General features: G+C 41.6%; 2 protein-coding genes and 2 long non-coding RNA genes across 7 annotated transcripts in view; 3 read left to right on the top strand and 1 right to left on the bottom strand.

Moving 5' to 3' along the window:
- The window catches only part of pdgfra (platelet-derived growth factor receptor, alpha polypeptide), an 18914-nt gene extending 16487 nt beyond the window's left edge, over window positions 1–2427 (top strand). For all 3 annotated transcript variants that reach the window (XM_034229771.1, XM_034229770.1, XM_034229773.1), the window contains one exon: window positions 520–2427. In XM_034229771.1, coding sequence (XP_034085662.1) covers window positions 520–667 — 148 coding nt within the window. In that variant the 3' untranslated portion in view covers window positions 668–2427. The remainder of the gene's footprint in view (window positions 1–519) is intronic.
- A 40723-nt stretch (window positions 2428–43150) lies between these two features.
- On the top strand, window positions 43151–61697 carry kita (KIT proto-oncogene, receptor tyrosine kinase a). 2 transcript variants are annotated; one of them, XM_034229775.1, is made up of 21 exons: window positions 43151–43473; window positions 45519–45773; window positions 46854–47138; window positions 47231–47370; window positions 48265–48436; window positions 48576–48762; window positions 49575–49690; window positions 49937–50051; window positions 51915–52099; window positions 53682–53788; window positions 53926–54052; window positions 54592–54696; window positions 54943–55053; window positions 55219–55360; window positions 55529–55623; window positions 55719–55849; window positions 56196–56318; window positions 57439–57550; window positions 57646–57745; window positions 57993–58098; window positions 59281–61697. In XM_034229775.1, exons 1-21 carry the CDS (start codon window positions 43419–43421, stop codon window positions 59464–59466), a joined length of 2955 nt encoding a protein of 984 aa, XP_034085666.1. In that variant the 5' UTR covers window positions 43151–43418; the 3' UTR covers window positions 59467–61697. The 2 variants fall into 2 exon arrangements, with proteins under 2 accessions (XP_034085666.1, XP_034085665.1); XM_034229774.1 differs by having other exon boundaries at window positions 48244–48436.
- Window positions 61698–65188: 3491 nt separating this feature from the next.
- Window positions 65189–66296, top strand: LOC117555045. The gene is made up of 3 exons (XR_004570352.1): window positions 65189–65232; window positions 65807–65966; window positions 66183–66296. It is a non-coding gene; the product is annotated as an uncharacterized LOC117555045 (long non-coding RNA).
- Window positions 66297–68635: 2339 nt separating this feature from the next.
- LOC117555193 lies at window positions 68636–69915 on the bottom strand. Its single transcript, XR_004570368.1, has 3 exons — window positions 69857–69915; window positions 69215–69320; window positions 68636–68880 (listed from the first exon to the last, which is right to left on the bottom strand). It is a non-coding gene; the product is annotated as an uncharacterized LOC117555193 (long non-coding RNA).
- Window positions 69916–72089: the final 2174 nt, after the last annotated feature.

Genomic DNA, 72089 nt, shown 5'->3' with positions numbered 1-72089 from the left:
ATAAGGCTCTCAATGAATGCTTGGTAAAAACGACAAAGAATGAAAGGCCTGACAGAGAAAGAGTTCAGTTTGCGAAGAAGGTGCATTCTCTGTTGACCCCGCTTCAAAATACACTCAGTATTCACATCAAATTTGAGGTGGTCATCGAAAATGGTGCCCAAATATTTGTATGATGTGACCATTTCTACCTTGTCATTGTGTATGATGCACTCCTTAGGAACATCCTTGTGACGTCTAAAATCAATGATCAATTCCTGGGTTTTAGAGACATTTAAATCGAGAAAACTGTCATCACACCAGGAAATAAAAAAAACTTGGCTAATTCTTTGTGTGTCTATTAGATCATAACACAGTCATGATCCTATAGGCATGCAGGAGTTGAGCGAACCTAAACAAGTAAACTAATAGGAGGGTTTGGCTTTTTTAAAGCTTTGTCTGAGGGGAGGTCCCCAGTCTTATATTTGACAACCCATATTCACCACAGAAGACGCTAATCTGAGTTTTTCGTGTCTCCTGCAGCTCTCAGACCTCCGACGAGAGCGCCATTGAGACGGGCTCCAGCATCTCTACTTATGCTAAGCGCGAGGGTGAGACTCTGGAGGACATCACGCTGCTGGACGAGATGTGTCTGGACTGTAGTGACCTGGGGGAGGACAGCTTCCTGTGACAACTACCCAGCCTGTGGAGTAGAAGCAACAAGAAAACGGGTGTTAGGACACAGGAAACTAGAGAAACACTTGTAAATCAACCAAAGACTGGCTGGTGACCCTCTATCCCCTCCATTCCTTCTCCCTGACCGCCCGTTCAGAGGACAGAAAAAACCACTTCAATGTTTGGATGAGTCTGTGGTGACAGCACGGTACACGCTTTACTTCTCCCTGGACACTGCCCCCTGTTGGGCTGGAGGAGTGAGCGAGCATTAATGAGAACATGACATCAAGGACTCAAAGAACCACCGAGCCTGTGTGTTGGACATATCTAGATAGAAAAGATGAAAAAGATTGTGTTTTTAGTTAGCAGAGCTTTATTCTCGGGCATTCTCTGAACAGCAATATAAGCAAGAAGGGACGATTTCAACAAATTGGACTAAATTAACACCACAGGATATCGTTCAATAGGATATATTTAACCACTACTGATGCACTAAAATAAACGAGTCCAATACTAGCAACAGCATTGGCAGGTAAACTGACTTCACACTCACTCACTACAAGATAAGCACCTGATGCTGGCACAATCAGTAGCAAAACTCAGATTTGAAAGCACAAAATCTAGACTTTGTTTTTTGTACATGACTATATTCTTTTTTCAATATGTGCGGTAATTCAAATTTATTTTTGTACCTCATCATTATGTAAACATGTATTATTTGTGAATAACGAGTAGATGTTGACCATAGCTGTTTGAATGGTTATGAGAGTAGAGCTTTTGAGTACATGCATCTTTGCGGTGTCTCAAATACAACATAATGTTCTCAAATAATGATCATCATCCCTGATAAGGACTTCAGTCATATGTGTCATATGGGCTTTGAAAAACAAAACGAAGTGTGATTGTATTGTAAATAGATCGAGAGTTGTTTTATAAGAGAGACTTATTGGGAAACAGTATTTTATATAAGCACATATTAAGCGTCTGCACCCAAATTCAGCCACGTGGAGCCAATGGTTTGGATGAATCCATTAAAACAAAAATAAATATCACTCTTAACAAAAGGAAAAACTATGGAAACATTTGCTAAAATAGCATCATATAGTCTGAAAATATTACAAATATTCATGTTCCAATGTGTTCAAGTATGATATGGAGAGTTATCAATTTAAATAATTTAAAAAATGGAAAATGAAAGCAATCAAAGAGAAACCCAGCTCATCATGTCAATGAACACGGCAAAAAAAAAAATATATATCTCCAATAGCTTCACTAGCAGCTGTGTCCTCCTGTCTCATATTTTATCTAATGTCCTGACGTCTATTAGCAGGTTCTAGTTATAATAAGACACTAGATGGACTAGAGATGTATGTCGATCTGATGTTATACATCAGTTATGTGTAGACTGTGTAATCCTCTGTATCCTCCAGCTACTGTACCAGCTGTGCCACTGCCTTTGCCTCTTCCTGTTGACTGTGATATAATCTGCAATCATTTGTTGCACTTTTTGCTTTTTCCATATTGTTTTGGATGTTGCAGTAAAAAAAAAACAAGAAAAAAGTACTTCAGAAAGGTCTTGCTTTGGCTTTAGATGTGTAAAGCTGTGTGGATGTGAATGTTTGTGCAGCAGGTGAGTGATTTGTTGTTGACGGTACAGTATCTGTAACTATAGATAATCACACCCAATATGTCGATTTAATACTGTGTTTCATTATGCTACACCATGTACATTCAGATGATTTATATTTCAATAAATGATTTATAATGTAAAAAGAATAAGACTTGTCCTTGCTCACTGTGTTTTTAAAGTATCACACAACCAAATGGAACAAAATGAGTTACAGAAAATTATTTATGAGGCGCGTGTCTATGGAATGAGAGGAAATTGCCAAATAAATAACTTTATTGTTCAATTTTGTCAACAATGATATTGCATGCAACAGAATATTTAGCATTCCTGGACAAGAATAATGAGACTCATATTGTATATTTGGCAACATAACATATTGGTAAATAACATCAATGTGAATAATACAAGACTGGAAAAGGAAATGTGTTCTATATGTTATTTTCCTACACCCAATCACTGGGTGTATGTGTGTGACCGTTGTGTGACACACACAACGGTCACACACATGACCGGTAGTGGCGGAAGAAATAAAATACAGATATCAAGTACAATTATCTGTACAACAATGTATTATCCAATACATATACATTATGCAGTAAAATACATGACATTATTATGTCTTTACTCATGCAACAATGTTTACACAGGTTTTTACTGTTCTTGCTCGTCAAGCTAGCGTTTGTTTTTCATATTTAATTTACAGTTGGTTGATTCAGTATGGTGGTTCTCCCTTCCAAAGGATTGTGAGATAAAGAATTGGGGCAAGTAAAAGACAATGCAAAGCTGTATTAATTTCTTAAAATGCTGTAGGCCTACAGTTGTGTTAAAAAATATTGGACAAACTCTCCTTTTTGGCCTCAGCAGATACATTTTTAATGAAACCGTCTAATGTCTCTTAGTGGAACTGCTTTCTTATTTGAGGTAAGTACAGTACAGTACTTTTGTCAAGTAGTTTACTTACTTTTTATGCATTCAATCTCACACATATTTCGTGCATATACAATAACAATCTTTCACAAGAGAGAGCTTTCCCATGATCACCTGCAATATGGAGGTCAGCCATTAGAGGGCCACAAGCTCACTACCAGGCTGCCGACTACTTTGGCAACACAGTGAAAACAATTATTAAGTCATAATGATGCCCTTTGATTGCAGTGCTTTGTATTGGTTTGTGTTGTTCAGGTTTAAGACTTTACTAAACCATCCTAACAAGTGTCAGCAGTATTTGCTCACAACAGAGTCATTTGACTCTGAGTGAGTCATCACCAGTCATTATCATCTCTTTCCACTAGGGGGAGGTAGTGTCTCGATAATGAGGGTGGGAGATGAAGTGAGAAAGAGGAAGGTCACCATGATGAAAATAATCTGAGCCTGCATACATGGGTGTACTTCAATACTAGCTTTAACCCCGACCATCACCGCAAGGTGTGTGTTTTGAGGAAAGTACAGTTTTATGATCCATCAGGCCAGAGCTGCATACACCTGCAATCCATTTGAAAGCGGTATCTCATCCGGCATCATCCATCTCATGACGCCAACTATCTAACATGCTGTTTAACTGCGACTTTTACTGGAATCAAGAGGCATTAGAATTCATCATTTTACACACATAGCCTAATTTTGAACATGCATTTTATTACTTTTTTAAAAACTCAACCCACATCTGCACAGTTATAGGCAGTGCTTGAATTGGAATAAAAAAGGTGCCAGTACTCTAAATCAGCAACTGTTTCAAGTCAATTTATTTATACAGCCCAAAAACAAGTATTTGGCTCAAAGTCATATAGTATATCCTATAATGCTGGTGAGTTTGCCTCTTTACTGTATATTTTAGAAAGGCTCACTGTTATCAAATCAAATCAAGTTTTATTTATATAGCACATTTCTAAACGATTTTTGGTCGAGCCAAAGTGCTGTACATATAATAAAAATAGCCTACAGTAGAGACACTTTACAGCAAATACAACAGCACAGATTGTTCAGAATATCAGTATGAGAAAAACGACACCCTCTATCCTTAGACCCTCACATCGTACAAGGAAAAACTTCCAGAGAAAACCCACAGTTTAAGGGGAACATGGGAGAAACCTCAGGGAGAGCAACAGAGGAGGGATCCCTCTCCCAGGACGGACATACGTGCAATAGATGCCGTGTGTAAATCGAAGAGATAATACATTTTACAGCATATAGACCGAATGTTAGGAAATGCATGTGTCTGTAATAAGAAGATGAATCCACGAGGATGTCAGCTACAATCCTGTGGAAGCCATCAGGGAAGCAGCAAGACGAGACCCAAGGCAGGACCGCAGAGACTGTGGTGGTTGTATTCTCCAGCCACCTCCCTTGTGTGTGTTTTCCCTTCCCCTGTCTGTGTGGGCGTGGTGGCTGTCACTCCTGGCTCCCGGCTCAACCTCCACCTGCTGCAATCAGTTGGGCACCCTCCTCTGCTACACACCTGATTTCCATCAGCCATTACTAATGGCATATCAGCGGAGGCTCCACAACCTGTCAGCGCCAGATCGTTGTTTAAACCCCAGTGGTAAAACTCTCAGCCTTCTTAGAATTAGTTAGCTATTTCCGCTACACTTGAATGTTCTTCTTACATGTTCTTCTTGTGCTCCAGGATTACTCTCCAGCCGGATTACTCTCCACGCTCCTCCACCTCAACAGCCGCTAGCAACCGGATTACTCTCCACGCTCCTCCACCTCAACAGCCGCCAGCAACCGGATTACTCTCCACGCTCCTTCTCCTCAAAATAAAACCTTTGTAACACTCTGCCGTGTCCTGCGTTTGGGTCCTCTCAGATAACCGTAACAGAACGATCTGGCCAGTATGGACCCAGCGGACACCGGCTACCAGCCCAAGACTGCGGACGAACTCTGCCAAGCCCTGGCCAATCAAGGCGCTCTCGTGGGGCATCACGATACAGTTCTCCGTGAGGCAGTGGAGACTCTCCGGAACCTCTCTGCTAATGTGCAAAGGATCGGCACGCAGGTAGAACTGCTCACCTCACAGGCTTTTCCCCCGCAGCCCGCTGCACAGCCGACAGCCCCTCCCCCCCCCTCCTGCCGCACCCCTCCATCAGCTACGAGAGGCTGTCATTCCCACACCGGAGCGATACGCTGGAGATTTGGGTATTTGTAGAGCCTTTTTGTTCCAGTGTACGTTTTTGAGCAGCAGCCTAGTACTTATCACACAGATGGGGCTAGGGTAGCATATGTAATGAGTCTGTTGAGGGGGAGGGCTTTAGATTGGGCTACAGCTGTTAGGGAGAGCCAGCCACAAATATGCTGGTCATATGATACTTTCATTTCCGAAATGAAAAAAGTTTTTGATCACCCGGTACGGGGGAGGGACGCTTCCAGACGCCTTCTTTCTCTCCGGCAGGGCTCCCGTAGTGTAGCCGAATTTTCAGTTGAGTTTAGAACAGTTGCTTCCGACTCATGCTGGAATAACGAGTCATTGCAGGATGCTTTTCTTCAGGGGCTGAACGAAGCAATTAAAGACGAGCTAGCGGCTAGGGATGATCCAGGTAGCTTGGATAATTTAATTGCCACAGCCATTAAGATTGATAATCGCCTCAGAGAGAGACGTAGGGATAGGACTAGCCGTCACTCCAATCCCAGCGACTCCTCACTTGATCCCCAAATTGGCACTGCCACTACCCCAATCCCCAGATCTTTCCCGACTCCTTACTCAGTCTCATCCCCTGGAGATGAGCCCATGCAAGTGGGAAGGGCCCGCCTCTCACCATCTGAGCGTGCTAGAAGGATCCAGGCTGGGGAATGTGTTTATTGCAGCCAAACCAGTCATCTCGTTTCCTCCTGTCCTAATCTGCCAAAAGGTCAGGCTCGTCAGTAGCTGTGGGGATTCTGGCGAGCCCTTCCTCCTCTCTCAACCCCCGACCCAGAACGCAGCTAGAAGCCATGCTTTGCTGCGACCAAGAGTCCTACCCCTGCTCTCCTTAGTGGACTCGGGGGCGGATGAGAACTTTTTGGACATTGACATTGCAGCTCAGGCAGGAATTTCCTGCGAAGTGTTAGATTCACCTCTTAGTGCTAATGCTCTAAATGGAAAATTCCTGGCCCAAATCACTCACCGCACCAAGCCAGTAAACCTCATTCTGTCTGGAAACCATCGTGAGTTTATTCAGTTTCACCTAATTTCCTCACCTCATGCCCCCATAGTGTTGGGCCATCCCTGGTTAAGAACACACAACCTCCAGATTGATTGGGTAACTGGCAAAATCATTAGTTGGAGTTCTTTTTGCTTATCCTCATGCCTGCAGTCTGCCCTACCGCCAGCAGAGGCCGCCTCTCCACCACCCAAGATCGAGCCGCCTGACCTGTCATCTGTTCCCACTGAATATCATAACCTAGGAGAGATGTTCAGTAAACAGCGAGCTCTTTCTCTTCCTCCTCATCGACCCTACGACTGTCCCATTGACCTCCTTCCCGGGGCCCCTCTGCCTTCCTCACGTCTGTTCAACCTGTCTCACCCTGAGAGAAAATCCATGGAGAATTACATCCATGACTCCCTGGCTGCCGGTGTCATTCGGCCATCCTCCTCCCCGGTCGGTGCTGGTTTTTTCTTCGTCTCCAAGAAGGACCGCTCACTGCGGCCCTGCATTGATTACAGGGGTCTCAATGACATTACTGTAATGAACAAATACCCACTACCCCTCATTAACTCCGCCTTTGAACCCCTCCAGGAAGCCACCATTTTTTCCAAACTGGACCTCCGCAATGCCTACCACTTAGTCAGAATCCGAGAAGGGGACGAGTGGAAGACGGCCTTTAACACACCACTCGGTCACTTCGAGTATCTGGTGATGCCTTTTGGACTGACGAATGCCCCAGCAGTCTTTCAGTCGATGATGAACGATGTGCTCCATGACCTCCTCAACCGGTCAGTCTTTGTCTACCTGGATGACATCCTCATATTCTCTCGTAACAAGGAGGAGCACATTATCCATGTCAGGCAGGTGCTGCAGAGACTCCTGGAAAACAGACTCTTTGTGAAGGCGGAGAAATGCGAATTCCATGTCAACACAATCTCATTCCATCATTGAGGAAGGAAAGCTTAGGACCGACCCTGAGAAGATCCAAGCGGTGGTGGGGTGGCCCAAACCAACCTCAGTTAAACAGCTTCAACGGTTTCTTCGTTTCGCCAATTTCTATCGGCGCTTCATCAGGGACTACAGCAGAGTGGCGGGTGCTTTAACCAGACTCACTTCCCCTACAACAGTTTTTTCCTGGACCCCAGAGTGCGATGCAGCCTTCTCAGAGCTAAAGAGACTCTTCACTACTGTCCCTGTGCTCATCCACACTGATTCCTCTTGCCAGTTCGTTGTGGAGGTCGATGCCTCCAACACCGGGGTAGGGGCAGTTCTTTCCCAGCGCTCGGAACGAGACCAAAAATTGCATCAGTGTGCATTTTTCTCTCGCCGCCTCACCCCAGCTGAGAAGAACTATGACGTGGGTAACAGAGAGCTGCTGGCTGTCAAACTTGCCCTAGAGGAGTGGAGGCACTGGCTGGAGGGAGCTGAACTCCCTTTTATTGTATGGACGGACCACAAGAACCTGGCGTACATCCAATCTGCCAAGCGCCTTAACTCCCGTCAGGCTCGATGGGCCCTGTATTTCGGCCGCTTCTCATTCACCCTCACCTACCGTCCAGGGTCACGGAACCTCAAGCCTGACGCTCTCTCTCGCCAGTTCGCTTCCGAAGGACCATCTGCCAGTCCACTAGACACTATCAGACACTATCCTGCCTGCCTCCTGCGTGGTGGGGGCTGTTACCTGGGAGATTGAGTCATTGGTCAGGGAGGCTCAGCGAACGCAGCCTAACCCAGGTAACTGCCCAGCTAATAGTCTTTTTGTGCCTACCCCTGTTTGCTCCAAGGTCCTGCAGTGGGCACACGCCTCTCGTCTCTCATGTCATCCTGGTGTCCATCGCACACTGTTTATTCTCAGACAACGGTTCTGGTGGCCTTCCATGGCTCAAGACACCAGGGCCTTTGTTGCTGCCTGTACAGTATGTGCCCGCGCCAAGTCCTCCCACCAGTCTCCCTCTGGCCTGCTTCGCCCGCTGCCGGTACCTAGTCGCCCTTGGTCGCATGTGGCATTGGATTTTGTTACTGGACTTCCACTTTCACAAGGAAATACCATCATCCTAACTATTGTGGACAGATTTTCAAAGATGGTACACTTTGTGGCTCTTTCCAAGCTTCCCAGTGCCCGAGAGACTGCAGATCTTCTGGTCAACCATGTAGTTCGACTTCATGAGATCCCCACCGACATCGTCTCTGACTGGGGTCCCCAGTTCATTTCCCACGTTTGGAAGGCCTTCTGTCAGGCTCTGGGAGCATCGGTGAGCCTGTCATCTGGCTATCATCCTCAGACGAACGGGCAAACGGAATGGGCCAACCAGGATCTGGGGGCGGCCCTTCGTTGTGTGGCTTTCAGGAACCCTTCGTCATGGTGCCCACATCTGCCATGGATCGAATATGCCCACAACTCCCTGTCAAGTGCAGCCACAGGTATTTCACCCTTTCATTGTGCCATGGGTTTCCAACCACCTCTGTTTCCAGCCCAGGAAGAGGAAGTTGCTGTTCCCTCCGTTCAGGCCCACCTTCGTCACTGTCGTAAGGTGTGGAGGGACACCCGAGCAGCCCTGCTCCGCTCCGCGGCCCGCAACCGCCTCATCGCAGACCGCCACAGGACCCCGGCCCCCAACTACTTACCAGGTCAGAGTGTTTGGCTTTCTTCCAAAGATCTCCCACTCAAGACAGAGTCGAAGAAACTTACTCCACGGTATGTCGGTCCCTTCATCATCGACTCTATTATCAATCCATCTGCAGTCAAGCTCAAGCTTCCCTCACACATGAAGGTTCATCCGACATTTCATGTCTCTCTGTTGAAACCTGTTGCCAGCAGTCCTTTGTCTCCTCCAGTGAGTGTTCCCCCACCCCCCTGCATCATCAATAATCACCCAACCTACACCGTCAGGCGAGTGTTGGACGTTCGTCGCCGTGGAAGGGGATTCCAATATCTTGTGGATTGGGAGGGCTATGGTCCAGAGGAGAGGTGTTGGGTTACCCGGCGAGACATCGTGGGCGCATCTCTGGTACGGGACTTCCACCGGGATAACCCTGGAAGACCTGGTAGACCGCCTGGAGGCGTCCCTTAAGGGGGGGGGTACTGTGGTGGTTGTATTCTCCAGCCACCTCCCTTGTGTGTGTTTTCCCTTCCCCTGTCTGTGTGGGCATGGTGGCTGTCACTCCTGGCTCCCGGCTCAACCTCCACCTGCTGCAATCAGTTGGGCACCCTCCTCTGCTACACACCTGATTTCCATCAGCCATTACTAATGGCATATCAGCGGAGGCTCCACAACCTGTCAGCGCCAGATCGTTGTTTAAACCCCAGTGGTAAAACTCTCAGCCTTCTTAGAATTAGTTAGCTATTTCCGCTACACTTGAATGTTCTTCTTACCTGTTCTTCTTGTGCTCCAGGATTACTCTCCAGCCGGATTACTCTCCACGCTCCTCCACCTCAACAGCCGCTAGCAACTGGATTACTCTCCACGCTCCTCCACCTCAACAGCCGCCAGCAACCGGATTACTCTCCACGCTCCTTCTCCTCAAAATAAAACCTTTGTAACACTCTGCCGTGTCCTGCGTTTGGGTCCTCTCAGATAACCGTAACAGAGACAGGTTCAGCCACGACTCGAAGTCCACGATTTAATCCAGAACTCAGGATAGAGGATCTAAGACACAGGACTACATCAAGAGGATCAGCCTCGACTCCGGATCCCGGCGTAGATATAGATACAAAACAAGAAAAAAGATTTGGCTGGGTTAATTGGAACAAGAGAATACACAGACACAGACAGAGAGGGAAAAGGTCATTGGATAAAAGTTATTCTTGATAACCCTCTAGAAAGATCTCATGAACTTCCCCACTCAATCTATCAAGACCCGAGCAGTTCTATTAGATATAGGATAAGAAACAGAGATAGGGAGCACAACAACCTATCTCTTCGTCAGATGCACTCCCCCGCTTATCTAAGCGACTCTGTACCCCGTTACCCTCTACAAGGCCATAGACCAGCAGAGGGAAAATGGGGGGTGGGTAAGGGTTTTTAAGAATAAACCGCAAGGGTCTAAAGGGAAAAAAGATTAAATATAAGGTACTATATTTTAAGTAATCCTACTTAAACAAAATGACTCAGGGTGCATCTGAAATTAGAGGGGGTGCAGTGGTAAAGTGCTATTTTTATAAGTGGGGAGTGGACCTGACACCCTCTAGGGGGGTCCGGTGGCGTGCTCCCCCTGGAAGATATTTTTTTTAAATATTGAAGTTAGATGCATCAATCTGGTGCACTTTGAGAGCAAAATGAAGAGATATATGGATACCTCTCAACATCCATATGAAACAACTGTAAACAGATTTACTTTTTCTTTATGGATATTAAAGAAAGTAAAGCCTGACTCCTATTGGCGGCTGGTTAAATGACTCCTCGTCCCTGAGTACACTCACCATCTTTCAGCAGGAAAGGAGAGAGGGAATCCTTGTCCGGCAACAACCGCTGTCTTTTCGCACTATTATTAAGCCACGCAAGGTACGCTGGGCATTCAGGGCCAGACTGGGACAATAAGTCAGGCCGGGAATTATACACCCAGCCAGGCCACTACCAGTTTTTTGTGCCATTTTGCTGGATTTATTTCTGAATATTTACAGCATTGCTGCCCATAGTGATAGCCCTCTAGTTTAAATCTACTACTGTAGAGCCGATGAATGGGAGTCGGAGGCGGTGTGTTCAGTATGGAACTCCACACTTTATTCACCCGAAACATTCAGACAGGTAAGACATTAGCTTGTTGCTGTATGTAAAGCTAGCATGAATGAACAACAAACCCGGTGCCCTCACTAACGGGTCCGGGTTGCAACACACACCAAACACACGGTGAATTATGTCCTATCACGTGGCACCACACAAGCCCCCCCAGAATTCACATATACACAAAATCAGCGTGGTGGGGAGGAACGACACGCCGACCCCTACGACTCCTGCGCACGGGAGTCGGAAAAGCGACGTCCGCCTGTGCGGCCCCCGGAAGAGTTGGGACCGGAACCGTAGGCCCCGATTCCGAGACAGGGGTCGAGGCCGGCCCCGTCGCGGAGGTCGAGTAAACAGCTGCGGGTAAAATGTACCCGTTGGCGGTTCTAGTGTTAAATTAACAGGCCTGGCCATCGGGAAACCTCCTGGCCCTCCCGATGGCCAGTCCGGGCCGTCATGACGTGCTGCCGGCGGCTGAGTACTGGCATTTTACTACTCAGTAAGAAGTGCCGGTACCACATGGGTAAAAATCAGAAGTGCCGGTACTGCGTACCGGTGAGTACCGGCCCAATTCAAGCACTGGTTATAGGACTTAAACAAATAACAACTTTTCCCTTGTTTGATTGACTAATTCAGTCGTGTTGAACTTGTTTTCCCTTTTTTTCTGTTTGCTCAAAGTGTTACCATTGGCCTGCTGCTGCTGCTGCTGCTGCTGCTGCTGCTGCTGCTGGGTCAACATGCTCCAAACTGTAGCTGCAGGGGTGGTTGGTAGAGATGTGCTTGAGGCATCTGGTAAACATATCACTGTGCTAAGACTCCACAGTTGAAGGGTAACGTGCAGGTATTCTTGCTGCAGATATTAAAAAGCTTGAGCTTGGAATTTTTCAAATGTGAACTGCAGTCTGTAAGCAGGGGCTTGCACATGGAACAAATTGTTTTATGAGAGAAAAACCTACATTACATCAAAATATGTCACACTGATTAAGTGTTATTCCTGTTTGGAACATAATGACTCAGCCCAGAACGGCCTCATAGGAGCCTTTGTTCAGAAAAATGAAGCCCCCTGCGGTGCACGGGGTGAATATGAGATCCCCTGATGCTAACAAATACGCCATTTGAACTTTGCTCAACATGTGACATGCATGTAAAGTGTCTGGGTTAATATTTTGCAATAAAATAACTGTAGGTTTGGCAGAACGGTTGGGTTTATGGAAATGTATTCGAGGGAAACATATCTGATGAGAGTCTATTCACAAATGCAAAGCTTCAGTTCAAGTAAAATACAAAGGGAACTCTTTTAGGGTTTGGAAAAAAATATGAAAATACAGGTTAAAAAAATATTAATGTCAGCGTTTATAAGAAATTAACAAGAATAAACAGTTGAGGGAGGCTGATGGGAATGTTATTAGTTTTTTAAATAACAACAAATGGAGATCTTTACCTGTTTATGTATTAAATGTCAGAGGATCATCAAACCATGGCAATCCAGCACATATTTCCATCTAATGGCGGTACTTCATACTGGAAAGTCATAGAATCACAGAATGCATTAAGATTAATCCTCTTGGAACAACGAATGTCTGTCGAAATTCCTAACAATCTGTCCTGAAGATGAGATATTTCAGGTAAACACATCTGGTCACAAAGCTTTTAAATAAATTCTCTGGGGAGCATGAATGTATGTTCAACATTTCATGGCTATTTAGACAGCCATCGTCTCTCACACACACACACACACGCGCACACACACACACACACACACATTTACAGTTAAAGTAAAGCAAATCAACCGAACAACCTAACAAATGTGCTAATGTGAAAATATAGCAATCTCGCTGAGGGGAGAGGAGGGACACAAAGCCACACATTATTGACTGTCAACACTTGTTTATTTATAAAGTGATTTGGTGTGCTGCTGATACATTTCACACAGCTTCATATCTCAGGCTAATCTACCGAGCCGCTGAGGACAGTTTAGAGCCCTGCAGGGTTTTTGGTCTCAGTCAAAATGTGTCAGAGATGTGTACTCAAACAAACCTGGAGTACAACAAAGTACAAAGTACTGTTGGGCTAGTTAGCACACAGAAATATGTAACACATCATATGATTGGATTCTGGTTGACCCTAGCTGCCTTTCAATAGGAACAATTGTTTTCTTTGATTTGCTGAGGGAAGGTTGAATAGCAAATATATTGCAGAAACAGAGCACAAATGGTGCATCTTCTTGATCTGAACTGACACTGGATTTAGAATAACAAATAAAGATCTCTTTCAACATTATGGAATATAGACTTAGGCCGTGCCACATCATGAATCATGAGAGAGATTGAGGGAAATGTGATTGCATCATGTATTACTTTGGAGGAGTGAGAGGGAATCTGATTTCGATATATTTGGCTGCAGGAGTGAGTGTTAGACAATTAGATTAAGGATCTGTTTGGTTTGTTTGATATGTAACATCAGTCTCCCTCGTGAAACTCGACGCCCTGTTGCTGTCTGTGTGGTCTCCATCCTCCACTCCTCTGGGAGAGTAGAGGTCCAGGAGCGGTCCAGAGTTTAGACAGATCTGCTGTAAAACAGATTTGTCTCTTGACCGCCACGTGTTCTGTAGGCCGGTGTCCCATTTCAAGATTTTTCTCTAAGGCCCCGGCATATGCTTCCCAGGCTTTTTGTTTAACTAACAACAATGCATCATATCCAGATTAGAACACCATCATACTGTCACGATTTGTCACATGAAGATGGGACAATAAACAGCATTTAGATTAAATAATCAGCCCTTTTAGCCTAACCTTAAAAGACACATACATATGTGCTGTAGGAAGACCAAAGTCTCATCAATATCAGTCTCCAATTTATAGTTGTGATCACATAGGCCTTGTTGTTGGGAACTTGCTGCCTGCAGGCCAGGAAAACATGCAAACTCATGACTGTGAAAGTTTGCGCTCAGGAATCATATGAGACCTCTGGAGGCTGGAACAGTACAGGCCTCCAAACAGCACTTTAAGACTTCCTTTTACTCTTTTTGTACCCAAGCCAACTTTTATTTGGTCACATTTTGCTCCTTGGCTACATGTTTTCTATTTAGCTCTGAGAGTTTCATTGAGGATATAGTTAATTCTTCTGCATTAAAATATCATCACTCCTCAGACTTCATAAAATATCTATAATATAATGAATAAAAAATAATTTGTTCTCATTTGGACTTTGAATTTGCCCCTTATGTTTCTCACGCCATAATGAAAGTAAATGTTTTCTTATAAATATAAAGGGTCAATGAAATTGGTATATGAGAGGTTAAATTGTGTCAACATCCACTGCTTGAATAACACCATTTTAATTATCAATGAAAAGGAGCTTAATTTTAAAAGGGGGTCTTTGACGTTACAGGTTTGACAAGCACTACTTGGTATTAGACTATAGTGGTGAATGTTGAGGTTACCAGACACCCAGCTATCAGTTCCACTGTTGCCTACACCACTCCACCACATAGTATAATTAAATATTAATGTACCCGACTGCCTCACATTACAGCAAGCTATTTCCTCAATTCTGGATGTCCACACTCAGTTAAATGAAAAGGTTTTCACCAAAAGTATTCCACTTTTATTTTGCTTTAAGAAATCTTTTCCAGTGCTTAATGGCTGCTCTAGCCAAATGTTGTTGAAACAAAAAGACTGTATCTGATCGATGCTCCCAAACTTGTATAGACCTACAGCCCTTGTGGCATATGCATAACCACTTAATCCCTATTAAAACGCACACAGGCAGCTTGGAAATTTAGCACAGGGTGATGATTGCTTTCTTTTCATTTTGTTTTTCACTTAACCCCTCCCCATCTTTCTTTTATGACTTTGGCCCGGGAACACTGGGCCTTGTTGTTTTCTGGATGGTTTGAGCCGGACACAACAATGTTTGCTCAAAGCAACAGTGTGTGTGGTCTTGTTTTGTGTGTTTGCTTTGGTGTGTCTTTCTGGTTGTCTGTTTCGATGCATGTGCACAGACGTGCAACTGAGCAAATGTAGTAGTCATGTGCTTTTTGGCCTGGGGATGATACCCTCCCATTCATGTGACCAGTGACAGTGGGCTGTGTTGGTACTTTGTAGGAGCCTCAGGCAGAAAGGCAACAAATATACTATTTTTATATACCAGACTGACAGAAATAAACACTGAAGTCCATTACTCTTCCTAATTTGGTTAAAGAACAGCTAGAATATGCCCTCCATGCGTTGTGAATCAAACATTAAATTCTCAGCGATCACAAAATACACATACTTGTCTTTTTGTGCTGAAGGCCTTTTTGTTCTGGTCTTAGGAGAGATGGTTTTAATACTGCATTGCTCTGGCAGAACTAATACAGCTGCAGCTTCACTCATTCAGCACTGAGAGCACTAACTCATCTTCATCTCTAACACTTTCTAACCAAAAACACAAACAACTACAGGACAAAGGACAACGAATACAAACCAACTACTGTAAATACAAGGAATAACAAAACACCCAACCAAAAACAGAAAACGTACCAAAATACAGAAAACCCATTGAAATATAGAAAACACACTAAGTACAGAAACTATGTTACAAACCATCGATTTCATGAGAAGAAAAAAAAGTGAGTTAATACGGAAAAAGGAAATGTTGGCTTAGTCAGAAATAAAATACAAGCGTGTTTACACAACAAATTGCAGATGTTAGTCACAGCCTCACTGCTGAACCACTGTGGATAATTAGTACGAATGCTGTTTACAGCATTCCACTATAGTGCTTCAAATCTTTATTAGTGCGAATGCTGTTTACAGCATTCCACTATAGTGCTTCAAATCTTTATTAGTACGAATGCTGTTTACAGCATTCCACTATAGTACTTTGAATCTTTATTCTTTCCCTTATTAGTGGAATGCTGTTTAGGTGAATAGGTGGCAAAATTGTCAGATATAATCCCCAATGCATTCTTATGGGACTCAGTGCTGCAGTTGGTTGTCATGGTGTTGCTGGGCAGATTGGAGCCACACACACGTGAGTGACATAATCAGAGCAGACACCATGGAAACCTTTGATCTCTGGGTTTACACACACAGGTGTTTGTAAACATCCAATCACTACTACTTACATTTAATATCTTTATTTAACTCCTTCAGCCTAATTTCAGCTGCAGGAACCATTCAAATATCAAACTATTCAGCCTTTTCAACACATGATGGGAAACTTTCAACTTTTTCAAAATATGTTAAACTTTTTAAAATATTCCGCTTTTTAAAGTCTTTTTTTAACATGGAAGTTATTGCAATGCATTTGAGCTGTAACAATTAACACACACACACACACTCACTCTCTCTCTCACACACACACACACACACACACGTCACACACACACACACACACACACTCTAAAAACGAATTCAGGCGACCTTTCACCTCCACTTAATTAAATGCATGGTTGCAAGATAACAATGTGAGTTAATTGATTTAGATAAACATTTTAAGTTGCAAACATTAATTTATAAGTTGTGTTGACGTAATAATGTTGGTAATTACATTAACTTAATATTGTGTGTAATTTGAACTCTGATTTCTGCATTAATTGACTTAAAACTAAATTCAAGTTGTAGTAAGTAATGCAATTGGCTTGATAACTTAATTGTTCTACACCTTGAGTTAAGGATTTCAAGTCCACTCCCACTTAGCATGCCTGGACAAGTTCCCACAGTTAAGACAAATAGAAATACTATATAAAGGACATTTTAAGGTCAGTGTCATCTTTTGTCATTCAAATACAGTAGATAGCCTTGTAGTTGCACTGTATATTGCTGTTTGACCAAAATTAGCAGCCTTTGAACTGTGAATAGTTCTGTGAGAGGAAGTAGAGGCTACTGTGAGAGTAAAAATACTTTGGTTACTATTGTGATATCGCTTTTTGTTAAAAATGAATCTCGGTGAAGCAGATCAAGGACATGCTTCTTGAGGTAGGATCGTTATTTAGAGTTGTCATTGAAATGCAAGTTGTTGGCAGTCACCCATTCAGAATATATTCATTGTGGTAATTTCTCTTTTTTTCCTTTTTCAAAAATAGCACAATGCAAATGAAGTATGCAAAGAACTATAGCCATCCGCTGCCATGTCGTGTACCTTGGAGACAAGGAAGAGGACCTTTTCAAGGAGTTTAGCGACGTAATTATCTTGAAATAAAATAAAATCCATGGGCCCAGCGGACACAGGACAAAAGCACTGCTCTCTATCAGTTACATTTTGAAGCATATTGCACTTTTGGCCACACCCCAATCAATAATATCTTAGCAACGTTCAGCATGGATAGGTGTTGACAGCAATGGCATGGGAAAAGGATTGTGTAACATTTGAAAAGTGGCTTCTGCTCTTCACTTAACCAGTTCACATATTGTATGGAACCTGCAAAAAAGATGAGAAGATACACTGAAACTTGCACGATTGGGATTGACAAAATCTGTCCACATGCATTTAAACACTAGGCAAAGTACTCAAAAGCACCTCTGTGTGTCTTCAGGACCACATTGCCATGATGACACACACATGCAGACTCAATAGGTGAAAACAATACCAGCGTTGCTTTAGCAGCTGGTAATAATGGCTCTGAATTAGCTAAGAGTTTAAAAAGTATGCAATTACCTAATTCATTATCTCTTATGCGCTAACCTATTATTTAATGTGCTTCAAAAGGACATGAATATCGCCTTCATCAGTGACCGGTCCACCCCAGGATCTGACCATACGATGGCAACCATCGTGGTCGAGGGAAACAAATGAATGAGCAAGCATTCTGCGTTAAATGTGTTCATACTGTTTGAAATAATGACTGTCGGCAGTGCAAACATCTTTGATACATCTTTTGTAAAATTGATGTGTGTGATCTGCAGATTGGTGGCCATTGAGAGTTTGTTTCTGTAGTTTTACAAAAACTTTACAGATTTGACATATTTGGCACTGGTTTTAAATATGCAAAGGCCTCTAACTTCGATGTGATGGCAACATGTATTTGTTGTGTACCCATTTGCCATGGTAATATGGCTAATGTGTTTATTTATTATTTGTGGGGCAATTTAAATTTGTGTTATTTATCTTTTTTTCAAGATTTAAATGAAGCTCAGCGCAAGTTCTTTCAGGAAGACTGTGTATATACATTCACTCCGCAGCTGCATATAATCAGCTCATCACAGGCGTTCTCTTTAACCTATTACATTTCACGTCATTCTCCAGCAGCCAATCAACGTGCTGCAGCCAAACTATAAAATGGTTCTCCTCTCTCCTGCAGTCAGCTGTGATTTCAGGTGTTCATGCACCTTATCATACTGTATGGCATGTGCCAATAAATGTTCAAACAAAATGAATTCTCTCCTGATTGAAACATCATGTGTTGAAATAAACAACTGCACAACTTTAAAGGCAAAAACATGTAAAAGCTAAGAAAAAAAACTATTGAAAACAATATATTTGGAGCAACTTAATTTATAAATGGTTGTCAATTTAAAAACGTGTGTTCACAATGATGGTAATTAAGTACATACTACTTACAATCCTTTTAAATCATACGGTAAAATAAGTTGGAACAACTTAATTTTTGGAGTAATCAACTTAAAAACTTGTATCCCGAATGAGGGTAATTAAGTACATACAACTTAAAATTCCTTTTAAATCATGTGGTAAAACCATAGACTGTATATATAAATGGACGTAGGGTCCGTGACGTCACCCATAGGATTCTGCAGTTGCCGTGAAGCCCTTAGTAGGCGGAGTCGGCCACTAACGGCTCGACAGTGACGCCAGAGTTCAACTCCCGCCTTCTCCAGCCTGCTCCAAATAAGGGCAAAGAGGCGGAGCCGAGGCGGGACCTGCTGCCACCGAGCTGGAAGTTCCAGAGCTAGCTGAAGCTACCAAGCTAAGCTAACATTCTCCCCATCTGCACGCTGCCGTCGCATTTTACGTTTCTAAGGTAAGCGGACATGAAACTATTCAGCAAAACTATAAATAATAATCTAAGTTATTGAGCTTTTAGCATAATACTTCAGAATCTTAAAACCCCTTAACGTTTGCATGCAATTGTGCTAAATTCAACACTGGAATCAAGCAAATATGAATATGTTTGCATGACATTAGTTATTTATATTTTGATATCACTTAACTATACGTTTAATACATTTAAGTCAAGCTAAGGTACATGTGATGGTAGCTAGTTAGTGCTCTTACCTTTGAGGCCTCCTCCAAACAGCATAATAACCAGACTGTATCATTAAAACTAAGTACCAGTTATAGATCCTTGACTTTAGACAAACAATTCAAAAGACAAAATGTATTTAAAGACCAATCTTTATTTGAATGTGCCTCTTAACCTGAGATATTAGTTATACAGTAATAGTATTGACAATCTAAAAAAACTGAGCAACTCAACAGTCAACTTTATGTTTCTTATTGTCTAAAGCATTTATTATTTTTCATTTTCCCCCTCTCATATTCAGTGTGGACGGATTGAGACAGCATGGTGTCCAGAGAGCTGCAGAGACTTCAGGGAGAAACCTCCGTGTGATGGACGTCCTGTCTGTTGGTTTGGAGAGGACTGAGGGTCTTTCCTCTGCAAGGAGGATCAGGGCTGATGAAGGAGCCCATGCTGGGCAAAGCTGATACCAACTGCACAGGCCTAGTCGGTCACTTTATTTGACTAAATGTGTTTAATACATTTAATAGGTTTACACCTTCTGTCCATATGTGCTTTTTATTTAAAACATTTGATTAACTTTTGGTTCACATTTCAATAAATTGTATTTGTATTTGCACTCCTTTTGTCCATTATTCTTACTGAAAATGTTAGATTACACATTCACATCTGACTGAAGATTGGCCCCATTTATTTGTGACCTTTGCAAAACAAGGTACATGTTGTGAAGCTCATAAAGTGAGGCAAATAGAAATAATCAGCTGATGGAGTGTAGATGTGGAAATAGCTGCATTCGATCAGCTGACTGTTTTTTAGTGAATGTCCTGTACTGGTCTTAAAATCTCATAACATCAGCTTTTAATGTTCCTCTTGGATGTTCTTCTTGACCCTCAGAGGAGAAAATGTCCTGTCTTTCAGGCATGTCCTTTCCTAACAAAAATGACAGGAAACATAAAACATATTATTGCAGAACAAGTGTGTTATTTATGAAAGCGGTGTGTTTGTGTGTTTAGGGGCTGTAGATATAATTATTTTGTAATTGTAATGGTTTTTTTTTATTTCAACAATGAGCTACAAAGACAATCAGATTATGAATGAACAGTATGAAGTTCATCAACATTGAAATATATGTTATTATCAAAATAATATTTAACTGTTATCAAAACGTAGTGCAGCTGTAGAAGCTTGCTCTGTTGTCTCACTGAAAGAATAACTTTTACCACGTTTTTTACAGACAATATTGAGAGATAAATAGTAGCAGTTCTCACTATGTGTTAAATATCTTTGCCTTCAATACATTAAATTAGAAAGCTGACAAAGTCATATTGCTTGTTATCATCTAAATGTAACTTTTTGCATGGAAAAAACCCTCAACTTAACTGATGTGTAGGTGATCTAGTATTTAGTATTGTTTAATGGAATGTATATCAGTGTATTCAAGTCAATACTTCATTAATTTAAACCAATATCTTTCTTGATTCTTTGTACAGTATGAAAAAAGAGTCTTTGTACCTGTGCTGAAGTTCACTGCTGTGAGGAGTCCAGTTCTGTCTCTCACTCTCTGGTCCAGCCTGTCTGCATCACCTGGACACCTTAAACAAACAGATATATATGTAAAGTACCATGTGTACAAACAATATAACTGATTCTCTTCTGTTGAACATGTTGGATTGTGTATTGTCCGAGTCAGGGGCCTTTTTATTTTACTGTAACTTTGGAAGTTGTGTTACCAATGCTTACTGTTTATTTGATACCCATTTGGTAATACAATTAATAAAAACAACAAGGTTTGGGTTCGTTCTTCAGATGACTGTGACGTTAACGTGTAAGCTCAATAATGAACTCCAGCTCAACCAACCATATTGTAATATCTAAGTAATCATCTTGAAATATGACATTAATAATTGTAATATACACACATCTTATTGTGAGGTTGATTTCACATATACTACTTCGACATTAGCTTGTCTACATACTTGAGCATAGCCAATTTAAATTAACCTTAGATGCATACAGTTCTACCTACATAATAAAATATCTCTAAGTTACAAGGATGTAACCTTATTTTATCAACCTCAAACAGAAGCCGTTTGTTCAACAGTATTATCCCACTTAACACTTGTCTATTTCGTTGTAACCTTTATACAGTCTATGATTTTAACTTGGAGGCTACGATTACAATCGTTAGCACCGATGTAGCTACCACTAGCTTACATGCTAACCCTTACCATTCATTACGTAGCTGATTAAAATCATTAACACATAAATAAAGCACTAGAATTTCACTTACCGCAAAACCGCATTCATGCACCGTCTGTTTTAACCGCAGAGCGAGTCACAATAGTCCGATATATAAGCATGAAGAACAAACAACCACGGCCGGCTACAAGTTGTGTTTCCTGGATGAGCTGAGCAGGCAGAGTCCCTGTAGCTAGCTTCACGGAGCAGCTAGCAGAGAGACAAGAAGCTAACAGCGGCAGGCACTTGACAGAGCCGTCACTCAATGTGACCACGCCCTAATTTATGCACACATTTTAAGACCTAATATAAATAAAAGGGTCGCGTTAGAAAACAATTCACTCACAGATCCATAATCATGAAGGTGGAATCTAACTATATCGATAATAAAATGTATGGAGCCAGGGGTAGAAACATGTTTTTTTCTGCTGTAAAGTGGGCATTTTAACATGGGGTCTATGGAAATTGCTCCTTTCTGCAGCCATCGCCTATCGGCCAATATATGAACTGCAGTGTGTGGCACTTCCGTATTGGCCCCCCGGCTCTACCCAACAGTTTGCCGCTTGGGTAAAACTAGTCGGAACAACTTAATCTTTTGTATAATCAACTTCAAAACTTGTGTTTATAATACCAATTATTAAGTAAGTGGTAATTAAAAACACCTCTGATTGTAGAGGAAAAGCCTTCTCCCCTAACTCAAATAACTTTGTTGCTTTAAGACAATTTCATTAGAAGTTGTCTTAACTCAATAAACATCGATGCAAACTGTTGCGTTGATTTTCTTTGTTGAGCCAAGGCATTTGTTTTTAGAGTGCAGACAGACAGACAGACACACACACTCACTCTCTCTCACACACACACACACACACACACACACACCAGACACACACACACACACACACACACACACACACACACACACTCTCTCTCTCACACAAAGACACACACACACTCTCTCTCTCTCATACAGACACACACCGATGATGATGAATGATCAAGAGAAGAGAGAGAGGGCGATCAAGAGAAGAGAGAGGGCGATCAAGAGAAGAGAGAGAGAGGGCGATCAAGAAAAGAGAGAGAGTAATGTAACCTCCTAATGTAATGTATAACTCCTATGAACATGTTCAAAAAGTGCTCAAACTTCACATGTGTGCTAACAGTCCAGCCGTGAAGACATCTAAGGGAAAGTTTTGAGATTTTTTTCAAATGCCGTTGCCATGGCAACACAATGCTCACCATGAAACACGGTTTTCTCATAACTTCAGTGAAAATGCTCAAAATGGCCCAAAACTTCACAGGTTTGGTAACGATGCAGCCATCAACACATCTAAGCGTATTATGGAATGTCATTAAATGCCGTTGGCATGGCGACAGATAATTCACAATCAAGTTAGTTCAAAAGTTTGCAGTTCAAATATTCTGCTGCTTTCCCAAGCCTTTTTACTTTCTTTTCTCATCTTAATACACATCCATTCACTACTACTTACATCTGATATTTAACTCCTTCAGCCTATTTTCAGCTGCAGAAACCATTCAACTATTACATTATTTCAGGACATCAAGGCTATACATGTTGTTGTTTATACCTTTTTTTAAACCTTTTCTTTTAAATATTAAGCTTTTCCTGCATTTTTTTTTAGCTAAAAGCAGCTACCATTCAGCTAATAACATATTCAGCTTTTTCTGCATTTTCAGCTAAATTCAGCCATAAATGTTCACAGTTTACAGCATTCGCACGCATTTTCTGCAGGAAATGCATTTTCTAGTTAGATCTGATTTATTGGTGTGGGGAGAAAAAACAAATTGTTCTGCATTTTTTTAGTCGTGGTGATTTAGGAGGAAATTAGTGTGAACCTTAAACCATATCCAAATCTGGGCATTAAGCTCTGGTATTATCAATAAATGATTGACATCCATCACTTTACTCCAGCAAAGGTTTGTTTTCACACAAAATTTAACTGGAAAAAGTTGGTCGCCTCAGGTTACCGTGTCAGACTAAGACATTGCAGATCAAAGGCCATCAACACATGCTTCAAATTTAAGATTGATTAAGAAATATTATATCTCAAAACCTTAAAGCTCTTATAAACTGTAACAGTTGGGAAAATATAGAAGATTTCATAGCTTGGATGAACACTTTAACTGCCAATGTTGGATATATAGAAAGATATAAAATGTCGTTCTTTTTTGAAAATGTCATTTGTTAGTGCAACAATCACTTTGATTATATGTGGGTCAACAGAGCGTTCAAAACACCAGGGTATTACACCTTGAGTTCTTATGTCAATATTGGCACAAGCAAACAAGGCCTGCTGAATATTATTCTCCCAGGCATATCTTTACCTGCCTGTTCCTAAGAATTTTTTGAAACAAAAACAAATAGCTATGGAGGGAATAGCAGAGTTGTCTATTTATGAATCTTATCAAAACAAACTCTCCAATTAAACCAGCCTTGGTGGGGTGAATAATCAAGCTAAAAAAAAAGCGTCTTTTCTCTCAAAGCTGCAAATTCCATTCATATCTACGTCGTAAATGTGTCTAAACTCAAGCAACAACAGCCTTCGGTCTCTGGGAAACAGTGTTTTTAAAGTCCTCAGGGTGATAACAGAGAGCTGGGCCTCCGCGCTGTACACACATATAGACAATATTAGCTGTGTCACCCTGCTACTTCCTCTCTTCTGTTAGCCTCGTGTTAATAGCTTTATGGCTCAAGACAAACAGAGCATTATAGTTGGAAGAGATTGTTTCAAGTTCATGTGATATGTATAAAAATGGAAGGAAGTGCATAGTTGACAGTTCACACCATAATACTGCGCCTATTTAAAAGCAGCAGTCGTTCAGGCTCTATGGTATTGGAACCAACTGGGGTCCATGAGAAATAATAGAAATGTCCAACCCAGTCTCACGGCATTTCGTGTTATAGTCACGAAATTAATTTAATCTATTGATTCGTGTTCACCGACACGATGTTCGTATTTTTTTCGTGTCACAGAACGATTTGAAAAGCAATGTATTTCTATTGGTAGTATGTTTCGTGCCTGCACCACGTATTTTTGTCCGGTCGGGTCTTGGAATACCAGAAGCTGTGTGGTTCATAAAAACATTTTCTTACTCAATATCTTACCCTAAGCCTAACCCTATCCCTTTTATTTTAAATTGTATAATGTCCGAGTTTTTTTGCCGTCCACAAGGAAAATAAATGGGGGCCCTCAGAATACTGAGATCTGTATTTGTTGTCATCTTTTTTTCCTTCTAATTTGTTATTATTTACTTTGCTTTTAAAATCGTTCTGTGTGACACGAAAAAAATGACAAAATCGTGTTGGTGAACACCAGTCAATAGATTCATTTTGTGACTATAACACAAAATGCCGTGAGACTGTGTTGAAATGTCCGTCTGTTGGTCGGCAGTTGGCCGAAGTATTGAAAAATGTATATCTTGACTTGATTGGGAGTAAAACGTAATTGTAGCAAGTAAGGTGGGTCAAGAAAATTCACGCGCTAACTTTGATGTAACCTGCTCTATCGAAATCAGTCGCATTGACCCGAAGACACATTTTGAGTTGTATACACTGTTGGAAAGAGGATATTCCTAGCTTTCTAATGATATCAGGATTGTTTTTGTACTCCAAATATTAAGCAAAATACGTCACATTATATTTGTTCATAAAGCACAGAGACTCTGCAAGGAGGGTTCTGCTCAGCATGAAGCAGTCTGAGATCAGGCAGCACTGGTGTGGACTCAGACTACAGGGAAAGCTAGCCTGTTTGGGGTTTGCTGACCACTCAGTCTCACACTCAGTGTTTAAGAACACCGCTGTTGGTGAGGATGTTCTGACATTTACCATCAAAGCAAGACTGCAGGTATTACCCACTAAGTACAATCTGTCCACCTGGTACCCTCGCATTCACACTCCATTCTGTTTAAACCATCAGGATTCACAACAACACCTAGAATCCATTGCACACATAACAAATGGATGTAATGCATACAAACGCCTGTACATAGCCCGTCATGACCGTATTGTGGACATTGTGTCTGATGCGGTACGAAACATCTTACCATCTAGCGCAGCAATGTACAAGCACGCTAGAGTGCTACCAGAATGGTTTGGCTTTACCAATGATGTCTTTGATAACATCCCAAATACACCTGATGTTGTTTTTGTTGACACCAACCACAGGGAGGTGCTAATATTAGAAGTAGGCTGTGCCTTTGACCTGTACATGGACCAGGCTTTCCAGGACAAGTATATTAAATACCAACCACTGCTCGATGTGATAACCAGCTTTGGGTACAAGTGTAGATATGGCATACTTATATTCTGAAGTCTTGGCCATGTATATAAATGCACCATGATTGGTCTGAGAATTGCTGGAATGTCAAAGAGAAAAGCCAAACAAATTGCCAAATATTGCTCTGTTTCAGCTATTATTGGCAGCTTAGCCGTGTGGAGAAGGAGATGCTATGTGTACCCCTAAGTGTTCTGTGCTGCTTAGCCCCGATATATTTGATTCCGTCTTATGTAATATAATTTGTGGAACCAAATAAAGTATTCAAATGTGTGTGTGTGTGTGTGTGTGTGTGTGTGTGTGTGTGTGTGTGTGTGTGTGTGTGTGTGTGTGTGTGTGTGGGGGTGTGTGTGTGTGTGTGTGTGTGTGTGTGGGTGTGTGTGTGTGTGTGTGTGTGTGTGTGTGTGTGTGTGTGTGTGTGTGTGTGTGTGTGTGTGTGTGTGTGTGTGTGTGTGTGTGTGTGTGTGTGTGTATACTGTATGTGTGTGTGTTTGTGTAATTTTGCATTTGTGTGTATTGTGTTTGTTTCCCGGGGAAAACACTCACGAGAAACACCGGCTGTTATTATGCCTTATGTGGCGTTAAGTTACTCCGTTCTCCGCTTGTAATTATGCCGTTACAAGCTTCAAAGTTGTATTTATCATCTGAATTTGCCGAAACAAGTTTAATATTCTGAAAGCCAAGACTTTGTTTATTTGAAATCAGATGAAAACAAACTGTAACGGACCCTGCCGTGTTATCTATGATTACTATACGCTTACATTCATAATTTCAGCCGGAGGGAGGGGGGCAGCGCTGCGGAAGAGCAGATTGTGAGGGGCCTCTTCTTCCCTTTACAAGCTTAACATTTTTATTTATCGTGTGATTTTGTAAATAAAAATGTCATATTCTGAAAGCCAAGACTTTGTTTGTTTAAAATCAAACAAAACACCCGAACCCCGAAAAAATAGTTTTTTACGCAAATCCACATTTATTTTGAAATGAGCCGTTGCGACTTCGGACTGTCTCCATGGGAGCCTGCCTGCAGACCTCCACTCTCAGGACAGTTCCGGTGCAGGCTGCACTCTCAGGACACCTCCACCACAGATATATATAAACACCAGATGACTCACCCGCGCTGCTGGCCAATGGAGACCGACGTTGCCACATGGCGGCCATCTTGCCACAGGCAGCTCGCTCATTCATAACATTATGTCTATGGTGCACTATTGAAATAACCGTAGATTGCTCAATTTTCAAACGGTTTGGTTTGTTATAAACATCAAATGTGTAGTTATGATACTGCATACTTATCATTATAATCATGAACTTTTTTTTTCAACATGTCTTGTTGTCTCCTGTATCATAGCCATGCTAATAACGTTTATAATAAACCAAACTGTTTGTAAATCAGTCAAGATTTCAGCGAGTTAAGAGTATTTTTGTGCAGATCCCTCACCTTACAACAGCTGTAGCAGTAGTTGTTGGCTGTTGCAAGATGGCCGCCAGTGAGCTACGCTGGCGACTCCCCCTTGAGCCATCTAGTGTTTATATATATATCTATGGGGTCACCTATCTGGTAGATCAGATGTTCCTGTATTGTAAACACTCTGTAAATCCAGAGGAAAAGAGAAAGGATCAAACATGGATTCCTTCTCTTGGCACCATGATTACTGGATTTCATGGAAAGCTCTCCAATAGTTGTTGAGGTATTTCTGTCTGAGAGAGGGTGGATCATGTTGGACCAGCCAACATACAATAATATGCCATCAATTATAAATACCCAATTAAAATATGAAACTTCCTCAGAATACAATAACAGCCTTTAACTCAGACACACCCCCCCTTCTTTAGTCAGCTGGCCTTTCCATATAAGGAAAACGCCGCAGCTGTACGTAGTTCAGCATCTCCTGCCACACTTTAAATGCCCACTCACACCTCACCCAAATCAGCTGTGACTATTACGAGTGTTCTTGGTCCAGTCATGTCTGGCTGATAGGCGTGTATTCCCCCTATACGAGGTATGTGAAGCTGCTGTTAGGACTTGTAACATTCAGTGTACCACTAAATTGTTAACATGTGGCCTGTAAACGCCAGGCTTCTTGACAGCCAGCAGAGACTGTGTAGAGAATCACCGTTGCGGAGGTGTCCAGTGAGGTGATATTTGAGTGAATGCGTTTGCATCAGAGGTAGGAGATTAATTGTATGTACATTGAAGGACATTCATATAAGTCTTTATACAATTTCTAATCTCCTTTCTCCATTTATTTTAGGATTAGTTTGCTACCGTTTTGCCTTTCCTTTTCTTGATCTTAGGTTTTAGCTGTATTTGACCATGCCTACAGGCTATTTGTTGCCTAAGTATTGATTTGCCTGCCTTCTATGTTTTGCTTATTGACTAGTTTGTTGTATTGTGTACAAACTAGTGATTTAAATCTTTAAAGCTACAGCACCCTCCTTGTAACGACCCACCCTGTCCCACAAGGTCTAATACTGTCTCTGTGTTTATACTTCTTCAGTGACGATCCTGGCCATACTGTGGAGTGGAGCATGTGGTTTGCTGGGCACTTTTTGCATGCAGATATGGGTGATTTGCAGTGAGTGTTGATTGAATACAGCTACACGTGGTGATATTGTGGTTTTGGGGAAACCCTCAGCAGTTGGCCAGAAGAATCACTTTTTAACTATTTAACTATCACTGTGTGATATTGTAATTATTCTATTCTCTCCTTGTCAGAGCCAGCCTTCAATCGTGGGACTTAGGTGTGTCGACTGGGAAAGCTGAATACGTTTTAATCTGGATTTTATATTACTGAACTTTTACTTGATTATTTATATAATAAACGTTTGTAAACATTTGAACTTGAGGCCGGAGGAACCAGGCATGGAGGGAGGTGGCAGAGACAGTGGGTGAAACTGGTAGGTTTCTGGTAGGTGTGGATGTACCGTTACGGTACGTCCACACTGCAGCTTTTCCAAAACATTTGAAAATCTTGGAGCTGGGCGTGTCTGAAAGCTTGGGGATTTTTTGCGAGCAACGAGACCAACAACCATTCACATGAATCTCCCACCCCCGACATACAAAGCAAAAAAAAACGGGGATTTTATGCGAGCAATATATATATATATATATAAACTCCCCAAACAGGCGAAAACCTACCAGTTTCACACACTGTCTCTGCCACCTCCCTCCATGCCTGGTTCCTCCGGTTTGTATCCCGTTAATAGTTCTGGTCGTAAAGAACCGGGTGATTTGCTACCGTAATTTCTCGTTTGGAATATGAGGAAATGAACTGCGGTCTGGCTCTCCCTGCTTACACGCGGTTTGATTGGCTAGCGCTTCTACTGTCAGATTTGCATAAACGGGATTTGATTGGCTGACGCTTCCAGCTCAGCTTCAAAAGTAGAACATTGCTCAACTTTTGAATCCTGAAAATCCTGGAAATCTTCGCTTCGCTCCCCCACAATGCAGTTCGGCGACAAGCGAGGCAAAGTGACGTCATCCCCATTCAAAGTCAATGGGCAGAGAAGCGTTGGAAGGGTTGAAGATTTGTTTAAAGCTGCAGTGTGGACGTACCGTTACGTCGAGGCGGGGGCAGGGGCAGATTCGTTGTTGAAGTAGATGCTGAAGACCACAAAGAAGTCTTGCATTTAGCATGTGATGTTTGCAAAGTTCCAAGTAAAGTCGTCCCTTATAAGGTCGTCCGATGCCTTCCATTTCGTTTCGTAAGAGGATAACCAAAGCGAACAGCGCTTCAATACAATCGGCCATTGTTGTTGTTGTTGTCGATGTGAGGGATTTCCGCGCGGTTTGGATTTTATGAAGCAGGCACGTAAACGGTGACGTCATGACGCAGCAGCGGCAGCTCTGGGCGGTGTGAACAGAGCGGGAGCAAGAAAAGGGAAACCGGAGCTGAACCAGAAAAGCTCCCGCTCGGAGCTAAAAAGGGAAAAGCGCTGGTGTGAAAGCCGCATAGTCTGTTTTACTAACCTCAGCACTTGTTGCTCGCAGCATACTTAAAGGTTTTACCATAGATGTTAAAACAAAACTGGATACATGGTTTGCTGTAGGATCCTGTTCAGGGGCGGCGGGTGCTGTAGGCTAGGGAAGGCTAAGCCTTCCCAAATATTTGTGTAACTGCATCCTGGTAAAATAAAAATATAATGTCTTTGACATTAGCGCTGCTATGCAGCCACGAACAGTCCCTGTACAGTCCCTGTACCACGAAGCCAGTTCAACAGACCCTGGATATGCTTGAGTTATCTTAACTAACCCTAACAAACGCGATCTCGCTAAACGGTCCTACGGCGCTGGTTATCAACTCGGTAAATCAAGCCAGGGTTTCTCTCTCCAGCTGAGAACGCGTTCACGTGAAAGGGGCGGGGTTAGCTACATTTGACCAATCACAAACAGGGACAAGTGTACTGACAGCGCAACATCATACTTCATTAATGAAAAGTAAACTAATATTAGACAAATATGAACTTTAAACATCCATGATGACTTAAACATATAATCCAAGATACAAGCCACATAGTTGCACCTGCAAGGAGAATACAGAACAACTCGTCGAGTGTTTGAAAGCGTACAACAGTTTTATGATACTGCCCCATCTAAAACACGAGGGGATCTGACTTTATTACATTTGAGTTGAGTGTTTCGTCAACTTAATGTGTTGCTTAAAATAATACGTCTGCATACAGTATATGTGACAATGTAACTAAGTGTTGCACGGCCAGATACGGCTCGAGAAGCTGACTCAGATAAGGAAATATTGTGAGATCGATGATCTGATTGATGATGTGATGTCAGTGTGATATGAATGATAAATGCGACACGTCGGCGTCTTCTCTGCATACGGCAGTTTAAACTGCATTTCCTTTTTCCTGTAATATGACTTGATAGATTTAAACTCCGCACACTGAGCTCTGATCGGTCAGCAGGCGGTGCTTTCACTGAGTTGATCTCTTTTCTATAGACGCCGGAGGCGGGCAGCGTAAGATGGAAAAAAAAGTTATTTAGCCTTCCCAAACCTGAGCCTCACGCGCTGCCTATGATCCTGTTCCTTCCTATGAATATTTCTCAATAGTGCCTGAAGCTAAAATGTAATGACTGCCAAATCATATAATCACCTGGGTTGACTTGTGATCTTCCGCAGCTGTAGTCCCATGGAGAAAGTGTTCCTTCAATACCTCGATTTTGGCTCATGAGCAAGACTTTTACAACTTTGACCACCCAATGATTTCTAAAAAGGCTATCTAAGTGTTTATATTGGGAAGTTGTTCAACCTAAGGATTATAGATATGTATTTTTCCAATGTAGGTCCTTGGGAAGAAGTATTGTTGGGCCCCATTACATCATGTGACGGATCTGGAAGTTGTAACTCTAAAATTGGCTCAAAAAGATGGCTCATTTATCAGCTTGTTTTCAATACAAGCTTTTTAACTTTGGTTCAGCCTTATATGCTAAAATGGTCATGCTGTGTGTTGTGCGTGCGGCACACCATGGAGGTTTGGCACGAATACTGCTGAATGTTGATGTGTATCAGAGATAGTGAGGACTAATTTCCTCTTCGATAACCATTGTCCTGGCCTTCATAAAACAGGGCATTATGATGTGTAGTGCAACTTTATAGCACCTACCTGCATGTTCACAAAGTTTTAGATCTAAAATTATACTTTATCATCAAGAGCCTCTATGACATCTACAATGACAAGGAAAGTAAAGTATACTGTAGATGCAAGCAACATGGTTATCAAACGAACTTCAAAGCATGTTACAGACTGTAGAGAAATTAAAAGTGAATACGAAGTCTGATAAGTAAAACAAAAAGAAATAAAAATAACAAAGCCAACCCAAAATCAACCTAGAATAAACCTCCCACAGAAAAATACATATAATAACAGTAATCATTATAAAAAGAATAATAGGTTGTTAATTAAAGTTGAGAAAAGAGTCCCAAGTTCTGTTCAATCTTTCTACACAGATCCTTTGACTGTGTGCCTGACATTTTCTCAGGGCAGAAAATACATTAAATATTTTAACCAAGACGTTGTTCCAGAGGGGTTGGGACTCTTCCAATGTAATAATATATGACATTTGGCGGTGAAGGTTTTAAAAGCAACAAGGTCAGCCAGGTATTTGCTAATCCAGCCTTCAACAGGAAACGTACTTTAGATGACAATTAAAGGGAAAGGGATTAAGGAAAAGCCAAAAAATGATGCCTAAAATGAGTCAAAGCTGGGGCCAGAAGAAAAGTGTGTGTGTGTTTCATTTATTCAGCACGACCCTGATAGTGGCTGCAATACAAGCAGCATTACTGGCCGGTCACGAATTGAAAAAACCTTTATTGAGTTGTGAACTGAAACACAGTGATCACAAGAGGATTGCAGAACCTCAGGTGAAAAAAAGTTGGCTTCTTGTTGCTGGCTGTGATGGAAACAGCTACTAGAACAAAATGTAATACATCAACCCTGAGGGTGAACGTTTTATGAAGTGCAGCAAGGGGGGTTGATTAAAAGCACAAGAATATATATGAATATAGAAAACTGGGACTTATTAAAAAAGCCTTGCAGCCCACCCCTCATTACGTTGACCCAAACTGGAAAATAGATATGCTCATAATTAGTTTCCTGTTGCTCATATGGGGCCTCTCCATATGACCCCACCTATTAAATGTTATCGCTTTTAGAGTCCTGGGGGCCACATATTTACACTCAGAATAAAGTAAAATTAAGACAAAGAGTAAATGGAAAAATTATGTTTTTATTTTTACGATTTTTGAAGGATTAACTATCTTTCTGCATGTTATCCGTATACAGCTATAATAAAGGTCCAAAAACGACCTCTGTTTTCGCAAGAAGGGTTTTTGCTTCACTCATTTTACAAAAGGATTGACCTTTTTTGACAAAATTCATGTTACTAAAGAGAAAATATATTTAAAAAAAAATTGTAATAGGATATTTAGTTTAAATAAACTGATGTCGCCAGGGAAAAGAAAGTTTGGGGCTCTCTGCTGGAACTGCTACCCCCGCGACCCGACCACGGATAAGCGGGAGAAGATGGATGGATGGATGGATGGAGTTTAAATAAGAAAGGAAATATTCTGCCTATAGAAATTCCTATAATGCAAATACTTTAAATTTAGTGCAAGGTTTACCTACAATACATTGATTGTTTTTAAAATATCGCTGCAGTTTATATAGTATTTATCACAAATGAATGCTTTTAAAGAATAAACCCATGTATTTTAAAAGTGGTTGCATCAATAATAATAAATATTCTATCATAAATCTATCGTTGTCAACATTCATGTTCTTTTCACGTGACATTTCATTGGCAAGGAACAAAGAGTTGCTGTGGTGTCAGTTGAACTTTGCGGTTTTTTTAGGGGATAAATCAAGTGTTACCAACCCTCAGCTCCCACACCAAGCACACTTACCTCATTCACACCAACGGTGTTTCAGGGCCGGTACGGAGCTGGAGCTTGAAAAGCACCGGGTTTTCCTCTTCACACCGCAGCGGAGCAGCCTCTTAGCTCCGGAATCCGGTTAGTTTCAAGCACCAAAAAATTGTCCGGCCAGAGCAAAAGCACCGCATACGTCACGCTTACGTCGAGGCGGGGGCAGGGGCGGGATCAACTCCTGAACAACAACAAAAAGCCGGCGTTGTATCCAGTTTGTACACAACGATGGAGAAACTTAACACGCAGCAGTGGTCCACTGAAGAGACCAGCTACCTACTGGGAATCTGGTCTTCCGAATAGGTACAGAGGAAGCTGCCATTGTTGTTGTTGTCGGTGTCAGCTGTGAGGGGTTTCCGCGCGGTTTGGCTTTATGAAGCAGGCACGCAAACGGTTACGTCATGACGCAAACGATGACGCAATGACGCAGCACCAGTCGGACTCTGGGCAGTGTGAAAAGAGCTGGAGCTAAACCGAAGAACCGGTTCTGAACCTGAAAAGCTCTAGCACGGAGCTTGAACCGGAGTTGCGTTGGTGTGAATGAGGTATCTGTAATGCCTCAGGACATTACACACACCTGTAGGCCGTTTATGACACTATCGTTGAAGCAATTGAACAATTGACTGACTGCAACAGAGCAGTAGCTTACTTAAACTGTTCATGAGTCTGTTGCTCATAAGTGGGCGGGTAAGACTCAAACAAACATTATTTAGCATAAGAACAATCCTGTTCCTACATTTTCTCACATAATCCTTGTGCCTCCCTGACCTTTTCCCCCAGCCTCATCAGAGGAAATATTTTTGACAGAGACTCAGTACAAACTTTGTTTTGGAGGCTAAGACAGGAGACTGATGCTTCCTCTGTCTAAGTACAGAAAAGACAAAACAGTCTCACATTACAACCATGATTTTGCGGTAGAGAGGGGGCTCTAGAAGGAAAAATAAAATAAACAAAGTCGTTTTAATAGATTACATTTTCTCATTCGAATAACTTTCAGATAAACACAATTCTTTCAATGGTGGAGTAGACAACACGTGTGTTCGTATGTTGATCAGACAGAAATTATTTTGTGCTATCCTGCAAGACATTTATGTGAATGGAAAAATCAATGTGTGATAATTGATGGGTCTTTTACAGGAGTTAATGCTTCGAGGAAGTTAAATTAGAGATTTGGTTTCAGTGTGTAAGCCATTAGAGCCTTTAAGAGTGGTCTGTGTTACTCACGTTATGAGAAATGATTGTGGAAGATGTTAAATGACAGAATGAATCTGGCCCTTGAAGACAAACCCATGGCTTGACTCTCTTCCATCTACACTAAGCACACACAATTTAATATTTTATCGTTTGTTTATGTATTTCTCAAATTATATAAAATGTTGATAAAAAGCTTGAATTTATGGTTAATACTGTAATGGTGAAGAGACATTTTTTCCAACAAGCATGTTTTTCTGTGAGAGGACAGCTCTGCACACATAATGAAAACAGGACCTTGTTATTTGTTATGGCAGGAGTCTTGTGTTAAATAAATATATGACTAAAGCAGCCTGCAGCACTTCTGTGGCACCTAGAGCACTCATGACCAACATGCACAAACTTTATGAGCAGGTAGTGATGTCACATCCTGGCCCTGGCTGATCGCCTCACTCCCTCACCTGTGTATTTTCGCTCCCTGTTAATCACCTGCCTGGCCTCAATTGAGTCTCAGCTGTCCCTCCCTAATGATCACTCCTCACCTGTATTTAGTCTGTGCTGTTTCCTTGGCCAGTGCCAGTTCGTCTTGTCTGTATAGCAGAAAGTGCTCCATGTTTCTCTCCTGACGTAAGCTATTGTTCTAGCTGCTTAGCATTTGTACCAACCTAGTTGGTTGTTGTTTTTTTGTTGCTTCTCTAGTAGTTTTCCGCCAACTTAGTTGGTTGTTTTTCGTTACTTCCAGTCAGTACATTTTTTGATCATTGGCTGTTTTATTTGTACCTTTTGGATTAAACGCTTGACTAAAGACCTTATTCAATTCAATTCAAAACCTTTATTTATCCAGGTAAAATCCCATTGAGATCAATGATCTCTTTTTCAAGGGAGACCTGCAGCAGTAGGTTCCACAAGAAGACATAAAAACATAAACAACAAAAGGACATCATACAGCAAAATGTACAGGGATTACAATTTACATATTTAACCACATGTACAGGTACCAACAGCATCTGATTTTGTAGCATCCAACCAAGCTTTAAAAACATGTAGTGGTACTAGCTTGGTAATTTTCCATTCTTTTTGCAGACTGTTCCATGTTAGTGGAGCTGCACATCTAAAAGCTTTCTTCCCTAAGACAGTCCTAGCACTTGGCACATTTAATAAAACCACAGCATGCGATCTCAGGCAATAAGTACTTTCAATTCGCAGAGAGATCAGGGAGCAGATATAAGATGGTAGTTTATCCAACATGGCTTTGTAAATGAAAAAGTACCAGTGACTGAGCCTCCGTACAGTAAGTGATGGCATAACCGCCTTGGTATACAGGGTACAGTGATGCGTAAGTGCTTTACAATTTGTCAAAAATCTCAGTGCACTGTGATACGCAGCATCTAACTTGCTCAGGTAATTGGCAGGTGCATTCATATATAACAAATCACCATAGTCCAGCACAGGTAAAAAGGTCACAGTGACTAGCCTTTTCCTGGCCTCAAGCGAGAAACAGGACTTATTTCTGTAAAAGAAACCTAGCCTAACCCTCAGCTTTTTAAGCAGGTTATTGACATGAAGTTTAAAAGTGAGACAGTCATCAAGCCAGATACCCAAGTATTTGTAACAGGTAACCACTTCAAGTTGTATTCCTTGCGTAGTTACAATATCCAAAGCAGTCTCTGGTGTATTTTTAGCTTTAGCTTTCGAAAAGTGCATTACCTTGGTTTTATCCACATTTAAAAGAAGCTTAAGCTCAGAGAGCTGAGCCTGAATAATGTTAAAAACAGCCTGTAATTTAACAACAGCCTCGTTAATCGAGGGACCTGCACAGTACATAACGGTATCGTCCGCATAAAAATGTAAGGTTGCTCCTTCGACATTTTCACCTAAACTATTAATATAGATAGAGAATAATAGCGGACCTAAAACTGAACCTTGTGGTACACCATTAGTGATGTTTAACCACTCAGAAGACAGCCCATCAAACTGAACACATTGGGACCTTTCAATATATATATTGCCTGGTTGTCAATTCAATTCAATTCAAAACCTTTATTTATCCAGGTAAAATCCCATTGAGATCAATGATCTCTTTTTCAAGGGAGACCTGTTGTGCTCTTGAGTCCTATTTTTTGCTCGTGCCCGTACTTGTGCTTGATAGTACGAACTGGCCAGCATGGACTCAGCCGACCAGGATTCTGTGCGGACTGCTCTTCAGAGTCAAGGGAGCAGGATTTACCACCAAGAGCAGGAACTTACCGGGCTTCGCCAGGAATTAAAGTTGATGGCCGAGAGACAGGAGTCTGTTTTGTCGTCCTTTGGCGGGCAAGTCTGTTATTTGGTCGAAAATATCCAAAAACTATTACTCCAGCCATGTCCTCCAGCTCCCCCATTGCCTGTTTTCCCAGTGGATCCTACTCCAGTCCAGTCTCCAACTCCGACCCTGTCCCCTCACCTCTCCCGACCTGAGCGGTTTTCTGGGGATTCCGGTGATTGTCGGGCTTTCCTGGCTCAGTGCGGCCTCCATTTTGAGCTCCAGGCTGCATGATAACCATCTGAGCCAAGGGTGGCATACATTGTCTCCCACCTTTCTGGCCGAGCTGAGGCTTGGGCAACGGTAGAGTGGGTGCGAAGGTCTCCTGTTTGTGACTCCCTCGATATCTTCTCTCAGACCTTCACCAAGATCTTCCAGCACATCCCACCAAGGCGGGAGGCAGCCAGAGCACTCGTTGGATTGCACCAGGGTAAGCAGAGGGTTTCTGACTATGCTATAAAGTTCCGTACCCTGGCAGCGGACAGTGACTGGAACCAATCAGCATTGTTTGATGCTTTCCTTTATGGATTGTCCGGCACATTAAAGGATCAGTTAGCTCCCCTTGAGCTTACAGCTGATTTGGACTCCCTAATTTCATTGACTATTAAGATTGACAAGTGACTGATAGAGAGGGAGCGAGAGAGAGACACTGCGATTCCCTATTTCTCCCACAAGAGGCAGTCTTCGTCCTCATGGAATCACCCCAGGCCCTGGCTTCCGTCTACTGGGCCTCTATCGCCCCCTGCTGTTCCGGAGGAGCCCATGCAGCTCGGCAGGACCAAGCTGACTCCCGAGGAGCGACAGCGCCGCCTGCGGGAGGGCAGGTGCTTCTACTGTGGTGAACGGGGACACTCAGTCGCCAACTGTCGCCTACTAAAAGATCTGGCTCGCGAGTATAGAAGAGGGCACTGGTGAGCCGCACTACACTTAATGTTAGTACCTCACGTTGTCTCCCAAATGTCACTCTTTCTTCGTCTTCTGTGGTTCTTAGGCATCCTGTTTTGGTAGACTCTGGCTCAGATGCCAGTTTTATAGACTTGAGTTGGCTAAGAAGCTGAACTTTGAGACCTTCCCCTTCCAAGACCAATGGAAGCAAGTGCCTTGGATAGCCGTCTTCTCTGTAGGGTAACTCGCCACATCCAACCTCTTCAGCTAAGTTTCCAGGACGGTCACACTGAGCTTCTCGTCTTTCATGTTTTCGGTCCCCGGAACACCCAATCATTTTGGGGTTCCCCTGGCTTACCCTACACAACCCCCACATAGACTGGTCCACTGGCAAGATTATTGCTTGGTTTAAGGGATGTTTAAGTACCTGTTTTCCGTCCAAATGTTCCCTGACTGCTCCTCCAGCTGTCCCTGTAATTCAAGACATGTCAGATCCTGATTACCCTGACATTTCCAAGGTCCCTCAGTGTTACCATGACCTTAAGGAGGTTTTTAACAAGGCCAGAGCCACCTCGCTGCCCCCTCATCGTGTGTACGATTGTGCTATAGACTTGTTACCAGGCTCTTCACCACCCAGGGGTCATCTTTATTCCCTATTTGCTCCAGAGACACGGGCGATGAAGGAATATGTGGAGTCTTCACTTGCTGCTGGATTAATTAAACCTTCTTCCTCTCCCGCTGGAGCCGGATTTTTCTTTGTGGCAAAGAAGGACAAGTCACTTCACCCCTGCATTGACTATAGAGGTTTGAACGACATTACCATCAAGAACAGGTATCCCCTTCCTCTTATGTCATCAGCTTTCGACCAGTTACAAGGTGCTAAGATCTTTACCAAGTTAGATCTTAGAAATGCTTAAGATCTGGTGAGAATAAGGGAGGGGGATGAATGGAAATCTGCTTTTAACACCCCAAGTGCCTCACAAATGCCCCAGCTGTTTTTCAGACTTTGATCAATTATGTACTTCGAGACATGCTTAACATCTTCGTTTTCGTGTACCTGGATGACATCCTCATCTTCTCCCCTGACAAAACGACCCACAGAGATCATGTATGCCGTGTCCTACAGCGTCTCCTGGACTACCACCGCTTTGTCAAGGCCGAGAAGTGTGAGTTTGATGTTTCCACAGTTTCATTTTTGGGCTTTATTGTGTCAGTGGGCAATGTTTTGATGGATCCGGCTAAGGTTAATGATGTCTCTGAATGGCCTGTCCCTGCAAACCGCAAGCAAGTGCAGCGTTTTTTAGGGTTCGCCAACTTCTAAAGAAACTTTAGCACTGTTGCTGCTCCATTGCATGCACTAACCTCCCCAAACACAAGGTTTCAGTGGACCTCTCAGTCGGACCAAGCCTTCCAGAGGCTCAAGAAGGCCTTCACCATGGCCCCTATACTGACCCTCCCGGACCCACGTCTGCAGTTTGTGGTGGAGGTGGACGCTTCAGACGTGGGGGTTGGTGCTTTCCTCTCCCGGAAGTATTCTCCTGCTGAGGAATTACGATGTGGGGAATCGAGAGCTGTTGGCTGTTAAGGTGGCACTGGAGGAGAGGTGTCACTGGTTAGAGGGAGCTGAAGTGCCACTTATTGTGTGGACCGATCACAAGAACCTGGAGTACCTGCGCACAGCGAAGAGACTCAACCCTCGTCAAGCCAGGTGGGCTCTTTTTTTTAATCGGTTCAACTTTTCACTGTCTTATCGTCCTGGTTCTAAAAACACTAAGCCTGATGCTCTCTCCCGTCTCTTTGATACGGGCTCTGACCATTCTTCCCCCGCTACCATCCTGCCTCCCTCATGTATGGTGGGTGCTGTTACCTGGGCTATTGAGGAGAGGGTCAGAGAAGCAAATGTTGGTAACCCAGGGCCGAATGGTTGCCCTCAGAACAGGTTGTTTGTGCCCCTCTCCCTCTTTGCTCTCAGGTCATCCACTGGGCTCATGCGTCCCCTCTCTCCTGCCATCCGGGGATCAAACGGACCATGTTTGTGGTCAAGCAACGCTTCTGATGGCCCAAGATGGAGAGTGAAGTGGGGGAGTATGTTGCTGCTTGCCCGGTGTGTGCTCGGAACAAAGTTTCTCGTCGGCCTTTTCCTGGTCTCCTACGTCCCCTTCCTGTTCCTTGGTCGGACGTCTCTCTGGACTTTGTAACGGGTCTTCCCCTGTCCCAAGGTAACACAACCATTTTGACCATTGTCGACAGATTCTCAAAGTTGGTGCACTTTGTTCCTCTGCCCAAGTTACCCTCTGCTAAGGAAACGGCGGAGGTTGTCCTGTCCAATGTTTTCCGGTTACATGGCTTCCCTAAATATGTCGGATCGGGGTCCCCCAGTTCGTCTCCAAGTTTTGGAAGGAGTTCTGCGCTCTCCTGGGTGCCACAGTTAGCCTCTCCTCCGGCCATCACCCTCAGTCCAACGGACAGACCGAGCGGCTCAACCAGGAGTTAGAGACCGGTCTGTGCTGTCTCGTCTCTCAGAACCCCACTACTTGGAGTAAGAATCTTATCTGGGTTGAGTATGCGCACAACACATTGCCTTGCTCTTCTACTGGTCTTTCCCCATTTCAGTGTGCTTATGGCTACCAACCGCCCCTGTTTCCGTCCCTGGAGGGAGAGGTCAGGGTTCCTTCTGCCTTGGCACTCATTCGGAGGTGCCGTCGCATCTGGACTGGGGCTAGACAAGTGCTGCTTAGGATGTCTGCTCGGTACAAGAGGGCAGCAGACCGCAGACGGATCCCTGCTCCCACCTATCGTGTCGGCCAGAGAGTATGGCTCTCCACTCAGGACGTTCCTCTTCGAGTCGAGTCCCGTAAATTGGCGCCTCGTTTTGTTGGTCCCTTCCCTATCTCAAAGATTATTAATCCTGTTGCTGTGAGACTCAAGCTTCCCAGGTCCATGAGGTCGCACCCAACGTTCCATGTGGCTCGGATCAAGCCGGTCAAAGAGAGCCCTCTGGTCCCTGCCTCCAGACCCCCACCGCCCCCCGGTTCATCGATGGAGGGCCAGTTTATTCTGCCAAGCGGCTCTTGGCGGCTCGCCGGCGGGGTCGTGGACGCCAGTATCTGGTAGATTGGGAGGGCTATGGTCTTGAGGAGAGGGAATGGGTATCTTCAAAGAACATTGTCGACCCAGACCTCATCCGGGATTTCCACAGGCATCATCCAATCGAGCCTGGACCGTGCCGGTCGTTGAGGGGGGTGGGGGGGTGTCACATCCTTGCCCTGGCTGATCGCCTCACTCCCTCACCTGTGTATTTTCGCTCCCTGTTAATCACCTGCCTGGCCTCAATGAGCCTCAGCTGTCCCTAATGATCACTCCTCACCTGTGTATTTAGTCTGTGCTGTTTCCTTGGTCGGTGCCAGTTCGTCTTGTCTGTATAGCAGAAAGTGCTCCATGTTTCTCTCCTGACGTAAGCTATTGTTCTAGCTGCTTAGCATTTGTACCAACCTAGTTGGTTGTTTTTCGTTACTTCCTGTCAGTACATTTTTTGATCATTGCCTGTTTTATTTTTACCTTTTGGATTAAACACTTGACTAAAGACCTTATTGCCTGGTTGTGCTCTTGAGTCCCATTTTTTGCTCGTGCCCGTACTTGTGCTTGATAAGTGAGGATTTACAGAGTAGAAACTGTTTAGCTATTATGAGAGGGGTAAAGATAACAAGTTCCCCTTACAGTTAATAGTCACATCAAGCATCTACCACTTGTCAGTTGAGCCACCTTTTTCTAATGTAGAGTGATTGCATGTTACCACCGCATGCACCTCAATTTCGTTATGGTTGTTAAAAATGAATAATAAAAACATTCAGCCTGAAGTAAAAAGAAGCAACCGCATAACTGTTAGTTGTTAAACAAGTATTACTTCTCACAAAGTGTTTGAGTTTAGGGTGAGGTAATGCTCCATCCATAGCCAAAGTCCTTTGCATCTAATGTCACTAAAAACATTAGATGTTTAAGGGGTCTCAGCCGGTGTTTATCGACAGAAAAAAGTCACGTCAAATCATGCAAGTTATAGAAAATAAATGCATGAATAAATAGAGGCAGAATGTAGTATGGTCCGAATTACAAGTGATAAGATGTAATGAGATAAGAAACTCTCCAACAATTGTACACATAAAGATCAGCTTACATGTCCTGCAGAGTATGATAAAAGTGCAGCAATGTCTTCATTGGCTAAGGTTACTGCTCTTAAAATATTTGTCAGAAAATGTTATAAAAAGGTAATAAACCAGAGGCGTTGAGTATCAAATATCAAGTTCATTTGACATGCATTCTATTGAGGTGCTTCATGGGAAATGTAGGACTGAGTGTTGAGGTTTGACCCAAATTAGTGAAAAGAAGTCAGTACATTTCTGCCTCTGATGCTTTGATATTGTTATTTTCATGTAATACATACCATATATCACATGGTATCAGCAGTCCTCTCAACTGTACCTTTAGTACAAAACTAAATCACTGGAGTAGTTGTATACGGTTATTTTTAAACTTTTATTATAGGGCTCCCATTTGGAGGAAAACTTGATGCATAGCTAGTTAAACCAATTAAGACGAAGATACAAATAACAAAAATGTAGAGTTGTTGTAATAATATACAAAATATAATGCACACTTTAAAGACTATTGCAATAAATAAAAAACAAAGACAATATTTTTACAAAATATGAATATACAAGAAACTGCAAAAATCATATATGACAAATACTATTCAAATAGAGCTTCGCAGATACAAAAAGAGGTAGTGTGGAGCAGAACTGTGCAACATATGTGCATGATTATTTCGGAGGCATAACATCTCATAGGATAAACAGACCATTCAAATATGTTTTCGGTTTTCTTAACTATCCAAAACGTGAACTATAAAAACAGTCACAAAAGGCCAGAATTTGAAAGAGGATATGGTAAATGATGTGCAACCAAAGGAATTAACTTTAAGGGCCAGTTTAAAGTGGTTGGCATTGCATCTGTTTTCAATAAAGATGGAATTGCTCATTGCTGTCAACATTAATCGGACAACAATCAAGATGGTTTTCTTGTTTTATAGCCCATGTAAAACTAAGCTAAATCTAGAAGCCTGCGACTGCGTGCCAGCTTTCACAAACAGTCATGTGTGGTATCATGAGGCGGCAAAAGACAAAGGGTCATTATGTGATGTTCTTGTCTCCATTTGGGTTTTGGGGGGATTTGGGGCGTGTGTGAGGTTGTGTGAAATGGAAATAAATGAGTATACGATTTAATGGAGAACTATGGCAATTGTGTCCTTACAATAAAATAAAAATTGGGGTGATGTTTTCATTAAGACATGTGGAAAGAGTTGTCATAACAGATGGAAAAGACTGGATTCTGAATCTTGCTCTGACACTCTGTACGTGCGCTTGGTGTTTCTCTCTCGGAAGCAGATACCAGGTCCCAAACGCCTCCCTCCCTGTGTTGGGCATGAGTAATAGGCTCCACCACTGGCCCCTATAAACGCTTTGTTGACGCCACAGTCAGTCAGATCTACCTGGTCCCCCTCGCTCCAGGAGAACAACATGTTTGCATACAGGCGACGACTGCTGCTTTTGCGAGCTGTACTGAGCATCTGCGCCTTTAAAGACTTATAAGTGCGCCTCTATCAGAGCCCGCAGCCAACTTCCCACAACTCCGAGGCGCTCGGCGAGTAGAGTAGAGACAACCAGAGAGGCACTGGCTCATCTTCACAGCTAGACCCATGGAATAATAACTATGGAATACCACTGGATACTGCTGTCTGTGTTTTTACAGTTACTCTTCCATCCAGGTAAGACTCATCATTTTCACTTGGTCTATCTATGCAGACAACTTGTTGCTGTTGACTTTTGGAAAATACAGGCTCGACAATATTTGAATGCCAAAATGTAATCAGCTCGATTTTGCGTAGTAATCTGCATGCATTTAAATGCTCCACTTGGTCAGCATTGACTGTATGGTGCATTTCTACTCAATTGCCTTTGTTCTGGTGCATTGAGTTGTGAAGGCTGCTGATAAGACCAAGTAAAGTCACTCAAACCTGATGAGGAAATTGGATACTTGGGTTGATGATGTGGATGAAAACGAGCTACTTTAATAATTCATGTTTTTGTCAGAGAACATCTCACATTGAACAGAAAAGTAATCAAACAGTGGAGGTTGTGGGGGGATATGTGAGCTCGATGCAAAGGGTCTTTTGGTCGTAATGTTCTGGATGAACGCGACAGGTTTATACGGTGTTCCTCCCTGCACAAAACCGTCTTCATGAAAATATAGTGGCAACTCCTGGCTCATTGGAAGCATGCAAACTAGCACTTGTAGAACTGCTTTGCATGCGTATATCATTTTTCTTTTGTTTGAATATTGTCACGTGTTACTTTTACAGAGCTTTTAGAGCATTTTGGTTTAATTTTGAAAATACATTGCAATAATTATCGCCTTACATCATCTTCATAGCATTACTCCAGATGTCAAGGTCCATAAACACCAAATTGTATTTTACTGCCTTTTCTTACATACACTTCATCTTGAATCGTTGTTTTATATGATGGTTAACATAAGTGCTATTCCTTATGTTCAAATGCGAGGAAACTCAGTCCAAAGTCAACTTTTATCTTATAGTAGAAAAATAGTTGACGATTTCTCCGGCTCGCACATTTATTGAACGTTGTTTTTGGCAAGCTGCATTCAACCAGCCAACCTTGCAGATAAACTGTGAACCACATGATTTCTGTTCTCGCTGGGTCTGCCAACCTCCTGCTGCTCAGGGCGGCATCAGGTGGGCTCTTTCTCTCATTTCCATCTGAACGACAGCTTGAAAGTACAGCTATGATCTCATGGGATTCCGTTGATGTTCACGCCATGTCGGTATCATCAGGGACTTTGAATGACTGCCACATCTTAACGCAGTGTGCACAGGCTTGCTGGTCATGTGATGCAGGGCACGCTATTACGTTTGCCTTAAGCTTGTTCACTCAGGCGACAGTCAGACCTAATTCACTTTCACCATAATCAATAAAAACATATACCATTTTATTTATTAAATATACCTCACGGACATTTGTAGCTCCCTGGACTGTTGATGACAAAACCTTTGAGTTAAATTCTGCAGTTGTTAGACAAATATTTACGCATAGGTGCAGATGCTCTGCAAACAGAGCCAGCAGAACAGACCTTCTCTAAATTAACACATTTTAATACAATACTGTTGCTCTCCTGTTTTAAAGCATTTTAAATGTCCGAAGGCTACACACATTCGTTTTCTTTTTTCTGTTTGGGTTGATTTAGGTAGGCCTATGTCATGTTTCCGTGTCTATAATGTAATTACAGAGATCTGCTCAGATGTCAAGAGGTTGAGTATTACACCAAGCATCTTTACCTGCATTATGATGATAGTCAGAATTCAAAGCCTCAGTCTTTCCAATGTAAAACAATCTAAAAATAAAGGTATTGTAACATATTGTTTAAGTTGGGGTTTTACTTGTGAAATAGGCTACTGCATATTTTCAACTGTTTATGCAATCTCTTTTGTGGAACTGCATGCTCACAGCTTGTGTCCACACTGAGGCTATAACACACAGCCGAGGAGTCACAATTAGTCACAGGCCATGGGTTTGGAACCAATGCTCTATAAAAACATTATTTAGCACAACTTCATTTGAGGTTTTTCAAACAAAGAAACTCTCTTTCTTCCTCTGGCTGAACAAACATATCAGCAATGTGGCCATGATCATGCTCACATGAGGTTTTGCTTCCTAATGTTGAGAACCCAAATTGGCTCCTCATGATTTTGACGTGTTTCACATGCAATTGATTTCCCTCTCTATCGGTTTATAGGCAACACCAAGCCAACTATTACCCCAGCTGGAAGTCACCTTGTTGTCCCGCTCAACGCACCCTTCGAGCTGCGTTGCCAGGGTGAGAAGGAGATGCAGTGGCAGCGGGAGGACCGGCCGAAGGTGCGGGGAGAGATAAAGATTACTGGGATGTCCACAGTGCGCATCTCCAGGGCTCAGCCAGCTCACATGGGGCGCTACATCTGCCGAGAGGAAATGTCCAAAGCGCAAACCTCCATCTACGTCTATGTGAAAGGTACATGGATGTAACTTTCAGTAATTGAGGGTATTTAGTTGATTACATGTGTTAGATATTATGTGGTGTTTGAGTGTGAGACAGAAGAAAGAGAAGTAAAATGTAGAGCAGGGTGAGACAGACTGCAGAGTAAAGCGGAGGAGGGGAACAGTGCGTGTGGGAGTGCTCGCAGACAAAGGTGTTGGTATCTTTGCCCTGGACAGGTGCAGTAGATACTGTAACTATGTATTGAGAGCATGACTGAGTTTACTGTATTTTTCTTCTCTATGTCTCTTCATATCCCATTGGCCCACTGCCATCACTGCAGGCTCCACAAACCACACATAACCGATGAAGAAACAAGCAGTCACTACTTACTAGATGAGAGGCTCACATGTACCATCACTAAAAAAGATTTGGAATTGAATTTATGTAATTGGACAATTTAATGTTTTTACTACTCTTTGCCTCTACTGGGTAGATATCACTTTATAGACATACAGCAGAATCATTACTTTTGCCGGGTATGTCATGGTGACTGTCAATTCTAGAAATGGGAAGTAACTATTATAGTTTAGATATTGTAATTTTACGTTATAAGTTCTGTTCTATTTGGCAACACCCATGGTTGGTGTTGCCAAATACCTTTACTGTTTACTACCTTGTTTATTAGCTAGCAGTCTTCTTCATTATTTTGTTAGAGCATCAGTGCTCTTCTTGTGAAGTTACTGCCACCTTTGGATCAGTGAAGCACTATGAAGCCAGGAAGCCAGGAAGAAAAGAGACGTTAACATTCCTTAAATTAATCTGTTGAAGTTCCGGGGTTGACTCACACTCTTATAATTGCATCATTTCTGACTGTAGAATTGGCTACACCAGCTGTTATCTTGTGAAATTGGTATTGGACTAAAATGTAAAATTCATTAAAGAATGTAGTTTGTAATTTGTGCCACATTTCATTGGCAACATGGAATATGATTTGGCAACAAGATAAAAGTATATTTTGATGTAGCATTATTACATCATGGCTGTCAAAACCTAAAGTTCAACAATTCAGTGTACAGCCCCGCTTACAGCTCTGACGCCTACATTTTTTGGCAGATCCTGTAAATCCCTTCAGAAAATCAATGGTGGACAAGATTCTTACTAGAGAGGGAGACACTGCTTCCATCTCCTGCCTGGCGACTGATCCAAGTCTGGACAACCTGCGCCTGGAAACATGTTCAAGTAGAGCTCTGGCCTCTGGTCTCCAGTTTTCTGCGAGCCTCGAGAAAGGCATCACCATCTTCAACACACAAAAGTCCTACGAAGGTTGTTATGTGTGCACAGGAAGACTCAAGGAAGAGAACGTCAGATCATTTCAATACAACTTGATCGTGAGACCAGGTAAAGTGGATTAAATGCATGTATGTATGTGCGTTGGTGCTCCAAAAGCACAGGTTGATAATTCAGTCAAATTTCCTTTGATTTCCTTTTAGTCCCCATTGCTCCTCCTGTGATTGAGATGCAGGCATCCAAAAGAGTGATTCTCATCAGGGATGAAGGTCTATCCCTCACCTGCAACACTACTAATGTCAATGGAGAAATCCATCTAAAGTGGGTCACCCCACCTGGCTCGGTGAGACTCTTCTACCTTTCCTTTGCTGGGTGCTGTGGGGGATCTGTTGTTATAGAGATTATTGGGCAAATTCACAAAGAATGTCTTGTGGCTGCTGATAAAACTAGAATTTGAAAAACAAATCTTCAACGTGGCGAGATCTGATTCACAAAAGGTATTGAACTTACGGCATTTAAGCGCACTTTAACTGCGTGTGGTTATTTGGGTTAGTCTCTTTGAATTTTACAGGTGTTTGCAGTGAGTCTCATCTGCACTGAAAAGGGCCAAATGTTTGTAATTTTAGTAGGTGCAAATAGCATGGAATCATCAAGACGCTATTTGCTTTGCGGCAGAATTGGGGTTAGCAAAAGCTGCACATTCCTTTTGTGAATTCACCCTTAACTGTTGATTGTTTGCTTTTAAGATTTAAACGGGCTATGATAAGTAAAACCAGATAATTCACTTTAATGTTTGGGAAAAGTCAACTACTAAATATCAGCAGACGTGTGGAAGTATACTCACCACATGTCTTTTTTTCTTGCAGTCATGAAATGTTATGACACCTAAAGACCTAAAGACTGTCAGCTGCATTGATTTTTACCTGAAAATTGTTACATTTAAATGTTCCAAACTAGAAAAGAAATGATTATGTTTTCCAATTAGATTAAAATACTTCTTTGTTTTAATAGAGAGATTCACCTGTACTGGTATCAGTGGTTGTTCTGATGAGAGAGTGAGAGGGGTCAAAGATCTTGGCTTTGTGTGAACCATGTGGACTACAGTGTGCGTGTGTTTACTTGCATGCAGGCGGTTGTGTGTTCATGTCAGTGCTGTGCTTGGCGAGGATAGATATGCAGACGGGGTTAATCTCTAGAGATCTCTGGGCGTTGACAGGGTGCCGTCTGGTATCCACAGCAACCACCAAAGGTTGGCGGTGTTTCGCGTATCCTGGAGGAGAACTTCACTCACGTGCGCAGCGCCACCTTGACCATCACTGAGGTCGGACATCAAGACGTTGGACGGTACCGATGTGAAGCTGATAATGAGAAAGGGGTCAGCTCACAGTCAGTGTGGCTCGATGTTTACGGTGAGTGTGTGAAGATATTTGAAGCCGCCTTTTGCTAACTTGAACTTTGAACTGTGAGGTCTGGACACTTCAAAGAAATATAGACAACATTTGACATCTTCAAATCCTGATAACAGTGTCTCATTTCCTTATTTTTCAGAAAAAGGATTCATCAATTTAACACCCGCAATCAATGAAACCATCCATGTACGTTCAGGCGAGAATTTGCCCCTAAATGTTGAGATGGAGGCTTATCCAAAGCTGCACTGGTTCTCCTGGAGCTTCATGGGCCAGCAGCTGAGAAACACAACCGACCATGTCATCACCACTCACGTCCATGAGTACAGGTGAGACAAACACACACGCTTTAAGTGCTCCACTTTTACCACATAGATGGAAATGTTCATTACCCATGCGGAGTGGAATTTAACACTTAGGTTTGGCTGCAGGTTAGGGCAGTGTTAATGCATCGGCTTCACTTGTAACAGCCAGCTGAGAAGAGCAGCAGGAATTTTAAGAGCGTTCCATAAACACTGGTGAAACGAGAGTGTCGAAATATAAATTGCATATACAGGAAAATAAAACAATAATTATTTCTGCTTAAAGAAATACTACTTAATATGTTTGAAGGCTGTATGCTTTTCCACTCATTTCAACCTTTTTTTTATTTTGTGAAAAATATCAGATGACCTTTTAATCCTCTATTGGAAATCAATAAATCCATATCAACTGTGAGAAAAAAGTAACCTCGACTATTGAAAAAAGCTTCTTAAAATGAGTTTGTAAATTGCTCGAGACTCCAAGGCACTCCCTTTTTAAACAACCAAAACACCTTTGTTGTTATGGCAAATGATGTTAGACCTAACAGAATGAAGCCTTTTTCAGGGAGTCCAAAAGATCTTTGAAAATACCACTACATGTTGTTCTACTTGTTATTTGATATATTTGATTTACATACGTATACTGTCAATCAACTATTTGCATTTAAGAGCAAAAAAAAAATACTTGATATAATTTCAAAATGCAAATACTTTATCTTCTCAGGCAGCATTGATAAACATAAAAGGGAAATACCAGTTTTGTAAAATAAATGTAAAAGCACTTATTCTTATAAAAAATGTATGAATGCATTCATGCTAAAAATGTAATTTGTGTTCAGGTACAGCAGTGAGCTGAGGCTCGTGCGACTGAAAATGTCAGAGAGCGGTGTTTACACCTTTCAAGCCTCCAACGGTGACGCTTCAGTAAACCACACATTCACCATCTTTGTGATCAGTAGGTTGTGTTAATGATTTTTTTAAAGGTTTGTTCTTCCCTAAAGCCATATAACGAACTGTATTAACCTTAGGAGCTGACATGTGGGAAAGGCTCTTATTGACCTTTTTCTTTGTGGGAAATGAGGTCTTGCTCTCAACCTTACACTGTATCATTATAGCTCACTCGGTTCAATGCAAATAAAAAAAACTCCAGCTTGTCATTCATCTCTTACCTGACACGCTCTGACTCACTTGTTTTTCCTAGGTAAACCAGAGATTGTATCTCATGAGGGCCCAGTTGACGGACAGGTACGCTGTGTGGCAGAGGGGTTTCCTGCCCCGCAGATCACCTGGTACTACTGTGAGCAGCCATATGCCCGGTGAGATTTTAATAAAAGATTATATACCTTTTTCATCAATCAGCTTTTGTAATTATATAGACATTTTTATTGATTGGGATAAACCCCTTGAGATGCACCATCTCGTTTTCAAGGGGGTCCCGACAATAGCAACAACTTACAGACATACATAAACAAAAAGACAAAATGCAAAACATGACACACAAGACAAACCACATACAGTCTGTTAAGTAAAATTCAAGCAATGCATACAATCATTACAATTTGAGACAGTCAAGCAAATCAGTTTCATCAATATCAGTTTCATTAATAACAAGTACAGACCAGTTGAAAGTGAGATGATAATGCATGTTTAAATAAACCCAATGATGCAAGAGATCTAATGGCAGCAGGTAAAGTATTCCAGTCAGTTGGGGCTTGGTAATTGGCAGCTACAAGACCAAACACTAATGGTTGTTTAACATAAGAGTTTGGTGCGTTAATGTATTGTCTGTGCCTTTCTTTAGTTTTCAGTTGTTGAGCTAAATTGGGGTGTAAAATGTCTTTGCACCAATCAAAAGGTATCTATGAAAGTAACAGGGGTTACTTCTACAACTCCAGTTAAATCTGACCAATAAGAAATACTCACAGTCCTAATGAGTTATAATTGCTTCTTATTGAGTCGTTAATATTTAACTTTATAGAGAAATACTTATTTGCAACCATGTTTAATGGGGCTTCATAAGTAGCTTTAAATAAGATAAGCCCTGTGTTTTGTCAAAACATTTACCCTAATTTATTAGTTAAAAATAAACAGTAGTTTGGTTAAACAGAACATGCTGGGATGGTTTAATAAGTGCACCTAACAACTAGAGTCTAAAGTAGTAACATGGATTGTAAAACGTTATTAGGCAGACTGGTCATCAAACCGACTAAACAAAAGAAAAGCTGCCAAACCAAAATCAAAAGCATCATGCACCATAACAATGAAAATCCAATTAGTATGTTGATGTTTGCCAACACATGTAATGGCTTTTGCAATAGCAATGAAGCATGCATGTCTGTGTGTTCAACTGTAGCCACAAGATGTATGTTCAGTTACTCTATTGATGATGAGCGCCAGCCATTGGTTACAAGAGATCCACCCACCATTTCAGTTCATATCTGATCTTTATTTTCAGTTTCACGTTTAGATGTTTGGGAAACTCATATGAAGAGTCTGTTGGGGATACTAAAGGTCACTTTAAGGACACGTTGGATAGAGTCAGCTGTATGATGATGCAGGGAATGTTCAGATTGTGGGATTTGACGGGAGAAAGATTAACTTGTTGGTAGGTGCCTTGGATGTCTGCCTGGATCCAATTGGACGCGCCTGGTATTGTGTTAAACAGAACGTGTGTCGAAGGAGGAGCACCTGGTCGCATCAACACCAATCCCATGCAGCACAGGCAGTGAATCATAAGTGATTATCCAAACTTATCCAGTAATTCAGTAATCACAATCAAATCCAATTAAAACTCATTGCATGCACTCACGAACATGTATGTGCAAAACGTGAAAGTGATGTGTCCAGAGTGGGCCTGTGTTCAGGGAACATGTTGATAACAGCTGCTTTTTTATGGTGTGATGCTGTGAAAGATAAGCCCCGGGTTGTTTTTCACTATTTCATTAACATAGGTTGAATTCTTAACCATTTGTATGACTTCTGGTCGACTTGGGTCCATGATTTTGCATGTTTTGCAAAAAAAAAAAAAGATATGTTTTATATCACAAAAATAGTTTTTAAGTCTGAGGAAATCCAGAATGTTTTACTTCTGTGACTAAGGCGAGAGATCAGATGTCAGAGTGAGACAATCGCTGATCCCCACAGCCAATTATTAACAATGCAAACATTTCTGCCTTCAGGTGCTCCCAACAGGTGAATGCCACCCAGGAAGAGCACAATGTCATCACTGTGACTCTGTTCAGCCCCATGTTTGGGAAGACGGAGGTGGAAAGTCGGGTGAACGTCAGCAGGGGACGTTTCAGTACTCTGGAATGTGTGGCGACGGTGGAGGGAGAGCAGGCCTACACACTCTTTTCCATTAGCGGTGAGTAGATATCATAAATATACACACCTGCGTAAATAAAGTAGTATGCAGTCAGTTAAATGCAGGCCACGTGATCTTGAACGGGGCGCCCGTCGCCAGTCTCATGTTTTGTTGCTGATTTGATGTAATCTTCTCCATCTCCTCAATTTTAGATTATAATCAAGCCCATTGAAGTCAACATTATATAATAGGACACAAAGACACGACCATTTTATCCATATTTGTATCCACCTGGTATTCTTTTTCACAGTTTTTTAACTGATGTTAGTAGTTTTTTAAGCTTATGACTCATTCCTCCTTGTGCATTGTGAAACAACGTTAGTAATTCTGTAAACTCCACATGGAACTTAATCCCTAATTCAAAATATTTACTACAAGCAATGATTTTGGCAATGATTAACCCATAGGTGTGGTTTTACTACTAGAAGTTGGTGGTTTATAATCTGTTTGTTAAACAAAGGCAAGGAGAAAATCCTCAGACAGGTTTCACCACGATAAGATGTGTAACTTAAATATAGGATTTAGCTTTAGTAATAATAATAATCCTTATATTTATTATAGCGCTTTATCAATGACTCTCAAAGCGCTTTACCAATCCCCATTACACATACAGATCATACATAGCCTACATGTAATGGTCATCTACTGTGGACAATACCCACAGGAGCAAATTCGGGTGAAGTGTCTTGCCCAAGGACACAACGGCCTGACAGTCTCTTGTTTACTTTATCATTCCAAATCCGCTCTGTTTAACGGCCCTCCCATATGCTTTATAATGAACTCTCAAGTGCAATAGCTGAAAGTACAGCAGTTGTCCCGGCCTAAACGTGGAGACGCGGGTTTATGCAGGACATGGGGGGCTAACTGTGGCTACAGCGGGAATGTGGGCGAGCATTATAAGCCTTTGGGAGCGTGTGCAGAGGAATTTTGTGCTTCGCAGAGTAACAGCAGACCAGGCGGAGGCGCTCAGAGTGTGGAGCTCAGTAGGAGTCCTGGCTGCTGGCGTTCTGGGGCAGTGGGAGGCTTGGAGGTGTCAATGAGCTGCAGCAGGGAATACATAGAGCTATAGAAACCACTGACAGGTTTACAGGGGATTAGTTCCTGCAGACTCTGCATTTTCCGATTTGAAGTGGAAAGAAAGCTGCTTATCTCTAAAGAGCTTATTACACCCCACCGTGCAGAGGAGAAAAACAATAAGGCATCAAAAACAGCCAGACACAAAGGGACAGAACACTGATTACATATAATTACCCACAGAGACACAGCTGTAAAGGCAAAGTAAATACAGTTAGGTATTGTATAATCAAAACAGATGTCAAGCAGTTCAACTGAATGATGTGCATACATTGCAAACAAAGAATATAACAGAGAATGGGAACATATAAATACATAAATAATTTGATTCGTTTGCTGTGATTTGACCAAAGTGTGCTTCACCGTGACTAAGTCCTCTCTGGCTTACCTTAATGCCCCTTTGCAATGTCATTTAGAGTGTAAACATATTAGACCATTGAACAAGTCACCAATAGACTCTATTGCAACTGCTTTTGTATCTCACTATATAATTTCTCTCTCCCTGTAGAGAGAACTGTCACCCATGATCTGTTCACCCCTCTGTTAATTGGCTCGGTATCGGCAGCAGGCATCCTTTGTCTCGTCCTTATCATACTGTTCTACAAGTACATGCAGGTAAGACAGCTCTGCACTCTTCCCATATGGCACGCCCTCTTCTATCACGTTTGGGAAATGATAAATCAAAAGAACAGCATGTTGAAACTTCATTGTAGCATTAATAATGTGTATCATTGTATTTGAATTCTTGCCAGAAACCCAAATACCAGATTCAGTGGAAAGTTATCGAGGGCATCCATGGAAACAACTATGTGTACATTGACCCCACCCAGCTACCGTACGATCACCAGTGGGAGTTTCCTCGGAATAACTTGCGCTTTGGTAAGAGCCCTGTCCATCTTTATCAATGTTGACAGCGTTAAGAGCTGTGTCTAGGCCTTTACAAATCCATTAATATGCAATTTCTGACATTCAAGTGTCTTCATTGTAGGCGCAGATAAATTCTGATGTGGTCATAGATGAGGGTTTGTGACAGTAATAGTTTGAATAACAAGGCCTTACAGTGCAGTCAGAATGAGATAACCCTGTCACCCGCAGGCAACTTCATGCTGATTGAGAAATTGTAATATTTCTGTGTCAAGTTACACAATGTTGAGGTTTTAGCCATGTGTCTTGTTACTAACCAGTTTCACAGCTCATACATTATGAAAGTCCACTCCTTCACTGCAAACATAATATTGTTGACATATTATGGGTGGTGTTTTTAGCAATCCTTAAACAGGATCCTGCATGTCCTGGTGCCTATGTACACAGCCCGGGGGCTAAAACTAGTGCTGTTTGAGGAACAGCGGCATAAAACCAGTTTGTTGGAGGGGGAAAGTCTTGGGAATAACAGTTTAATGTCCGTCATCTTTTTTCAGGGAAGACACTGGGATCTGGTGCATTTGGAAAAGTGGTGGAAGCCACAGCATATGGCATCTCCAAAGCAGATTCAGTCATGACGGTGGCTGTGAAAATGCTCAAATGTAAGCGTTGTTTCACATGTGTCTTACTTGTTGGTTTTAGACCATAGTTTAAGAATATTTGTATTTGGTGATTTGCACACTGCTACAAATCATATTTAGGAACCTTTTTTTATTTCCTTCAAACAATAACTAATATATTTATCCTCCAAATACCAGATGATGATCCATAATCATAGTTCAACTTGAGTTTACTCTAATCCTTTTGATAATGTTACTGATTATATTCAAATGTTTTTCCCCCCACAGCTAGCGCTCACGCCACAGAGAAAGAGGCGCTGATGTCAGAGCTGAAAGTCCTCAGTTACTTGGGAAACCACATGAATATTGTCAACTTGCTGGGAGCCTGCACTGTTGGAGGTGCGGCAGCCATGTTGTCCTGTATATTCATTTAAGACTTTAGAGTGAAACAACAGAGATTGTGGACATAATCTAATGAGTGTGCCACCTCTATAGTTTTGCCAAATTACTAAATCTATGTATCTGGTAAGATCATCATCTTAAGGTATGTTTCTTTGTTTGAAGGCCCTACACTGGTGATCACAGAGTACTGCTGCTTTGGAGACCTTCTTAACTTTCTACGCAGAAAGAGGGAATCATTCATCTGCTATAAGCTCGAAGAAGACTGCCACTACCGCAACGTGATGCCGCAGAGAGACACAGCTGGGTAAGGTTTTTATTTTTGTGTAATGAAAGTTATAGTGTGTGTGTAAGAGAAAAGAGAGTACTAGTATTTACTATCCAGAGTGTGCGTAGGAGGAGGGTATTTGGACAGCAGTGTGCCTATGTGTGGCTGTGCTCAGCTAAGACCAGACTGCTCCTTTCCTCTTCACAGTGACAGCTTGAACGGCTACATGACCATGAGGCCTTCTGCTGCTGGCAACCCGCCTTTCAGCTCATCCTCTGAGAAGAGACGCTCAATACGCAAAGGCAAGCAAGCCAGTCATTCATCAAATATCTCAATCCTAAAATATACAGTAGGATTCAGACCAATAAAAAATCTCTGTCCTGTTTTGTCCTCTCAGGTGGCTCCTATGTTGAAGCAGATGAAGAGAGTGAGATGTTTGAAGAGGATGGTCTGTCTCTGGACACAGAAGACCTCCTCAGCTTCTCACACCAAGTGGCCAAAGGCATGGAGTTCTTAGCCTCCAAAAATGTGAGCATCAAATTACCACTGTCATACCCTTTGGATTAAACTTTGATGTGAATTTGTTGACGTGATATCTTACAGAGCAAGGGTCATGTTGCACAGCCAGTAAACGGATCTTAAATGCATGTTGGAGCATGCTGTTAAAAGATGTATTTGCTGCGAGGGCAAGATACTGTGACCATTAAGCTCATGTATCAGTGTCAGCGGTTGTCTGTTACAGAGTCAAGTGTGGAAAATCAGTACCAAACCACATTAGAAAAAGCACTTAATCCAAATCAAATGTTGTGTTATTGATTGTGATGTATATGACATGTTCCATTTGATCTTTAAAGAGGTTCTGCATATTTTTCAGTGTATCCACAGAGACCTGGCTGCAAGAAATATCCTCCTGACTCAAGGAAGAGTAGCAAAGATCTGTGATTTTGGCCTGGCACGAGACATCAACATGGACTCCAACTATGTAGTCAAAGGCAATGTAAGTTTGTACTAAAGACACAGAGAGTTCAGGATACATACAATGGTGTCTCTCATGCACCCCCCCTTCAACATATCATTATAATCCTAAATCAAACCCTATGCTTCAGTGTTCTGGTTTGAAACAGTCTAAATAGATGTGTAAAGGAATTAACTAGCTTATTGGGCGGGTCCCTGCTTTGTCTATTGTGCCTTTACTTGTCAGATGTACTGTGTATGTAAACTTCCTCCTTAGGGCTGTTGTAGATCACTAGAAAGTTAATTGTATCTGTATGTTTGTTAAGACAAGTCTGCTCAAAGCTCAGAGAAAATAGGTTAAAATCAATCCTTGATGATGTTTTACAACACTTATTCAAGTCAAAACTAGAAATCCATCTGCCTTTGACTTTCTTGTGACGTTTTAATGTGTGAAGATTTACCCAAATGAAGATTTGCACAATACTAAACTAAAACAGGTTTCACCAAGCAAACAAGTTCCCCAATAAAGAAAAGACTAAAGACTACACCTAGGCGCCATTGTACTGACCTTACCTGAACTGACAAAGCTAACGTGAGCTTGCTAATGCAGCAAGTACACTGAAGCTTAAAGAAGTTAATAAGGGAAATGGTTGACACATATTAAATGACACTTATAACTTACTTACTTAATAATGTAAACCGACACATTACATCAAAGCACAATAAACTGTAAGCAACTGTTAAGCCAACAAACTGAATGAAGGAAGCCATATACCCATTATGATAGCCTTGGTCGCAGGTACAAAGACAAAAAGTAGTAGTATTTATACGAGATGCAAATCTGTTGGTGTGCGCCTGTGATGGCTTAATGACCTTAAAGTTTCCCAAATGTGAGATGTGTCCTTGAATGTATCTGTGCGTATCAGGTGTGTGCGGCACAGAGCGGCTGTGAACTATGAGTTTTTAGATTCTCAGGGAAACGCTGTGTGCATTCCTGGCATTTTGTACAGTCTGTTCATTAAGCAGCCAGTCACTCATATGTTTGACGCCAACCACATTTAAAGAAGGCAGAAAAGAAAGAAATCATCACTAGGGAATTGGAAGGTTTTACATTTTGAGTAAATTCAACTCTCTATTTACTTACTCAATGCTTTCTTTCCCAGGCTCGTCTGCCTGTGAAATGGATGTCTCCAGAAAGTATCTTTGAGTGTGTGTATACATTTGAGAGTGACGTGTGGTCCTACGGCATCTTGCTCTGGGAAATCTTCTCACTAGGTAAGTCTATCTATCTATTGTGTGTGTGTTTATCTGGCTGTCTGTGTGTTTTTCAGAGCTCCACAATGTAACTGAATCTTCCCCGCTAAATGTAGGAAACAGTCCGTATCCTGGCATGCCTGTAGATGCCAAGTTCTACAAACTGATAAAAGAAGGAAAGAGGATGGATGCTCCAGAGTTTGCACCCAGTGAAATGTGAGTTGTTTTAAAAAAGTTAATAAGTGTGTGTAAAAAGAGCATAGGAGAAATGGTGTGAAATGGTGGATAGAGGTGGTAAGAATATTTAAAAAATGCAATGTGTGGGATTTGCATAGCAGTCTGCTCTCATCCTGTTGCATTTGGCTGTTCACAAGTATAACAAAAAATATACATACGAAAAAAGAACGGGGCGATGTAATAACTGCAGGCAAGTAAAAGTGTTTATGTTTCTGCTGCTGTGCAGGTATCATATTATGAGGTCCTGCTGGGATGCTGACCCATTCAACAGACCTCCCTTCAGGAAGGTTGTGGAAAGGATTGAACAACAGCTGACGGATGCCACAAAGCATGTAGGTTGCTCCTCTCTTTGATATTGTTTACTTTACCTTTACGGTTATAAATTCCATTCTTAAAGATAATGAACCGTGAAGACTCACAGGCAGTCAACATAAATATGTGGTTGTGAAATAGGACCGGCTCCAGAGTCCTTTAATGGTAAAATCTGTTGTGAAACGGTTCATTTGATCATAGGCCTACCTTTGACACAATTTTGAGCTTCCACAAAATATAAAATATAGAAAGATATATACACATTGAATCAAAACATTGCCTTCTATGCTAAATGCTAAAGCTAATCATTTGTGATTTTCAAAACTGCTTTTAAACTCCTGAGTTTTCACACATACGTCAGCTGAAGGTCAGGGGCCTCTCCTCTCACAGCATGAGCAGATATGTACTGGTCCAGCAAGAGGTCTTTCTCGAGGGGACAACTCTCAGCTGGTCTGATTTAACCATGCTACATATCATGGTCCAATTGTTCTCATGACTCTCTTCTTAAGCTCCAATAGCTTTGAAAATTCCTTATGTCAATGTCATGTAAACATTTTGGGATATATAATCTGCTTTCTTACTAAGATAAAGATCGAAAGATTGATACCACTCAAATGTGAGCATGACTGGCTGGTTAAAAGCTTTAAAAACACCTTGTATCTTGTTTAAACCATACAAAAATGTAAGAAGACATAAACATTGTGGTTTTACGAAAGATTATATGGCTAGTTTTTTTTTCAAATAGATTTTCGTACAGATTAAACAAGATTTGATGCCATGTTCAAACCCCACAATATCTGTGTCTTTTAAAATAGTCACTGTGTCAGTCATGTCTAACCTGCTAAACTAAAATGGTGAGCAAATAAATACCTGCTAAACATATACATTTCAATAGCCGTTGTTAGCATTCAGCTCAAAGCAAAGCTGTTTTTAGTGAAGCATCTAAGAGCAGTCACCCTGGCTCAAGACCTTTTGTTTTGATTTGCCTTGGGCTGAAGCCGGCTTCTTGTTTCTCGGCAGAAAAGTGTTGCTTTTAGCTCATGGGAAAATGACACGAACAACATTAAAGTCACTAAAGAGTCCATGTCTTCAAATGAGATGTATAGTAATGTTTACTGTTTGAAATGTTTGAAATTGCAGTACAAAAACAATATCAAATAATGATCCCTCTGTCCTCTTTACCCCTTCTTCCTAATCCTCAGATCTATTTGAACTTTAGCTCCAGGCTTCCTGTTACGCCGAGAGCCAGGGAGGAACAAAGTTCTGAGAGCATTGCGCCTCACAGTCATAACTCTGCTGCTGGCAATAACAGCGCTCCGACTCAGCCGTTACTGGTCCAGCACGAGGTCTTTCTCGAGGGGACAACCCTCAGAGCACAACGGGTGTAAGGACCCACTCCACCTCTCTGGCTGCCTCATGAAGTGCCTGTAATGTTCCGCCACATTTCACCCTACAACTACACCCTCACACTGGCCTGGTACCAACAGCATGTGTTGTTACCTGAAACAACAAAGGACAAATGGCTTTCATCATTGTCATTACTACTGTTGCTAAATACAGAGGACAGTCGGACTAATGCTCCCTTGCCTATAACATAGAACTGTTAAGGCAACGAGAAGGGTGGAGAGATATCAGCGGTTACTCTAACACTGTCATATAAGTAGATTATTAGACTGTTATGTCTTTTTTGGGGGGGGGGGGGGGGGGGGTTTGTTAAAAAATGTCCTTCACACTGTTTATCTATTGGAGTTTTTTTCTTTGTAAATGTTTCATTTTGTTATTCTTTGTTGTTTTTCTGTTACACATGTTTATGTAGCGTTTCCATTTTTGGTTGGCAGTTGCAATTGTTGGAGGAAAAACTTTTTTTTTCTTTTTCTTTTCCTGTTTTATTGTCAGTATTATATAACGGTTCAGATCTGTGTTGATATGAAGAAAACAATCTTTGGGGGCCAATTTAAATATAGATATATCGAGACACTGGTATATAAGCTATTAGTCAGCATTGTTGGTTTGCTTAGAGTTGCTTCAAGTCATTCAGGAAATATATTTTTGCTGTTTTTATGTTGGTTGTCACTACCTTGAGAGCAACTTACTTTACTGGATCCGTCAAAGCATTTCATGGATCGGCCCACCAACACTGTAAACACAGTTCAGAGATATGAGATAGACATGGTACGCTAGCTTTTCATTTAAGTGCTTTTGACTGTATATGTACATATCTGTAGGCAATTATATTAGTCATTGCTATATGATGACATGGATAGTTAAACGTTTGACAAAGAAGACACTGAGGAAGCTGTAACTCCTAGTGTTCATCTTAGCTTTGTGACAGAGGCATGTAATGCAGGTGTATAGTTTCACTTTTTGACAGCTGGACTGCTGGAGAGTTCTCTTGTAAAGTTGTAAATAATTTCAGGTTTATATGGTTTGCTCTCATGCCACATCCAGTGTATGATCTTTGTTTACAAGCATGAGACAGGTACTGCCATTTGATACATGATTTCTCTGCTTTTTACCTTTTTCCTCCTTTTATGAAGGAACAGGAAAGGAACACTTTATTCTTCTGGCTGACAGGCAATTGGTGTGTTTTTGCCCATGATACTGCTATAGCTCTCAATTGTACAGTATATATCATGGATCAAGTCCGTATGATGCACATTTTAAATAACATTACTGTAAGTGGACTGCAATATTCCCTGAGATGAGCCAATGCGTCTTCAGGGCTCTCTGTTCAGACGTCAAGGCTGCGTACAGCGCTCTGCTTCCGTGTGTTGGTCATCTCATTGTTCTGCGACCAGTAGCTGGTTTCCCAGCAGTCCCTCTCTCCTTTGTATCCAGCTGTATCCGCCTTTAGAAGTGGGACTTTCAGCACTTCTCAGCCAGTAGTCTGTATCAGTCCAGACCATTATGATTCCCCTCTTCCCAGTAGTGGATGTTGTTGTGAAGAGCCCTGCTGAAGGAAATTGTCCTGTGTGTGTGTGTGTGTGTGTGCGTGCGTGCGTGCGTGCGTGCGTGCGTGCGTGCGTGCGTGCGTGCGTGCGTGCGTGCGTGCGTGTGTGTAGCATGAATGTCTACTTGTGTTTGTGCACATGTCTGTATTGCAGGATTTAAGTAATTTCCATATGGAGGTGCCACTTCTAAATGTTCATCTATTCATCTACAATTATCCCTCAGTTACACTGCTCTGTCTTTTTGTAAATATAAACAGGCGTATATTGTAAAATAATGTTTATGCTTTTGAAGATGTTTATCACAATGAAGGTGTGGTACATTAATGCTGAATTTGAATGCTGTATTTTCTTATGTGTGCACAGATTTCCAACCGTTTAAAAAAAAGCTGCTTGCGTCTCTGTGACCATGGCAACAGAAAAGAGATTTATTTTGGCAAATGTTTAAATTTAGTTTGATTCATAATTTTAATCAGTTTAATTCCAGTGCTCATATTTTTATCAAAATTATATTACAGGATTTGTCAGCCAAGAATTTTCTGTATTCATCAACATAATTATTAAACCTGAGAGTTAAGTTATCCCATGTACATTTGGTGTGTTGCTAATACATGTGTCAATGTAAATAAAAATGTGTATATTAAATTCCCAATTAAACATTGTTGGTCTAAGGCGTCCATAACAAATATATCAGATCCTGTCTTTATAGCTGTGAGATGTAGGTTGATATTTTTTGTGTAAAATACAGTAGCGGATGACACCCAATCTGATTTTATTTAGCTATTCTTCCTGCTCTAATCTAAATCCTCTGGCTACAGCCCAGAAAGGGACATCTGGTCGTGAGGGGAAAGCCGCGAGGAGGACCGCAGCACTGAGAGCAGACAAGCGTGGGCAGAGTCCATTGTTTTAGGATCTAACTGATAAGAGACAAGAAGGAAATCCCACCATTGAACTAAATGTTTGTTTGTCAGACTTAAGGAAGTTTAATAGAGAGAAAGGCTTAGACCTATCTTTGTAGTTTCATTGTTATTAGGCCAGTGGGGGAATATAGACATTCAACACAATTATTTAAAATATAGCTTGCAACATTTAAATGTCAATCAGTTACACATATGTATTTACTGTATAAAGACTGTTTATCATCTAGCCTTTTGGTAGTGTGGCGGCACGTGGGGGGTGTTTGTTGGAAATCCTATTCAACTAAAAGCCAGAGAACGCCACCTTGGGAATTGCACCCAAGGAAATAATTATTCCAAGTACCAACAAGGCACTCAGGTTCGTGATACTGAGGGGCAGGAGACGTGGTTCCAATATATCAAATGTTTTATTTTCTGGCATTAAAATATCATTAAAAACACCATAAGATCATTATACACACCGAAAATAAAGGGGGGGGAACTCTTAATTCAGGGATGCTGAGGCTTACCAGTGGATGGAGGTGACGAGGGGTGAGAGGGATCCCAACAAAGTAAATTAAGGCACCCGTGATCACTACACACTCACACGAAGGAACACAAATCAGGGGGGAGCACAGCACGACACACAAAGGGGGAAGCCACCACCGGGGACACCAGCACCACACCTTTGGCTCTCAGCAACTAAGAGAGGCAAACAAGAAACAATTACTGGGATAAACAGTAAACACAAATTAATACACAGACCAACACATAAGATAAGTATAAGACAATAAAAAGTCAAGAATACTACAAAATACTGATTTCAAGTAACTGATATTAACTGAAATAAACAAATTTAAAGCAACAGGGTCGAAAACTAAACCAAAGAAACGAAAATCAACCTAACAGTCTACTTAATCTTGAATTAAATAAACAAAACAAACTTAACTCAATGAAATAACTAATCATGAACAGAGATTAATCGAACAGTCCGCGATAACAATGTTTAAAATATGGCCCTGTAATCAAGCCCGCCTTAACCTGCCATCAGGCCCTGGGGCTGATAGTTTTTGTAGGCCCCCTATTTAAACAACAAATCAAAGTCATTTATAGCCTCGGCAAGCTCTGTGATCGCACTTCTCCACTCAGCTCTACGCGCGCCTGGTCCTCTCCTCCAGATGAGTGACGTATCGGGCCTCCCTCATGTATCTGTCCGGTTGCCGTTGGCTCCCCTCCAGTGCCTCCACGTAGCAAGTCCTCGTCGTCCTCCCATCTCCTCCAACAGATAATGTCCCTCCTGTCTGTTTTTCCTCTCCGCTACTCCATTGCTATCAGAACCAGACGGCCTACTTGGCTCCGAGGCCGGCACCGCTGCCGCTCGGTACAGAACTCATCTGTCCTTCCTCCTCATCCTGGCCTACAGGTTTAAAATAACCTGTAAACTTAGGTATTTTTTGTAATAGCTGCTTGTCTCGAAACTCCTTTTCCCTCAACAATTTCCTTTTCCGAGCGCCACTCTCAAACTTTTTCTTCTCCGACATTTTCTCCTAAACAACCTTCATCTGTCACTCAATCACTCGCAATTTGAATAAGTCACATGTGAAACATATTCTCATTGGCTGTTAAGTGGTGCCCACTTACTGTTTCGGAGTCATCATTTTTGAGAAAAATCTCTGGAATCCATTGATCTGATTGATTAGCGGAGCAAATGATTAAAATAGTATGGAGGGAAGATATTTCCGTTTGGATTACTGGTCTGGGGGAAGCTCACGAGTGTGTGTGTGTGTGTGTATACGTGTGTGTGTTTGTGTAATTTTGCGTTTGTGTTTGTTTCCCGGGGAAAATACTCACGAGAAACACCGGCTGTTGTTATGCCTGCTGTGACGTCAAGTTACTCCGTTCTCCGCTTGTAATTATGCCATTACAAGCTTCAAAGTTTATCATCTGAATTTGCCGAAACAAGTTTAATATTCTGAAAGCCAAGACTTTTTTTTTTTGAAATCCGATGAAAACAAACTGTAACGGACCCTGCCGTGTTATCTATGATTACTATACACCTTACATTCAAAATTTCAGCCGGAGGGAGGGGGGGCGAGTGAGAGCTGTCATCTTCCCTTTACAAACTTCAAAAATGTATTTATCGTGTGATTTTGGAAATAAAAGTTTCATATTCTGAAAGCCAAGACTTTGTTTATTTAACATTTTTAAAAAACACCCGAAAAAATATATATATATATTTTTAAAAAATTGTATTGGCTCATGATAGGCCCCCGATCTCCGTAGGCCCCTGGGCTTCAGCCCAGGTCAGCCCGTGCATTAAGGCGGCCCTGCCTGTAATGAAGAGCAAAGGCACAGTGATACCAAGAGGCTGGTACAGACAATGTAGGCCAAGAACAACACCCGCCAGACAGTAGTGTAGCGGTGAAGCACAGTAGGGCAGGAAGCCGGCTGTACAGACAGACACAGCCGTGAGGGTAGACCAGCCGTCCAGGCAACAGTCAGGCAGGCAAGGAGTAGCATGAAGCTGCAGCGTCGGAGACAGCAGTTACAGGACTGCACTTGTAGAACCGCACAAACAGGTCCGACGGAGCACGTCACGGCGGCACGTGACGGAGCACGTTCACATGAACGCCTGAAGCCCCTCAATGCAGTGCGCAATCTAACCCTTCCCCCCATCCTAACCCTAACCACTCTCTACCTTTTTACCTAATCCTAATCTTTCTTCCTCCCTCCCAAACCTCAATGTTTCAATGTTGATATAACGTAATTTAAATTAAATACAGGGTTTTAATTTAAAAACAGTTTTATTCTGAAAAACCCAGAAGTTCACACTAACTATTAACTTAACACTTTTATTCTGAAGATTCCGGTTAACATTAGTATGTGGCTAACGTTTTGAAAACCGTGAATTGAAGGTGAAATGTACGGTGGCCGGCAGGTGCAAACGCTAAACAACGGCCAAAAACACACACATAAGCAGGAAACACCTGCAAATAATGAAATGAAAAACCAACAAACCCTGAAAACACATACAACAGAAAAACGCTGCATTTACAGAAATTATGCAAGCTTAACCTACAACACACAAACCCTGAAAACAAACGCAACAGAAAAACGCTGCAAATACAAAAACGATATGCAAAGTCAAAAGCACATACAACCGAATAACACGTTACAAAAAAAAAACATTCCGGAAGTGCTTCAGGCCTCTAGGGGGCGCGCTACGTGGAACAGATTGATGTATGACCAGACATAGAGAGAACGAACAAGAGGAAAGAAAGTTCATTTAAGTGGAGAAAGATATAAGAAGGTAAGTTTTGTTTTTATACATAGAGCGTCATATTTACATAGCTAGCGTTAGCGTGTTTGATCAAAGAGCTTGCAAGAGCCATTGTGCACCTAAATGTAACTCTTGACATAATATAGATATAGTATAGAACCGGGACGCCCCTCCCTACACGCAGATCACACAGACTGGGTGGGGTCTCACGCCCTCACCTCCTGGAGGGGGCCTCAACTGAGCCGCAAATGCGATGCGGTGATAAAAAGGAAATCAAATGTAAAAAGTTGAATTAAAATATTAAAACAGCAACACAACATTATTCCCACATTAAAAGACAGTCTGAAGAGGTGTGTTTTGAAAGTGGGGGGGTCGGTGCAGTCTGATGTTTAATGGGAGTGAGTTCCAGAGGGAGGGGGCAGCGATGGAGAAAGCTCTGTCCCCCCAGGTTCGGTGCTTGGTTTGTGGGGGGATAGACAGGAGGTTGGCTTCTGATGAGTTAATTGAAAGACCGTTCTTTAATACTATTATAATATTTAGGTAGCCGAAAAATATCCACTCTTTTTGACTTAACCTAGCTGTCCTACATTTTATTTCTCCACAGATGTACTGTCCATTCTGTGGTTCCAGCGTGACATCTTCGCATGGCTTTTGTGGTGTCTGTGGCAGAGACATCACATTTCTAAAAGATGTGACTAACAAAGTCCCTGAGGAGATGCCCACCACTAGTGCGCATCTAAGTGCACAGCCTAGCACCAGTGCAGGTAAATAGGTTGTTTGTTTTATTACCAAACAATAAGTATTTATAGAAAACTTGGTTTAAAAGTTCGAATTCTGTTATTATACAAATACATCTCTAAACTATGTGGCTTACCTACTGTTGAATGTGTTATAAGATGTTCCTCAGAAGGGATTGAGGATGAGACTCCTATTGAACATAATGAAGAGTAATGAATGTTTTATTCCTGTTTTTTTTGTAGCAGGAAGCTCAGCTGTAGAGTCCTTTCAGAAATATAGGGAAATAAAAAAGAGGGAGAGACCTTTTTTACAAAGGGACGGCATAACTCCAAAAATAAACAGATATTGGTGACGATATGCAACGTTTTCTATTATGAATACATCTGTCATTCAAATCTGCTCACCACACTCATATAATGTCCAAAAAAATGTTTTATTCATTTGCATATTATTGTCTTTTTGCAGATTTCTGTTGGAGTAATGAGGAGGATGGATGGCTGCCTTAAACCCGTGAGAGGGAGGTCACTTCGCCTTAATGTTGAACCTCAATGGGCCTGTGGAGAACTGTTGGCTGCTGCCATAAAAAAGCAGAAAGCCTTTAACCAGGACTTGGAAGATGGTGCCCATGTCTTGTTGTACCCTGATGCGAGGATGATAACAAATATCCCCGGAACGGACACCCCTTTCACAGTACAGATGTACAAAGAGGTCATTGGAAAGCCCTACCAACGAATTACGTTGTACATCTGTACTCTTGAAGCCGTTGAAAACAGTTGTAAGTGCTTCTGACATATATTCCCCCTTGTTTAAAGCACTAAACTGTATAATAGTTCAAATGTAAACATAACAGTTGTTCTGTCTATATTTCTTAACACAATTCATTCCACCCATCATTCCTTTCTCTTCGTGGTTGAACTTATGACGTAAAATGGTCTTATGAATAGCGGCAGAACAAATGGAATTTAAGTATCAACAAAAGCTTCCAAACTTTCCTTCTGTTCAAACTAAATATAAATTCCCTCTTAAGGATTGTAATTCTAAATTAACCTTTTTTCTCACAACAATGTTGGTTTGTTGTGCCCTAAATCCTAATGTGAGAGTGAAACAGACGGTCAACAATATAATGTACATTTCGTGTTTCGATTGAATCCTTTCTGATTGATGTCAATCCAATTATTCAGGATTCAAACCAACATTTGATGATAGGTACAGACGTAGGGGAACAATTATTTGTATAGTATTAATCATGACACTTTTATTTTCTTAGGTTACACTGGAACGACCTCTTCAAGTGACGAGGACAGTGTGGTTGTTGCAAAGTTGCCATCTGGAGACAGTCTTGCTGACACCGTGGTCAGTTTGGATCTATCGTGGCATTTATTCTTAATTAAAGTGAATTTATTTTATTTCAGTCAGTCATTTGTGTGTTGTATGCAGGTGTGGGACTTTCCAAATGAACAGAGCACTCCCAGAATGGACAACAGTTTGCCAGGGTAAAATAAAACAATGTCAACATGTTATTTTGTGCCACAAGAAGCAGAATGTTTTAACAGTACAGTAGTTTGAATATATTTTTTGTTTACCTTTATCAGACCTCTCAGGCACCCACAACCAGCGTCTGATCGGGTAAGACTAATTACAAATGTAATTATACCATGTAGGTTTGAATTTGTGAACATGAAATCAATAAATACCTTTGTGTGCTAATGACACTGTCATTAGATAAACTGCATCATTATTTATTGGGTAAAAGTAGGATGGAGAACCAACCCCATTCCAGGAAGAGGTCCAGTCTGCCCCGGGTCAGAACACCTTCTATAGGTAAACGATGTTGACAGTTGCATCGTGACACAGTTGTTTGGTGTGTATTTTTATTTGTACATTTGGTTGTTTGCATAGCCTCCAATCACAGTGGGTAATATTGCCAGGAAGCAGAACAATTATACTTTCATACATTTCCAAAGGACACCCACAACATCTTAGTGAAGACGATACAAAAAACACCCACAAATATTTTTCAAAGGTCAGATATTTTTTGTTGCATCCATTTCAAATGTTTACAAGGATTGTGCAGGAGTATGACAAAGTGCTGTTGTCAGTTTAGAACCCAATGTATTAAAAAAACCAGGAAGAGGATCGACATCCTTTTGCAAATATGACTGTCATGCATATATTATGTATTTGAAAGTAATTATTCAACTGTCTTCTCACTGCAGCAACTACACAACTGTGTATGCACTTATCATTATTGACAGCCAGTCTGAGCCAGAAGAGGAAACGGAGCAAACTGCAGAGGAAATGTATTAATTGTTACTTTTATCACTTGATTTTTTTAATTCTATACTGTAAATCTTATTACTAGCTTCATCATTTAATATTACAATACATCACTTTGTCTTTCCCAGCACAGAATACCTGACTGCGCCAGACATTGTTGCAGAACTCTCTGCAAAAATTAAAAATACCTCTTGCAGCAGGTTCAATATTAATAGAGCCAATGTGTGGGATGGAGCAATCCGCGGCTTCAAAGGGGCCTCATTCGACCCCTCTCATCAGATGCAGGTTAAGTTTACTGATGATGAGGGACAAACTGAGTATGGAGTGGACACTGGTGGTCCCAAGCGTGAGTTCCTGACCCTCCTAATGGAATGCCTGAGAATGAGAAGAATATTTGATGGTCCACAGGACAGGAAATTCCTCAAGTTTGACAATGCAGGTAATGATGTTCGCAAATCTGTCTTATGTTCAATACTGTACTGTAAATATAGGAGCTGCTTATGGATTTTGCAGCTTGATTTACGTGACAATTAAATTATCTTATACTGTATATATTTATGATAACGTGGCAACTGTTGGTTAACGTGATAATAATTTACCAAAAACTATCAACAGCTGCAAAAGATGACGAATACTTTCATGCTGGGAGGATGATTGCAACTTCTATAGTTCAAAAACACAAGGAGAAAAAGAAGAAAACATCATGTCATGGCTCACTGTCTCAAAATCTGATTCTAAATGTATAATGTTCTTTATAAAGATATAACTAATACACAATTATGAATGTATAATATAAGCTGTTTTGTGTATTTAATCATGCGTTGGTCTACAATTTAATGATGGCTTCTACATATTTCACATAAACAGACAATGAAAAAATGTGTCCTTCATGCTGATAACTAGTGTATGCATCTACAATTAGTATTCTAAACAGAGTAGTGTGTTGAATCCTTATTTCTTGCATTTGAAACAGATACAATACAAAAAGTGAACTTACTGTTGTGTTCAACTTCTGCCAAAAACTGTACATGTTTGCCACAGGAGCCACAGAACACTTGAACTGTCCCCAGATGTTGGCCACAGAAAGAACAAAACATGGCAGCCTGAAAAGACATACATTGATGTAGTAAATCCATGTAATCAAGTCAATCAAAAACACATAGTCTAAATAGTGGTTAGCTAAATAAATAGATACATCATGTTCACCGTTGAATCTGTGATTTGTCTCTCTCTCTCTCCTTGAATGTCTAATGCACACTACTATCCTGTCATTACTTTGTCCCTCTTCACATTGTCACTTTATCTCTCTCTCTTTCTCTCTCAATTCAATGCAATAGCTTTATTAGCATGACCATAGTTACAGGCAATTGCTAAAGCTCTGTATAGTTGCAACATCTATACACAAATACATAAATATAAACAAACTGCTAAGAATTCAAATGTCCTTTTTCCGCGATACTCACTATGGCCCGTGTTATTTACTTGCACTTGATTTGTCATCTCTTTACAATGTTCTTCCCTCACTTTATCTTCTCTTCACGTGAAGCTCTCCTCCCTCAGCTGGTGTAGTAGTTAGGCACGCTAACGCTAGCTAGGTAAATATGACGCTCTATGTATTAAAAAACAAAACAAAACTTACCTTCTTATATCTTTCTCCACTTAAATGAACTTTCTTTCCTCTTGTTCGTTCTCTCTATGTCTGGTCATACATCGATCTGTTCCACGTAGCGCGCCCCCTAGAGGCCTGAAGCACTTCCGGAATGTTTTTTTTTTTGTAATGTGTTTTTCGGTTGTAGGCCTATGTGCTTTTGACTTTGTATATCGTTTTTGTATTTGCAGCGTTTTTCTGTTGCGTTTGTTTTCAGGGTTTGTGTGTTGTAGGTTTAGCTTGCATCATTTCTGTAAATGCAGCGTTTTCTGTTGTATGTGTTTTCAGGGTTTGTTGGTTTTTCATTTCATTATTTGAAGGTGTTTCCTGCTTATGTGTGTGTTTCCGGCCGTTGTTTAGCGTTTGCACCTGCCGGCCACCGTAGAATGACATGTGATGTTGTACACACTGGGATTAACACTCATTTATTGACGCTGGAATAACATTTTATCAGAATTATTTATATATATATATTAATAATATAAGATATAATATGTTACTTTATATATACAGTCTATGGTAAGTACACAACACAATACGCAAAACAACTAGGGTCGTGGGAGTGCGGTCCTGAGAGTGCAGCCTCCGACGCTGCAGCTTCATACTATTGCAGGCAAGACACTCGTAAACTTAGAGCAGTCGTGGATGCAACACAGACGTGGAGGCAAAACAGACGTGGAGGCAAAACAGCAGTCCTTTATCACGCTTCCAGCGCAGAGCCTAGCAGACATTACATTTAAGGTGATGTTACGATAACAATACTAGGTTAAGAACATTCAGGAAGAATGATACTAGCAGAAGGTCTACCTACCGATCAGGCCAAGTTCAGACAAACACACAGCAGGAGAGCTTCATTTACAGTGGCAGCAGACATGGGCTGCAGGATCCCTGCAAGGGTCAACAACCAGCGATACATTTAGTATTTAGGCTAATTGTCATGCTAGGTGTACTGTACCCAATATACAAGCTGTTAATAAACTTTTCAATCAATCAATCAATCAATCACAAACGGCAGCCACTGCAAACTCACCGGTGCCAGTGGAGAAAGCACGTCAGCGGAACCCGGAAGTGGCCTTCGTGCCAAAGAGCGACACTGACCCCTCTTTATAAAGGTTGCCCTGTATGGTGATAGGGCTGAACAGTCTATCCTGCTACAGTAGGATTGGAATATTTACGGTGGCCCACAGGTGCAAATGTGCTACAACGGCCCAAAACATTTCCGTTAGGGAGAAATGCTCTGCATCTTCAGAAACAATGCAAATATAAAAACACAGATGTGCCAAGACACATGCCAATTAAGAAATATCTTCACCTACTTGACAACACATGTGCAGCATTTAGAAAACATTACAAATACTAAATGCTGCAAGAAGCGTAGCAAGAAACGGAAACGCTCAAATTCACATGGACAGAACTGTAGCTGTTGGCCCATGTAGGCTTGTTTCATGATTGTACGTATTTCGTCAGAAGATTTAAAAATGACTTGGTTAGCTATTGAAGACGTTCCTTCATTTGCATGTGTTTTGCCCATTTGTGATTTTTATATTTTCATCGTTTCTGAAGCTGCATTGTGTTCAAATGGAAATGTTTTGGGCCGTTGTAACGCGTTGGCACCTGTCGGCCATTAAAATAATTGTCTATAAATAACAACATTGGAGGAATCTCCCAGGACGGACAGATGTGCAAAGGGTGTAGTGTTTATAGATTAACAACGATAATAAAATTCCAAAATGAACTACTCCGAATGAAAATCCAAATTATAATATGAACATATATTTAGAAAAAAACATGGATCCAGAAGGATGATAATAAATAATAAGGCGCCAGGAACAAGACAACAGGCGCAGCCCCCACTCATTGTCCAGATGTAACCTTTAAAACTGATGACCCGCCAGGTGGGAAACAAAAAACTCCAGAGATGATGCCCTGGATGCTGAGTTAATAATATGCCTTCATGAGACATTAGTGCATAGAGATAAAGAGAAAGATGATACAATGATTGTACTCGCGCTTTTAGACACGCTTGCAGGCGTGCAGAGAGAAAATGGAAAAAGGATAAACTTCATGTCTCCTTAGAAATTCTTCGTGCTTGCCTTTCCGATTATCAGACGGCAGTCAAAGCAGCCAAAACAGAGTATATTTCTCTGTTAATCTCCAAAAACAGCCATAAACCTCAACTTCTTTTTAATGTCCTTAATTCGATCATTAATCCTTGTGATGCTTC

This window comes from Gymnodraco acuticeps, unplaced genomic scaffold (assembly GCF_902827175.1).
Source record: "Gymnodraco acuticeps unplaced genomic scaffold, fGymAcu1.1, whole genome shotgun sequence".
NCBI lineage: Eukaryota > Metazoa > Chordata > Actinopteri > Perciformes > Bathydraconidae > Gymnodraco > Gymnodraco acuticeps.
The sequence above is the reverse complement of the archived record's forward strand: the minus strand, read 5'-3'. Positions and strand labels throughout refer to the sequence as shown.

Excerpts from the sequence above, each read along its gene's own strand:
- kita (XM_034229774.1), top strand. The coding sequence starts at position 43,419 with ATGGAATACCACTGGATACTGCTGTCTGTGTTTTTACAGTTACTCTTC. Across the intron at positions 47,371-48,243 it reads GGGTCACCCCACCTGGCTCG|GGTGCCGTCTGGTATCCACA; the intron begins GTGAGACTCTTC and ends GGGCGTTGACAG. Across the intron at positions 52,100-53,681 it reads CACACTCTTTTCCATTAGCG|AGAGAACTGTCACCCATGAT; the intron begins GTGAGTAGATAT and ends CTCTCCCTGTAG.